The 72089-nt window shown below is 37.8% G+C and overlaps 2 protein-coding genes across 2 annotated transcripts; one reads left to right on the forward strand and one right to left on the reverse strand.

Moving 5' to 3' along the window:
- Positions 1–10015: 10015 nt before the first annotated feature.
- On the forward strand, positions 10016–17886 carry LOC126419151 (endoplasmic reticulum resident protein 29). Its single transcript, XM_050086261.1, has 2 exons — positions 10016–10178; positions 16667–17886. The coding sequence occupies exons 1-2, from the start codon at positions 10077–10079 to the stop codon at positions 17294–17296; spliced, it is 732 nt and encodes a 243-aa protein (XP_049942218.1). The 5' UTR covers positions 10016–10076; the 3' UTR covers positions 17297–17886.
- Positions 17887–22738: 4852 nt separating this feature from the next.
- On the reverse strand, positions 22739–59823 carry LOC126419184 (ran-specific GTPase-activating protein-like). The gene is made up of 6 exons (XM_050086316.1): positions 59693–59823; positions 59417–59556; positions 43975–44132; positions 43746–43874; positions 23492–23566; positions 22739–23326 (listed from the first exon to the last, which is right to left on the reverse strand). Exons 1-6 carry the CDS (start codon positions 59705–59707, stop codon positions 23130–23132), a joined length of 714 nt encoding a protein of 237 aa, XP_049942273.1. The 5' UTR covers positions 59708–59823; the 3' UTR covers positions 22739–23129.
- Positions 59824–72089: the final 12266 nt, after the last annotated feature.

The following is a 72089-nucleotide window of genomic DNA, read 5'->3' on the forward strand; positions in this document are numbered from 1 at the left end:
CTGGAAGAGTTCTTTAAAGCTGTTGTCAATAGCATTAATGGATTCTTCAGGATTTTTCTTATCGTGGTTCTCATTTACTGGTGTAGTGGTACCAGTACCCAGGAGCACTGACAACACTTTATTGCGGTCTAGAGGCACAATCCCACATTTCCTAAAACCTGCAATAACATTTTTTTCCTTCAAGGAGTCACACAACTTTTTCAATGGCAGAGGTAATTTATCCTTAGGAACTGTTGCCTCATTTCTTCCTAGGCCTTTCTTCCATTCTTCTAACATTTGGCGCCAAATAGTTTTAAGAGGCTGAAAAAATATCACATCCAGTAGTTGTGTCAGGAGTGTTGAATTTGGTGGTAGGAATATTAATCTTATGTCATTTTCCTGTAACAGCTTAACTGATTCTATGGACAGATGCGTAGATAAATTGTGAAATTACAATGAAATGAATACCCCTAGCTGCATACAGGCGTTGATATAAGTCAACGGGGACAGTAGAAAATGTGTACCCCGACTGGGACTCGAACCTGGGGTCTCCTGCTTACTTGGCAGATGCTTTATCCATCTGAGCCACCGAGGACACAGAGGATAGTGCGACTGCAGTACTTATCTCTGGCACGCCTCCTGTGAGTCTCACATTGCCAACTTATTGTCCTGCACTATATTCATAGTGCCCTTGCCCATTATACTCATTACTCGTGGCTTTTTTCTTTCTGATTCCCGTAAGAGTTTGGGCACAGTTTGTGCATCCGCACAGAAGAAGATGGTATCTGTTCCTTTGGACATGCCAAAAAAATAGATTGTCTGCCATGTAAGCAGGAGATCCCGGGTTCGAGTCCCAGTCGGGGCACACATTTTCAACTGTCCCCATTGACTTATATCAACGCCTGTATTCATTTCATTGTAATTTCATTCTAATGAGCTGCATGGTCACTGATGGTATCAGTTCTTTTGGACATGTCTTCATATATAAGATAAATTGTCTCCAATGAGAAATTTCTTACCTTCCATCTTTTCAGTTATGGGGCAGCAACTGTAAGGACCCAATCATCGAAGCAGAACGAATCAAACCAGCCAGATTTTGTCCGATTGCATCTTGCATATTTTGGCCCATCTTTGGTCCAGCTTCGATATAAATGCAAAGACTTATACACGACATAAGGGGGCAGTATAGTGCCATCTGCTGCTGCAAACATTACGGAGATTGATTCCTTTGAGGAGTTCATAACCCTTTCGGGGTATTTAGTTCCCCTCCATGTGACTACCTTTCGTTTTCCTGGATCATCTGTAAGGTTTCTCTCATCATAATTTATTATATTAGACGGCAGCACATTCTCCATTTCCTTTGACAGTTCATCGAAGTAACTGTTGACAGTTTCTGGTGTAATACCAGCTTTGGAGCGTTTATGTTTTGGCACATTTGCGCTACTAATTGATCTTTGTGTCGCCCCATAAATGATTCCACAAAATCACAACCATGGAGATTATTCGTAAACTTTCTCACTGCCTTCCCCCTTCTGTCCAAAGAATCCTTTAATAGAAGCCTTAAGGTTGTAAATTCGCTCGGATAGCCCCATTCGCTGCATATTTTCAATCTGTCTACAAACAACTTCTCTTCTTCAAAAGACAAGGCAGTTTGTTCACCCTGGGGTTTAATGTTGGCGCCTCTTTTTAGGTGCCAGTATAGTATGCTAAAATGAATCACATGTTTTTCAGCTGCTTTCTGCAGGCTAACCCCTGATTTTGTGTCAGAGAACACATTGTTTATACGATTAGGTCTGTGTTTTTTGTAACCATCTCCTATGATGGGTTTGTATTCCCGTGGCATATTTGAACAGCAGCTGTAAGACAAGGAAGATGTGTTAGTTGTGCATGTAACATAACTAGAGAATTATATAGCATTAATATGGCATACTAATAGATATTTTTAGATTTTTATATTGTGGGCTGAATAGAAACACCAAAATTCATATGTTTCTATACACCCCACAAAGTTTATAAACATAACCCAAAAAATTTGAAAATTCACAGACCTGATTTCATTGAAAGTGAAACAAAAACAGAGACCTTACTGTTTTATATAGATGTTATACCTAATACTTGCAATGCCATTTACTGTCATGTGTGGAATACATGTTTACTTACCAGAGACGTTCAAAGTAGGTAGGAAAACAACTTAAAAACTATCAACACAGACACAAGGATAAGCATCAACCTACAATGCTGCTTACCCAACAAAACATAATCTCCTTGCTCGTCTGAAGTGTTGCCAACCCAAAAGCAATAATAGTTAAAATCAATGTCCTGTACAACCTTATAGTATTCAAAGTAATTGTGTATGTGAAGTTTTGTTTCTGTTCATGCTGCTGTTTCTATTCACCCCGTTTTAAGGTACGCTCAAGAATTGTAAAGCAACTACAGACTATATGGCCACACAAATGAACAATATAAGATATTCCAGTTTAATTTCTGCCAGCTACAATATGAAATAAAGAATGCCACTGAAAGTAAATTGATATTCAAGGAAAGATAAAAACATAGCATTCCAGGCACTCCTTTCACCTGCTACAACTATGTAGATTCATTAATTAGATTAGGTATTACTTTATGATAAACATGGGTAGGCTTTGTGGATAATACTGATAATTTAGAAACACAATAGCTATGTTTGTAAGCATCACCTTTGTTAAAATGCTGGCTTTCCTGTTAATCTTACTGTGTTAAACTTAGCTTGAGAAAGCATAGATAGTTCACAGGTTTGAGTGGATAGTGATAGGTTCAAAAAATGGCTCTGAGCACTATGGGACTTAACAGCTGTGGTCATCAGTCCCCTAGAACTTAGAACTACTTAAACCTAACTAACCTAAGGACAACACACACATCCATGCCCGAGGCAGGATTCGAACCTGCGACCATAGCAATCGCGCAGTTCCGGACTGAGCGCCTAGAACTGCTAGACCACCGCAGCCGGCAGTGATAGGTGGGAGACAATGTTGTTGCTCTAATGTATTAATGGGCCTGTAATCCTAATATTTACACTTAAAAGCGAAAGTTGTTCTGACAGAGTTGTGATGTTTACAAAAAGGGTAATTTCTAATAGAAAACAGAGTGGAACAACATTTTCTGCTATTGAAGTAATGTGGCTGAATGAAACTAGAACACTGCAGCTTTATCAAAACGTTTTACTACATGAAAAATCAATCTTTTTGTCTAAAAGTGAAACAACTGTTAATAAAAATAGTACCCATAACTTGTGTGGTTCTTCGATTTGGTTCAATCTGTTAAGGCATTGCTAAATAAAACGAAACAGTCCTTTCCACTACTGCTGGAATTGTAACACATGCCAGATAAATAAGACTATTTTGGCATGAATCATCATTTTAATGTGCCTGATTTGCATAAATAACACGTCGGAATTCACGAAGTACTGAAATCAAAACATACTACTACAAATACACAATATTATTTTAGAAAACAGAGAAATAGTCGCACCTGTCCGTTATATGCTCCAGTTTCTCGCGTACAAGACTGAAAAGACGAAGTACGGCTTCCTTTGATAAGCGAAATCTAGACATAAATTGGGAATTGGTGTCGTCTCACTTTTTGCTCCTTCCTAATTCTCATGAATAATTTAAACAAAATCTTGTCATTGCTGTCTGCAACTGCATGTGTCACCATTCCTGCCACCTTTAAAACTTATTCCCCAGTTAAGCTCGCTAATCGGCAAAAAATAGCTGGTTACGTTATTTAAGTGATCCCGAATTATTCTCCATTAGGTGTTATTCTGGGTTCATACAACGCGTTTCTTGTGCTATTCCTGGAATAGAGATTAATTGGCTGCTAACTGGAGACTGTAAAACCGGTCCTAAACAAATTTCTGAAGTAATAACGTATTTTCATGTTCAGTGCTTATTTTTGGGACCAAAATATAAGTCTTTAATTCTTTGTGTACCTCACATATGACATATTTAAAGTCTAATTGATTATCGAAACTGTACGTGAATCCAGTATATCAGATCCTTTATCACCATTATTATTTAATGAGACTCTAACCTCAGCTTGCACAGAAGTGGCACTGACAATAATTGGGAAGGTAATAACAATAAATTATACAAGATGTGACCAAAAAACAAAGGTAATTTTTGTTTTTCTTAAAGAATCTGTATTTATTCATCAATATCAATATTGTCCCCTTCAAAGTAATCGCCCTCAGATATAACACAGTTATGTCAACACTTTTTCCAATATTGGAATCACTTCTAGAACTTACTTTTCGTTATGGTATTCAGTTCCTTCAGAGATTGTTTTTATCTCATCAGTGGTGGCAATACTACGCCCTTTCATGGTTCTTCTCAAACTCGGGAATAGAAAGAAGTCTCAGGAGGCCATGTTGGCGAATATGGTGCCTAAGCCAACACAACAGTTATGCCCTTTACCAAAAAATCACGAACAGGCTCTGAGGTGAGAGGTAGAGCATTATTGTGATGCAATTTCCACAAGTGCTTTTGCCACAATTCTGGTCGCCTTTTTCGCATTGCTTCACGCAAAACGGCACACGGAGGAAACAATGGGGAGGACCTTCACTTGTGATCGAACTTGTCGAATTCTTTTTCAGTCTCGGCTCTTCAGGCAATTTCCTTTGGGCTGATTGGAACTTGGTTTCGACGTATATCCTAATACCAATGTTTAATCACCTGCTACAGCTTTCCTTAGAAGTTGTGGATCATTGTCAACTTCACTAAGCAATTCCTGAGTGATGTCTACGCGATGTAGTTTTTGGTCGAAATTCAACCATTTCTGGACAAACTTTGTTGTTACACGTTTAATGCCCAAAACATCCGAAGAAATTGCTTGGTAGGAGTCAAAGTACATGCAGACATCATCAGCAGCCTCTCTGATAGTGATTCGGCGATTTTCCAGAACCATTTTCTTTACTCTTTCGTCAGTAATTCATGAGCTGGGCATCCATGGCAGTCGTCATCTTCAACGTCTTCCCAACCCTCTTTGTAACCTTTATAACAATCATAAACTCTTGTCTTATCCATAGTAGATTTGCAAAAAGCCTCAATATTTCGAATTCGATGCTGCACTTTATTTACTTTTTCAAGCAAAATTTAATGTGGATTCTTTCATCCATCTTTTGTGAAAGAAAGAACTCGGCAAGGACTCAAAAACACATATAACCCTTCGACTGTCAACAATAAACTACATATTCAAAACAGCTGAAAATGCAAACATAATCAGAAACATTAAATTAGATTTATAAAGTCTGCAAAATTAAACTCATGTTACTTTTTCATCACACTTTGTATATGTTTATTTTATGTAATTCACTCATAAATCAATGAAATGCACTGAACAAGTCCACTGTCTAAACTGAGATCTGACTAACTAGATCACTGTGTAACTTAACATTCACATAACCAAATCATTGCATAAATTGGAGCTAATAATTCACTGCACAATAAACAGCATCGTTGATGAAGCGATTCCTGATTAGAATTCATATAGACTGCTCGTCTGTAGAGTTAGATGACAGACACTTGTAGCACACCTACTACACTTGTTCTTCTCAGAAACGAGGTGGATGACAGTCACACAGACAGTGGATGCAGAACTTCTGTATGTAGCTCTGAGCTGATGATTCATCATGCAAGACCATTCAGAATTATATCCAATCCCCAGAAAATATTTGAATTTGATATTGGTTTCTACATACCCCAGAACTATATATATTACTGTTTGTTCTTTCTGTTCAATTTGTTGATAATCTTTCGATTACCACTGCTATGAAAAATTCACTCATATATTCCATGAATCAGACATTAATTATTGTAAAAATGTCTTAAGTTTAATTTATGAACCATCTGACAACATCTTGAAGCATTAATTTGATTTGTGATCAATGCTGATTCATCATCATTGCAAACGTTATATACGAGTATAACTCACAAGACACTTAAGCATATTACTTCAATATTATTTTTAAATGATATTTTAATTCACTTTAAAAGAAAACTTTTACTGCAGTTTTTATTCCAGGGTGCCCTGAAATAGAAGCCTTATATGATCTTTTTTTCTGTCTGCCTGTCTGTCCAACTGTTGAAAATCCTTTTTCTTAAGAACAGGTACACATATCAAACTGAAATTTATGTCACATACTAAAATATATGGTTCCTTTACGGGGCAAAAAATTGAAGCTTCTAAACCAACTCATTGTAAAGATATTGGCATTTATGTCACATATTTTGATACTGACAAGCTCACTCGTCAAAACCTATGTGTACTTACCATTGACCTAGAACCATGAAATATGACAAGAAGCAAGGATTCACAGCACAAATAAAAGAAAAAAATCCGAAAATTGCAAATCTGCTACTATATCACTGGAAAATATATTACTTTTTGTTATTCTCGAACGTCTTAGATTTCCCAGGACCGATATCTTGTCAGTGTCGCATCGAGAACAGGCAAAAATCGTTCAAACTGCCTACTCCCAGGATGATGCACTATCTATACATATGATTAAATTTATATGGAACCCTCTGTGCATGAGGCCTACTTGCATTTAACCGGATTTTAAAATAAATTCAAAATGCTCACAAAAGACTTCAGTTCTTTTAATATTCCCCAGTTTCTCAGCCTTCATCACTGTACAGTAGCACTTCCGCATGTATAAGAGCCGATCAAAAAGGCATTTATAAGGGCCAATCAAAAAGTTTCCGTTCAAAGGCCACACAATCCAGAACCTGTATGCCAATGAGGCAAAAGCGGATAAAACACCATGTCTAGCTGTGTGGAGGTCTGCAACTGCCTGCTGCAGTGCAAGAGGGATCGTTGACCCTTCATGGCCTTTTTTGAGGGACCAAAGGTGTGATAATCACATGGGGAGCGATCAGAACTTCAGGTTGGGTGTTCAAGTGCCTCCCACTTGAGTTAGTGTAGCTTCTGCATTGCAGCATTTGCTACAAGGGACATGCAATATCATGAAGCAGCAGCACCCTGTGTCACACCATTCCACAATGGTGATTTTCACAGACATTCTCCCCCATACACATTCTTCATTCTCTGATGGATGCCTACCAGTGTTTTTCTCTTGGCAGCCAAGAAAAGAACAACAATACGTTGGTCATGTTTGGACACATTTGGTAATAATATCGTCATAGTTCACATTCCCACATTTACCGCATGCACATCTCAAAGACACTAATGCCACACTAATTCCTGGCCTACATGTCAGTGCTTATGTACTCACATCAGAATCGCACTATGTAACATATATGCTGCAGCAATGCCCTTGAATGGAAACTTTATGATTGCCCCTTATACCAATGTAATCCAAATTTTTCAACATGCTGCAGATTTAATCTCCTTTCCTATGGCAGCCATATGAAAGAACAAGTCTGATAGGATCGCAATCATAATGAAAGTGATGAATGTTAGCTTTCAAAATATATCTCTTGTTCTTCCTCAAATTTTGAAAACCAACAACAACTATGTACAATGAGGTGGCAAAAGTCATGGGATATAGATATGCACTTATACAGATAGTGGTACTATCAGGTACACTAGACATAGATGGACAGTGCATTGGCAGAGCTGTCATTTGTACCCAGGTGATCCACGTGAAAACGTTTCCAACATCACTATGGTTGCATGACAGGAATTTCGGAAAAGTAGTTCGAGCTAGGTGCATGTGACAGTCTAATTCGGATTCACTCAACAACCAAAAATAGAGGCGTTTGCGTAGAGTTACCTGTGCAAACAGGCAAGCGACACTGTGTGAAATACCTGCAGAAATCAATGTGGGATGTACGACTAAAATATCTGATAGGACAGTGTGGCGAAACGTGACGTTAATGGGCTATGGCAGCAGACGACCAAATAGAGTGCCTTTGCTAACATCACAACATTGCCTGCAGTGCCTCTCCTGGGCTTGTGACCATATTGATTGGACCCTAGACATCTGGAAAATTGTGGCCTGGTCAGATGAATCCTGATTTCATTGGGTATGGCCGGTGGTAGGGTTCGAGTTTGCTGCAGACTCCATGAAGCCATGGACCCAAATTGTCAACAAGGCACTGTGCAAGCTGGTGGTGGCTCCATGATCATGTGGATTGTGTTTGCGTGGAATGGACCCAAGTTGTCAACAAGGCACCGTGCAAGTTGGTCGTGGTTCCATGATGGTGTGAGTTGTGTTTGCATGGAATGGACTGGGTCCTCTGCTCTAACTGAAGCGATCACTGGCAGGAAATGGTATGGTCAGCTACTTGGAGACGATTTGCAGCCACTCATGGACTTCATGTTTACGAACAACGATGGAATTTTTATGGATGAAAATGCGCCATTGTCCACAGGAAGTTTGAAGAACATTCGACGATTCGAGCGAATGATTTCATGAATCCTATCAAGCGTTCATGGTAAATAATCGAGAGATCAGTTCATGCACAAAATCCTGCACCAGAACCACCTTCCCTATTATGGATGGCTATAGAGACAGCACGGTTCAGTATTTCTGCAGGGGACTTGTAACAACTTGTTGAGTCCATGCAACATCGAGCAGCTGCAGTACACTGGGCAAAAGGCGGTCCAACAGTATATTAGGAGGTATTCCATGAGTTTTGTCTTCTCGATGTAATATTTATCTGATCCGGATTTCTTTTATTGTCTAGTTTCTCTGACTATGGCAGCTTAGTTTTTCAACATTTTTAATAATAAAAAACTCCGCTTTAAACTTAATGGTGTAGTTAACTTCTGTCATTCGCTGCAAATAATCTCCTATACACTCAAAGGTACCATATCATACAACATTTAATTACATGTAGCTTACTGTATAACATAAAGACAAGTGTAGTGAACAAAACAGATGGATTTTTAACAATCCTGACATTGCTTTTTCAGACTTGCCACTTCTGATGAAAAACCTGGGAAAGGGGGATACATTTTTGCATACTTGTATCTCAAATAATGCTTTGTGTACCAGCATTTGTTGCCATTCAGTGTCACAGAGACATGTTTTACAAATGTAACGATGTGTTTCTCCCAACAAGATGTAAAATACTGATATGGAGTTTTCATGGGTACATGTTCATGTTGACAGATACTGGACCTTATTAAAACCGCTGCAAAAGTTCATCACTTTCCTTCAGTACAGTAATGATATAAACTATCAAAGTATTCCTGGAGCACAAAATTTTTGTTACCATATGCACAAATAAAACAATTTTACGGATTGCGAATTCGTGACTTTTGTTCATGACGGAATTATTTTGAGTATGTGGACAGCTTGTAAGCATTGCAATATTGTTCTTATCTGACAGCTATCTGTTTCAGAACTGTTACAATAAATGACGTAAGGTTCATAACTGGAAATAACCCTTAGTCACATACAAGATGACAAATTTTTTGGCCAATTATAACATGGTATATGACACGAATCTGTGGGGCTGCAGTTGACCTCTGCTCAGATGCCTGAGTTCTATACCCAACTAGTATGGAAATCATGGAAATTATGACATTCGCCATCTGAACATCTTTGTTTCCTGCATTTTAGAGATTCCCACATTATATAATTTTATTTTATTGTTCGACCTCAAACAGCGCGGTATCAATCATAACAAAATGAAGAACAGTATACAAGATATTAATATTTACTGCTACAAGTACAGCGTGCGCTTTAGCAGTAAATGAAATACACATTTGTATGAAATACACCAACACATTCAGTTGTACTAAGAATTTGTAGGCGACTGACTTTGCCGCACTTACCTCGCTGTCTGCATTTTTTTAAACTTTTTTGTTTTGCGTTTTCTGGTGATTGTATATGTTAGCTGCGCCGAGTAACTAATGGGGACAGACGTAAAAACAACGAAATTGTCACTGACTCAATTTCAGTCATAGGCAATAAATCTGTTTCAGATTCTCTTCGTTATGAGCTTGAAAACTACGTGATTTCGAGACTTCTTATTATATTGTTGATTTATGTTGGCTACCCTGTTTGTTTCAACTGACGTGTCTGTACGCGAAAAGGTTTGATAAGGAGGCGGCGAAGTAGTTGTATTGTTGTTTAGACAGGAGGGAAGATGTTGGCGTTGGTTCTGGTGTTTCTTTTCTGCAATTCCTTGTCCGCCGAAGTTATAAACTGTAAAGGATGTGTGCCTTTAGACTCCTATTCATTTGACAAAGTAAGTACACTTAGTTATGTGGTATGATGTACGGTAATTTTATGTGGCACATGATCAATAACGAAAGTTACCGGTGTTAAATTCTTGAGGATTAAACTGTTAATTTCTTTACGAAACTATGCTTTTCAATTTGAAATTGAACTAACGTTATGTAGTACAGTTCGACAGTATACTATACAGAGATTACTATATCAACTTCTATGAAACTGTGTAACACACTGTTGTTCTGCGATGACGGAAACAAAATTCGTGGATACCCACCACTTTTATTACCCATGTATCCAACAAGTCTTAAGTATTTCTTTTGTGTTATTTCTGTGAAAGGCTAATGACCACACTAGAGCGGTGAATAAAAAAAAAAAAGCCATTGACAGCTAATGTTACAAAGAATAAGACGAAAGGAAGTTATAAAATTGCAGTTTCTTTAATGTGGTACAAAAGCTTTTGTATGTATTTGCTGACTTGCGGAATACTAGATGTTTCCGGAGGGCACAGAAGTACCTTCGGAAATACGGCTAGAAATTGCAAAAACGAAGTGCAACTTGTTAACCTTAGAGACTGTAACCTCACGATCTGTTGGAATATGAGCGCACGTTTCACTGGATAGAGTGGACGAAAAGTGAAAATTCGAAGATTATTGAGCTTTCATTAATGTATCAGGATATTTTCACATTTTAACGAACTTCACAATTCCATTCTTGCCCTCAACTGTGACACATTACAGAAGTTAGTCATTGAGATATTGCGCTCCAAAATGGAATCTACTTTGCAGCAAAACTGAAAACATTCAGGAAAAAAATTCGTGTAAGGAGACAGTGACAGGGGTCATTTCACGTCAAATCACGCAATAATTAAAGTATTTGTAACCCTCTATCTTCGATTTTCGTAAAACTTTGTGCATTTGCTTATACTTTTAACATAGTATCTTCTGCAAAATCATTTTAGTCCCAGACTACATCTTTATTTTGTGTCGAATTTTAAATGTAGTGATATTCTGGTTACTGGGCTCTCCAATAACGTCAATGCAAAATGGTACTTATCTACATAAATGCCCATAGCTCAGGTGTTGATTCTGGTTACTGGGCTCTCCAATAATGTCAATGTAAAATGGTACTTATCTACATAAATGCCCATAGCTCAGGTGTTGGCGATGCTTTTGATTTGGGATTTTTTTCAAAGTTATGTTAGGCATATAGTTAACAGATAGGCCAATAAATGCCATACGATCATTTCATTTTATTGATGCAGTAAAGTTACAAAGAACATTTTTAAGAAATGTTAATGTATGTCAGTTTTCGATTTCAGAAAAATTGCGAGGATGTGGAAAAATGCCTGTATCTCATTTCTTCAACCTACTGGGAACCTTATTTTGGTGTAAAATAATCCCATGGATTGTAAGCTTTCCAATAAAAAAATAAATAAAAAAAATTCGGGCCTTCTTCTACGTGATACACACATCTGAAATCAAAATACCTTTTGCTTTGATGGAAAAGTGTAATTTTAAGTAAGTTAACCCACTCACTGTTCCGTTACCTCAGATGCAATGGTACCAAATTAGCAAATTTAAGTATAACTCATTTTAGGCAGGAAGGTTAACTTTATGTGTGAAAATTTATTTCCTTTCATTTGACTTATTCAGTGACTGAAGACTATAATATATATAATTTATATCTTCAGCCAGTCACCTGCTCACAGTGGTAAAAAAGTGTTCTTAGACAGCAGTAGCTTCTTTGAAATCTTTATAGGCATGAAAACAATGCAACAATTGCTGAAATTCATTGTCGAAAATAAGTGGCATGCATCAATTAGTCTATTTGGCTTCAGTTGCTGTTTGTCTTTCTGTGAGACAGATCGTATCTGTTTGTGGTGCTGGCCATGTCATTCCACTTGTATTAAGTATGTTATAAGTGAATTAGTGCTCAGTTAATTGCAGTGGAAAATTTGAATTCATGTACTGTTGGAAAATTACTAAAAGCCACCATGTCATTTGACACCCTATACCTTAGTAAGTTTTCCACAAGATCAAGAAAGTGCTACTATATGTGGACATCACAGATAGTGATATCCGAAAGTTTTTTAAAGTCATCAAAGAACTTGTTGATTCTTCAAAATATGCAGACAAACAGTTACAAATCTTTGAGGTCAGTTTGTTTGTCTTTGTCTAAAACATTGTGCTAAAAGAATCTATGTAAAACTAGGCCAGTACATGTGCACATGTTATAAGTTTTGTGAACAGAAAACTGATGTCACTGGTAGAAATGAAAGTGGTGCAGAGACATTTCACAAATCAGTACAAAAAAAAGTCAAAGTATTGAGGGTGCAAATAGAACCTCACATGATTTGGTGGTGCTCTCCCTTTAAGCTTCACTCCATCCAATTCACAACAAGGCTACACATGGCATAAGAAGCTAGAAAAAGGAAGCATGTTTTGGAAAGAAAAGTGTATAGGGCATAAAATGGCAGTAGTGAAGATTCTGACTGTAGAGGAGAAAAATTTGATGATGAAATTGTTGAGAAAGCCAAACATTTTGATGCGATGATATTGTTAATGGAAGAAAAAGTGACTAGCATAAGAATACCTGAAAAAATTCAGATTTTAACTTTAGCTCCACCCTCTTGGTCAACAGAAAAAATAATGTCAGAATTCAATGTTGGTGAGCACGTGGTTTGACAAGTAAGGAAACTGTAAACAGAAATGGGTATTTTATCAATTCCTAAACCGAAAAGGGGGAAGTTATTGCTTATGAAATGGTGAAGATTGCCACTTATTTCTGCAAAAATGATGAATATACTATAATAACAAGCAGCAGCTCTACGAACCATCCTGCGTGTGGTAATGTGGTAAATGAAGAAAGTAAATAGGTAATTGTGAACCACTGCTTTATAAGTACTGATATGGAACATGATGTAGAATATGTAAATGCTGGCCAGAAAGAAACGGTCAAGTGGCTGGTGGAGCATTACTGACTAGTGAAGAAAGTGCATTACATCAGTGATGGATGTGCTGCTCGATATATGAATAGAAAAAGCTTTAAAAATATGTGTGAGCACAAAAATTGATGCTGAGCCTTCTTTTATTTGCCACTATCCACAGTAAATGTGTGTGTGTGATGGTTTAGGAGGAACTATAAAATGTATATGGAGAAGAGCTAGTCTTCAATTAGCAGACGATTCACAAATAACAACTGCATCTGGTTTCCACGATTTCTGCAAAGCTAATATTGACATATGTTGTTTTCACCACTTACAGAAAGTCGGTGTAGGATTTCCTATGCACAAACCTCAAGAAGAGATTTTCAACATGTGATCCTGTGGAGATTGGAAGAGTAACTTCTTGAGATTGGAAGAGTAACTTCTTCTGGAAAACCTTCCTTGATTTTTTTTCATTAATTGAAAATGCCCCACAATTGACATGCACTCGTCCTCAATTCTTTTGCATGAGCTGTACTTTGCCTTCGTCAGAAATGTCTGTGATGAAGGAGACGTCAAACTGTTTTCTCCGCCCACTTGGACCAGCAGTGTCCTTTTTTTATCCTGAGAAGGAAGACTTTGTTTTGTGCCTTTGGAAAACATTTGATGTACTATTGGTGCACCCATATCAACATCATTAGGAAGAATGTATTACTTTAATTAAGAAAATATTAGGTTAACACAACATAATTTGTCCTGGTGGATTAAAAACAGAGTTGTTCTTAAGAAGTTTCATAGATAGTTTCAGGGATCTTCACTGCTAAACGTGTACATTTTTAATTAACATTGTTGTGGCTAGAATAGTTGTTGTTAAAGATTTGACAACCTAAATAAAGTTAACCTGTGTAATGAAAATGTTTCAGTTAAATTTATAACTTTTGGTTCTGTACTTTCATGAGGCAGCCTTACTGAAAGTTTACGTAATCTGATTTCAGTGCTCTTCTGGACAGTGGTGTCATATATTAAACGGTTTCGATAAAAATAAATCTTGTATCAGCTGTCAGTGTTTTAGATATTTAATAATCATTGTTTGGACCACAACAGCTTAATTTGATTTTCTATATTACCATAAGTCAAGAACAGTTCAGTAAGAAGTGACTGGACATGGACTGCAAGGGGATGTCCTGTTCTGGGCCACTGGTGCGAGAGATGGATCGCCGTGTTAGGAAAAAGGAGATGGTAATTACGATGGTGAGGTGAACTATGAACGTGGGCAGTATAATTTGCAAGCAGTAGTTTCCACCGGAGCTGCAATGGGGGAATGTCAGCTTTCACGAGGAGGCTGTTCACTGGGCTCATTTGGAAAGCTCCCGTTGCAAGCTGAGCTCCACAATGGTTGATAGGGTCTAGCAGCTGCAGCACGGAAGGTGATGCTGAGCCATTCGAGTCTCTACAAGACTGTATGAGGGCTTTGTACAGCTGCAGCGGTGTATGGTGATCAGCATCCCAGTCAGTGTGGCTGAGGCATCGAATAATATTAAGATGCCACCAGCACTTTTCCTTAAGCAGGCTAAGATGGGGAACCCAAGTTAAGTGGGTGTCGATGATCAGTCCCAAAAAGCGGTAAGTCTCCAATACGTCAAGTAGTAGGTCATCGAGGTAAAGACCTGGATGGGGGTGGAAAATAATGACGACAAAAGTTCATGATGTAAATCTTGGCTGCAAAAAACTTAAAAGCCATGAGTGAGGGTCCTTGACTGCACCTTTCTTATGGCTTCCCTTTGCTGTTTGTATTGACGTTCTTGTTGTCTCTGTGTGTGTTAATCGTGACTTCTCTTTTAGGGTGGAGATTTTAGTGTGTTGCAGAGTGGCTGGTTAATTCTTTTTTGTTCTTGTAATCTGCCAGCCTTGGCCATCTGCTATATTATTTTACTACCTCCCGCTACTTTTAACTTTAGTGTATGTTTTCCCCATTTGGGTAGCTTGTTTAGTTTCCTCTCTCTGTGTGGTTTCCTGTTAGTTTTCTGCCCTTTTCCTTTCCTCTACTCCTTTTGGGAATTGTTTTAACTTGAGCCTCGTTTACATGAGAAAAAAGGGACTGATGACCCTATAGTTTGGTCCCTTTATACCCCAAACCAACCAGCTAATAGTTACTAATCTTTTTTCCAATAAAGATACATCCATTCTCTGATCTAGGAAAATATGAGTGTGATGTGTTGAAAATAAGATATTTATTGTTGTTGTTGTTATTATTTGTGTCTGGAGTAATGCAATCCAAATGACAAACTCAAGTTGCAGCATTTGCATTTGTAAAAAAATTTCCATTCCCCCCCCCCCCCCCCCCCCCCCCCCCCCCCTCAAACTACATGAAGTATGTGGAGAAATTTTGCATTCACTATTGCCATGCAAAAAGTAACAAGTTTTGTGAAAATATGAAGCAGTGGGCATCATGTATGGATGATCATACCTAGAACTAATTTTTTTTCCCATCACAATACAAAGTATTGATTTCAAATTTGTGTGTGTGTCCATTCGTAAAAACCCATTAATCATTTTTTTTATCACATTGTGTGCTCTCTTGGGAATTATTTAAGACCAATAATAAGTTCCCACCAGGTTCGAGAAATGTTGTACAGGTATTTTCAATGTGTGTGTTCTTTTCTGGAAGCTGGAAAGTAACACATTAATTTTTTTTTGTATTGTTCTTTGTAACTTTACTGCTTAAATAATTACATGTTTTAAATATATGCTTCTCTTAACTTATGAAAAAAATTCCAAAGTAAAAGCTTCGTAAAGACCTGAGTTATGGGCATTATATAGATAAGTAACATCTTGCATTGACATTCTTGCAGAGCCCAGTTATCAAAATATCACCACATTTAAAATTAGATGTAAAAAAGTTTGCCTTAGAGCAAAAGTATTTTGCCCAAGTTCTTGGAAGTATAAGAAAATGTACAAGGTTTCATGAAAATTTGAGATGATGGGTGATATAGCCTGCATGATTTGACATGGAATGACTCATAGACTTACTATAGTTTCTCATAATAAAAAGATTGTCAAAATTATAACCAGAAAAAGACATCCGAGTTAATCTGTATGTTGCTGTGATTTGAATACTTACTAGAAACTGCAGTGTGTTACCACATCTTTCTCTTCTTTGTCATAGGTACTCAGTTGTTGACACAAATGGCTAAGTAGTGTAAGTCTTGTACATCAATAACAGTGTCCATGTTAAAACATCAGAGTGTATTTATTATATTATTCAAAGAATTGATACTTTTTAAGAAATATTTCTAAATGATTCAGCTAGGTCATTAATGAAGTATGTTCAGGTGTTTAGAAGCTTAAAAATTTTTTGTCATGTGCATCCTTGAGGGCATATAATTTAGTATGTCTTAACGGGCACTATGTTCCTTCTCTCTTTTAGTTTCATATTGGCTAAAAGGTAAAAGCTCGTGTTATTTAGGACAGTTGCAAAATTTTGTTATCATAATTGTCAATGGCTCAATTTTGGCTATTTTGATATAATTTACCTGTAATTGTTTTATGTAACTGACAGATTTTCATTTTTTCTCCAGATTATTTCGAGGTTTAAAGCATCAGTGATAAAATTTGATGTTGCATACCCTTATGGTGAAAAGCATGAAGAATTTGCAAAAGTCTCCCATGCTACCCATGACATTCCTGACCTGCTTATTGGTGAAGTTGGCGTGAAGGACTATGGTGAAAAAGAAAACTCTGATCTTGCTGAACGTTTCAAAGTCACCAAAGATGATTTTCCAGTTGTGAAATTATTTCTGCAGGGGAAGGAAGAGCCAGTTACTTTTACAGACACAGATTTCACTGCAGACAATATAAAGAAATTCATCCGCAAATATTCAGGAATCCATATCGGATTACCTGGGTGTCTGGAAACTTTTGACAAACTAGCAGCAAAGTTTTCAGAAACAAATGATAAAGAAGCAAAGAAAACAATTTTGAGAGAAGCAGAAGATGAGTGGGATAAGACAAAAGGTAAGGTAGATCAACAAAAAGCAGAAACCTACGTCAAAATGATGCGAAAAGCCCTGGAGAAAGGGGACGAGTTCATTCCCAACGAAATGAAGCGAGTGCAAAATTTGGCAAAAGGCAAGCTGAGTAAAGAAAAGAAAGAGGAAATGCAACATCGACTTAATATCTTGCAGTCATTCACACACGATGAACTATAATATCCTATTTGTTCGGATATCAGCTATCAGCAGAAAGACTGAGATAAGGCAAACATTCCAGCACAACAAAACAAGAGTGTGAATAGTTTGGTTGAGTGACTTGTATGTATGACAGTAGTGATAAAATTTTGTGTAAACATGGTACCACTCTTCAGAAATGTTACTTGCTCAGTGGTGTAATTAAATTTTAAAAAGTTCTATAAAATTATCATACTTTTAAATCATTGCCTTTTATTGATACAAATTGTGTTCAGAAAATTATGTTGTATAAGCTACTCATAGCATAAACTAAAAGGTAAATACTAGTAGGTAATTTTGGTGCAATACAGAAGATGATGTCTCACCTTTTCATGTTTCTTTAAAGCCATAAAACACATTACACTTTTCCTTTTAATTATGGCCTGATTTGAATGTGTTTTTGCCTACTCTGTATCTTTCCATTACTGTTATGTGTAGCAGACTCCTACAAAGATGGAATGGTTGTGGTTTTGTTTTTAAGGACATGTGTATTTGCTGTCTAATACGTGCAAATTGGCCGTTTGTTGTTTTTGTTGCAGTTTGTGTTTTTTAAATACAATGGATTTAAAAGACGTGTTTGGTTTCCATTTTTCATAGAAGTAGAATGAACCCATTTGTAATTTTCATGTGTTCTCCTGTGTTGAATTCTGTGTGGTGAAGGTAGGGGGACTCTTACATGAAGTACGAGTCAGTCTGATGTTATAACTGAGTTGGCATAAGTTGATCCCTGACAGTTACGGTGGGCTGGGTACTGCAGCTCAGGGGGGCTACCTCAACGAGTCATGTAATGTGATTTTGTAAACATTTCTATGGAAACACTGCGGTGGTATTAAAACTCTGCAAACACCAACTGGTTTCACTTATAGCCATTAGCACTTGGCAACTAAAAGCCAGCGACACTGCTGCGAGCTGTCGGACATCAGCTTACGCTGTCTCAACTATGGTGAGCAACAGCCGACAGTCAACTCTAGGTAAAAAATGTAGTTAAAAAGTAACATCAATATAACTGGAGACAGATGTAAGTTAATAAGTAACTGTTCCATGGTTTTTATATACTTTCTTAAAGTGGTCTACATGCAAAAATGCGAATTTTTTGCTTAGAATTTACTGGCAGATGCAGTTGTAACCTGTATGTGGCTTAGTATTCCAAGTCTGATCCTCAGTTACTAGGATCTTCTTCCGGCACATAATCACCATACTTGACAATGTACTATGCACACAAAAATTCACTACTGTTTTGTTAACTCACTGAAAATTTGAAGATATTGGAACTTCCCCTCCCTGCATACTTTCTGAACATAATGCTATCGGTATAATAAATCTGCCGAATATACAAAGTGGACATTATGGAATCAATTAGGCCTGATGAAGCAGCCGTTTGTTGTGAAAGCTTGAATTTTGTGTGTCTATCGACCTGCCAGCTCTTTCGTTTGGTAAGTCACATCATCTTTGTTTTAGATATATTTTTCCCACGTGGAATGTTTCCCTCTATTATATAGAGGAAGTAATATGATACTTAAATAATTAACATTCCATATACATAAATTTTTTAAGGTAATCTGAGGCAAGAGCTTCCCCACAAGTAGCAGAACTTCCACAGAAACAAACATCTGCCTCTATAATGACTTCCCTACAGTATAATTAAAATTTACACTTTTTAGTCAACTATCATCTGCATTATAATAATGTGCTCTGCCTACATACAGTTTTTGGCTTACATGTCCATACATTTGACAGACTTTTAAATGAAATGGAGAATTTTAACAAACTTAATATACCCTTAACAAATTGCTTTTAGCACTCTCAGGAAGTATGAAAAATAATAATCCAGTATTACGATGCAATCAAAGTAAATACACTGACACTCAATAAAATTCTAGGTTAGTGCTTCATTTGTCCCTCAACAAATCTATAATTGAACTGAGCAATAATTCTTCAATAAGAAGTTGCTATTCAATTCATATAAGATATTACAAATCATAATCTCAACTTGATATCTGCACTGAAAATGGGCACTCTCAAGGTTAGAAACAATATCCTATTTCAGATTACAGTTTAACAGCTAACTCCAACAGTGGAGCCACAGCAACAAACTAAAATTAGTTTTATCATGGAGATCACCTCTTATTTGTGTCAAACTAATTTGTTATGGGCTAACTAATGAATTCCTCATAGATCATTAGATAGCACACTAAATAAAAATGAACACACAGAATTATAAGAAACAGGATGGCTACCCAGCACTTATCCTCAAGAGTGAAGTTTCAAGGCTACCAATCGACAAAAAAGTACACAAGTTTATCATTTTGGAACTTACCTTCATCCTTAGCAAGGTAAGACCTCTAGAGGACCTTCACTCCCGAGATGAGACAACAAAGTGAGAAGTATAATACTAAGAATTGGGAGGAAAGTGAGGATTCAGTTGGCCTTTTAGTGAAGCAGATACTCCAATTTGAGTCATGTGAAAGCATGTTCAACAACTTGATACTAGGTATCACCAAAGCAGATTCTTATTTGTGAAAGTTCATGTACTCTTCCATTTTAATGGTTGTGACTCCTATGCAAAAATGGAGTGAAAACATGCATAGTTTTACATGTTGCTCTGCTTTTGATGGGTTTATAACAGGTGGAGCTCACAAGTTATGTGGGTGCATACATGTGACTTAAAGCAGGAATAATCATAGGCTATGGATAATGGACTGGCAGTGTCCTGTTTTACAATGATGTTACAGATGTAAGAAGGGCAACAGAAGGTGAAGGGCATTGGGGAAAGGATCACATTTCAGAAAGTGATACCCTTAATAAAGTAATGTGTTGAAGTATTAAAAGGTCTACTAGGTATTTTGTAACAAGGCAGTGCTTTTTGGAATTACGAGTTGTATTTATTGTGTATGACAAAAGTGCAGTACCTGGTTGATTTGTTAATGGACAGGATCTGTGGCCTTGTGCACCCACAGCTTTCTACCTGAGATCTCTGTGTGGTAACGATAGATTCTGCAATGCTTTATTGCGACCAAATATTTAAATGCCGAGTTGCTTAATATGAGTGGGTACAAACTGCATTCTTGAGTATGTAATAAATATCTTCCCATTATGCTACGTCAGAATAGACATTGCTGAGTATAAATATACAAAAAAATTTAATTGGTCAGTGTGGGAGATTCCTATAGGTCAACCATAAGTGACTGACAGTTGAGCATAGAAGATTGCAATATTTCATCTTGGCCAAGTGCATACATTATGGCTGCAGCAGCAGATTCTAAATTTCCATTCTTGACATTTACATATCCTTAGTTTAGGTGTAGTATTGTTTGCTTAATAGGATGTAATAGATTTATCACTACTCTCTGCATTTTTTGCAACATGTAAAATAAACATGCCACATGAAAATGAATCATTTATGTTACCACCTGTCAGCATTGTCTGCAAGTGAAATTTGAGGGAGAGGAATCAGAACAGGGAACAGAACAGATGTGACCACACTCATTCTCTGACTGGCTGAAGCTATGGTAATGACATACACAAATGACTTGTGTATTTTATGTACCTGTGTGTACAGACTATTTGACATTGATTCTTATATCGGACTGCTAATAATCTGATGACAGTAGAAAGCCAAAACCAGTCATCGTGAATTATACACTTTCATTGAATTACAGTGGACGTTTATGAATAACATACTGAACACGATTGTGGACTAATTTACAGAAGTAATGACTGTCATTCACTTTGTTGTTCTGATCCTGGTATAAACTACCAAAGAGCAAAGTCTGTTAAACTTAGCTGTTTGCTGACCTAATTAATGTGTCATCCAGTTGGAAGTTTCATCAACATGAACAATTTAAAAATTGAAGCCCGTTACAGTAATATCTAAAACAGTGTTTAAAATAACGCACGTATCATGGCTTCAAAATGTTTTGGAGCCCACTTTTTTATTTATTTATTTATTTTTTTTCAAAGTTTTGCTTTTACTCACAAAGTAAGGTCCCAATTGAAGCAACACTGGCAGCATAACTACTATACTTTGCCTTCTGATTGTTAACAATACTTGGCACATTATTGGAGTAGCATTATTAGCCCAGTGATACTACCAGCATTGCTGGAGCTGTGTGTTTCTCTCTTCATTTGCAGAGCTACATTTTTCCTACCCACAGTGGTAATTTTTTCTAGATTTTCCATTTTACAGGAAAGTAAATTTTTAAATTTCTGAAATCAGGGATTCAGCCATTTTTAATGGTTTCATCAGCACTTAGTAATGCATAGTGGCAACATTTGACATGTTCATTAATTACAACTGAAATTTTGGCAAACTTATGAACAATGTGCAACTCTCAAAGAATTCTACAAACAGGAAACCTCTGTTGCTATTTCAACAGATTGCCTGTATTGGAAACTTAATTTGCTATCACCACATGGTCATTGTTGGTACTTACAGAATACAGTGTACTTTTAATCAGTCATATTAAATCAGCATTCAAAACCAACTTACAATGATGACATTACTTCACTCTGTAGCAGTTTCTTTTAACTACTGATCAATACTTTATACCCTTATTACCTAAGGTATTAAAGATCACTCACTACTAAGCAGAAGTGTTACATCAATAAGTATGCACACCCACAGTAAAAATTAAATAAATCGATAGCTCTCAGAGTAATCCTTCCACAAACAATAGTTTTATCAGTGCAATTAACAATTAGTTATCCAGTGGATGAATGGTCACTGACAAACTGGTGGCACAACATACTCAGTTTCAATTGCTGTTTCACAATGAGGGCTATACAGATACTTCCCTCCACCAACAGCATCCCTTAACTACATAGATAGGCATTATACTTGCAGCACATCCTTTGCTCCCATAATTGTCCTGCCCTCAATCTGCAGTAATCCACTCTCCCCACACCCTCCACCCAACAGTTTCTCCTTACTCTCTCTCCTGTCCCCCTCACATTTCACGTCACATTTAGCGTGTGCTACTCTGCACCAACTCCAACATCCATACATCCTTGCTCGTGTACCTGCCACTCCTCCCTCTAACATTTCTACCTGGCAAACTGCCACCCCCCCCCTCCCAATCCTCCTCCCCCCTGCCTTCCACCCCTCTCTTCCTCTATCCAACACACCTGCTCTTTGTATTTTATTCTATCTCAAAAAAGGATTACTCTGAAAGGTAGGAAGTTTCATTCCTTTTTGTGTATGCCTACCAATGACTCAATGAGTTAAACAGAAAGTGTTTACATACTACCAGAATCTTCCCATTTCACCTAAGACGTTTTCCAGTATGAATTCAACAGAATACAGGTTTCTGTGTAATGTCTGCTGGTGTTTGAGCAAATAATCTTGAGTCATGCACATGTCATTAGGGAGGTAAGGAGAGGGGGGGGGGGGGGGGGGGGAGAATCTTTAAATTTAAAGAAAAAAAGTTTTGTTCTACTGTCGTGTTACTGGGCCACAAAAGTTTTATTTTAGCATGCATACAAGACAATTAGGAATCAACAATGACGAGCAACATAACTCAATAGTATGTTTAATTATATATAATCTCAGCAAGCTATATAATAATATGAATAACATAGTCAATATACAGTCATCTCCACACATGGCAAAAAAATATGAAATCAGAATATCTGCAGTTGACAAGGAATAAAAATAATGAGAACATCAGGAATGTCAAGTTTATATTTTCCACATTACTCAACCAGTCACAGGAATCTGATTCCATATCACAATAAAAGCATAATTCTAAGTCCACATATCATACGTATAAAAATATCTTTCACGAAGACCCATAGAAAATCTATAGCTACAGTAACTTTACTTTGCAGTTTCACCCTCTGCCACTTCAGGCTTTTCTAACTTCGTATCTGCTGTTTTTTCATCAGCCACTTTTAACTGCTCCAGTTTCTCATTCAGATTTTCATCTTCTGCAACACAAATCTCTTGATTTTCATCACTTTCATTTTCATCACTTTGGTGATTTTCTGTATTTATTTGATCGTTGGATTCATTTCCTAAACAGAATTGTGAATATATTAAGGGGCAACATAAACGAAATAGAACATTACATTACAGACAAAACACTAGCTCTGAGATACTTAAATATCGGATGATGTTATATTCTGTAACAATGAGCAGGTTTTAAACCAAAAATTTAATTAGATTTGTTGGAAACTTACCACTAGAGCTTTTGTTTAGCTGAGTCTCCACAATCATTTTTGCTTCTTCAAACTTTTCCTTCCATTTCTTTGCATCTGTAACAGACAGTTGATAAAGAAAAACCAAACTTGTTTATGTAGATATACTGACAGTATCTACATATACTTCAGAAACTATAATCCTATGTCCTTCACTGACTATGACTGCAGTTAACAGTACTTCATTTTACTTTCTAATAATATCAGAGGGGGAGGGAGAGACTCCAGTAATATACAGTGTGGTGCAAAAGTCACTGGACAGTTTGTTAAATAAAAACAAAAGTAACATCAAGATATAGTACAGTAGAAGTTTTAAGCCATTAAGTTGTTATTACTAAAAGGTGATAATTACACCTTATCAAGCTGATATACAATGTAATGACAGAGAAACCAAACAATAATCGAAGTAATGAATTTTGAAAGGTTAATTTGTGAGAAGTGTTTACAGTGAGATGTGTTTACAGCTGGAGTTTTCTGAATTGTCCATGTCAACAGAAGGAGAAAGGATTTTCACATTAAAAACATCTTTTTTTTTATAAAAAGTGGTGCTACTGGAGTCATCAAGGACTCTGTTTATTCTCATAAGCCTGGTGCCACTGCTGAATTAAGAGATTACATACCCAACACATTTCATAATTTGGACAATGATAAGTACACTATGCCATAATGGAGTACATAAAAGTGTTTGAGACTCCAAAGATGTATTAATGAAAACAGTCTGAACATAAAAAATAATTGTAAGTATTGTTTGTATTTATAATGAAACATTTCCTATATTTCGTTTAAAACAATGCCCAGCATCCAGCAACTTTTGCACCACCCTGTAGAGTTGAAGGGCATGAATGGAAAGCAGTAGTGGAGAAGGAAATGATGCAGGATTGTAACCTGTCCTTGATGTCATTCAATCTGTACACTGAGCGAGCAGCCAAGGAAAAACTTGGAAGGGGAACCAAATTACAGGAGGAAGAAATACAAACTATTGAGGTTTGCCAATGAGGTTGTAATTCCATCAGATATGACAAAAGGACTTGAATGAGCAGTTGAATGGAATGGATAGCATCGGTAAAGATGAACATCGATAAAAATAAGAGTAATGGAATGTAGTTGAACTCAATCAATTATATTAGGAAATAAGACACTAAAATAGAGAAGGTTTGTTATTCAGGCAGCAAAATAACTGATGCCCAAAGTAAAGAGTATGCAAAATGTAGACTGGCAATAAATAGAAAAGTATTTCTGAGGAAGAGGGATCTGTTACCACTGAATATAAATTTAATGGTTAAGATGTCTTTTCTGAATGTATTATTCTGTAGTGTAGCTTTGTACAAGAGCTATATGTTGATAAACAGTTCAGACAAGAAACTTTTGAAACATGATGTTACAGAAGAATGCAGAACATTATATGGCTAAACTGAATAACTAATGAAGAGGTACTGAACCAAACAGGTGGAAAATGAAATTTACGGCATAACTTGATTAAAAGAAGCAATTGTTTGATAGGACGCATCCTGAAGTATCTAGGAAGAGGCAATGTGATAATGAAGCAAGGTGGGGGTTAAATTATAGGAGACCAAGGTTTGAATACAGTAAGCAGGTTCAAATGGGTGTAGGTCGCAGTACTACTGCCAAGATGAAGCACACCGGAATTACTAGCTGAAACGTTGCCTCAAACTAGTCATCAAATATCACATTTGACATTACTGCACACAAGCTCATCCTCAACAAGAAATAGTGTGCACACTCCATGTTGTAGTTACATATAATCAACTAACATTTAATCCAGTTTAAAATAAAAGTTAATTAGGTTTCATTAATTGATTCCAATCATTTTCTATAGTTCTATCAATAAGCGATTTTTTAAAGTCTCTTTCTGCCTTACACACGCAATGTGTTATCAATAGCATCACCCAATCACCTCTCACTGACTGCCTTAGATATACTTCCTCATAGGTTTCCCTTTCCTTTTGAACTTTGCAGAGTTTCTCCCAGTGGTACTGCATGACCCCTCCGAAAGATTGAATATACCAAATTGGGAGAAACTGGTGACAAGTTAGAGCTTCCATTAAGTCAGTGATATGTTCGGATGGTGCAGTTAGTAGTGTACAGCATATAATAGTAGTTCAAGTACACAGCCTGTGCAGTGTTTAAACTTGCCTAGTGATAATCAGAGTTTAGTTCTTTAACTTTTATTCCTATTCAGCCCCTGGGAGGAAATCCAGAAATTTTTCCAGTTGGGGTGTGCCACCTAAATAACAATTACTGCCTGTATGCTCATCGCCCATTGGTATAGCACTGACATTACAACAAACATATACTTATCTGTAACCGGATTACAGACTACATAGTAACATGTATTTCCTCCTCCCCACTTGAAGGTAGTGAGACATGCTACAGAATGGATTCCGCAAGACTGAAAACTGATTTGCTGTCCACAACTTCCAGAGATTGGCTGGAGCTAATTTCAAGACTCAGAGCCCCATGTTAGTGTGGAGAAATTTTTAAACCACTTTGAGAGAATCTGAGAGCAATGTGATGATGTGTCTTTCTGCCGAAAACTTACTGTAGAAAGAAAGAACACAAGGTTTCATTCCATACAAACTTCTTGCTTGCAAAAATATCTCAACAGTCCCTGTTGGCAAACACGATTTATTTCTGATATGGGGTGTGCCCACCCTTTGCTTTTAGAATGGCATGAACTCTGCTGGGGACGATTTCAAGGAGGTGTCTGAATGTTTGTGGAAGAACGGCAGCCCATTCTTCCCCAGGAGCTGCTGAAACCAGAAAAGGCAGTTATATTGGACGCAAATGTCTGGAGCAGAGTTGACATTCTATGAGAATCTTATCCAAAGTGTTTCACTGGTTTCAGCTTGGAACTCAGGGCACGCCAGTGCATTTCAGAAATGTTATTGCCCACAAACCTATGACAGGATGCATTTTCATGCTGACAGTATCATTGTCTCCAAACTGTTCCTCTACTGTATGCAGTACACAGTGCTGTAAAATGTGTTCATATCCTTCCACATTTAGCATTTTCTAAATGCAATAAGAGGATCACAGCCTAAAAACATCCCCATTCTGTATCACCATCTGCTCTGTACTTCACTGTTGGCTCTATAAATGATGGCAGGTAATGTTCCCCAGCCAAATCCATCAGTATTCTGATTATTCTGAGATCAACACCACTGACTTTCTGTCAATAGCTTTGGTTTTTCAAGGAATCATTCAATCCATGGCTTCAAATTCCTTTTGATTTGTGAGGTGGTCATATCTAACTTCAGGTGCAACAACTTGCCGAAATTCTTGGCACTGCCATCCACGATGAGTGAAAGAGCTCAATGAAGGCACTTTGATCATTTCTGAAGTCACAAAATAATCCAATCCATAGTGGCCTACAGATCTGTCCCAAACCATTCTTACTGTATTGTGTTGTTTTTAGAGTAGCAGTAACAGCAGAAATTATTTGTATCCAATCATTCACAGACTACTGGCATCACCCTTTATGCCATCTCTAGCATCACTTAGCACTAACTACAGGATGTTTAACTCATTATGCATATTCATTGTCCTAGCTGGACTGCTGGTAACACTTTAGAACTCCCAAGTGATTCATTTTGCAGATGTCATGTGATTATTTACAACTGCTCCCCCTGCAATGTTTGACTGTCCCTGACCATCAGTACATTAGGTCCGCCTGATATTGGTTTAAATATGGTTGTTCTTTCACATTTCCACCTCGTATTCACATCACCACCCATGCTTGGAGTTAATGAGCTCTCCTGACTGACATGTTCTGCTGTTACTGCTACTCTAAAAACAACACAATACTCCCCACCTCCTTTTATACTGGTGAGTCCACATCCTATGATGTCTAGCATTCAATTCTGGATAATATAGGGTGTCCACATACTTCTGATCAGATAGTATACCCATACATTGCCGCAGACATTTACAGTCTTGAAATGCAATTTGTCAGTCCAAATGACACTTTCTCATGCTTTGAGGGTCCAATACAATTGGCCTGTTAATTTCGGTGACCTAATGTGCAATGAGCAGAGGTTTACACATGGGATAGTACCTGCTGTGATCAATAGAAGATAGCTGTCAGCAAGTATAACTGTCCACCAGTTAAGTTGGGAAATTAAGCCCTAACATTCTGTCAACAATGAGATCACTGGAGACTGAGCCTAACAAACTTTCAAGATTGGCGAAGGCAAAATGGGCAAATCTTTTCAAGGAAATCATCTGGACATTTATATCAAGTAATTCAGGGAAAGCATATGGAACTCAAATTACTATAACCAGACGTGAATTTGAACCCCACTGACCCCAAATGTGGGGTGATGCAACAGTGAAAATACTACATTTGCTCTGTATTTTTTCACTGAGAAATGAAATGTTAAGCAAGTGGTTATATTATGGCCTGCCCAGCAATACGGAAAGGTAACTTACAACATCAGGTTTGATGACAATTCAGTGAAGTGACATACCAAATTCACAGACAGCTTTTCATTGCCAACACACACACACAGTATCCTAGCTCTGAGAATTATTAGTCACTTCAATGGCGAGAAGTGAGGGTAGGTTGAGGAAGATTAAAAAATACGGGGCAGATCCTGCATAAGAGGGGGCCATCTACTGTGAGTTCCTCACTGCATGTGGGTTCATTTCATCTGTTTTGAATTCGTCTCAGACAGAGAGCTGTTGGAACTGACAAATTACAAATCCAAAAGATGAAGTTTTTTGGAGGGGACAACAAGACAAGGTACATAATTTTTTTAAAGTATCTGTCGTTCCTTTGAAATTTTTCTAACCTCTAACTTGTTACTTATAACTACCTTCCCACTGGTTACACAAAATTTACATTTTGCCATCCTATGAACCACAGAGGAGAAGTTTCAGAGCTAGCACAAGGAATTACACCTTAAACTTCAAGCAAGCATCATGTGGTGTAGTGTAGCACAAAATTTTGCTGAATACACAGTGATTTCATTTTATACTTATGATTTCAGTGTAACAAGTGTTGTACCCCTTTTGGACAATGAACCCCGAAAAACTACTGGGAAGACTGAATAAATTATGCAGTAAGAAGAAGCACAGATGGTGTGAAATCTGATGATGAAACAGTGGTAGAATATCAACATGTCCCTGATTTAGAACTAGACTGTGCTCCCAACTAAAGTGATGTACAAGGAGATTAAATTATTAGTAAATGTAATGTACACTGAAGAGCCAAAGAAACTGATACACCTGCCCAAAATCATGTAGGACCCCCACAAGTATGCAGAAGTGCCACTACACGACATGGCATAGACTTGATTAATGTCAGAAGTAGTGCTGGAGGGAACTGATGCCATGAATCCTGCAGGGGTGTCCACAAATCCGTATGAGTATCCAGGAGTGGAGGTCTCTTCTGAACAGCATGATGCAAGGCATCCCAGATATAATCAATAATGTTCATGCCTTCGGAGTTTGGTGACCAGTGAAAGTGTTTACACTCAGAAGAGTGTTCCTGGAGCCACTCTATAGCAATTCAGGACGTGTGGGGTCTCACATTGTCCCACTGGAATTGCCCAAGTCTGTCGGAATTCTCCATGGGCATGAATGGACGCTCACATGTGTGTCACCTGTCAGTTGTATATAGACGTATCAGGGATCCCACATCACTCCAACTGCACCACACCATTACAGAGACTCCACCAGCTTGAACAGTCCCCTGCTGTCAAGCAGGGTACATGGACTCAAGAGGTGGTCTCCATACCTGTAAACATCCATCTGCATTCAATTTAAAATGAAACTCATACAATCAGGCAACATATTTCCAGTCATCAACAGTCCAATATCGGTGTTGACGGGCCAATGCAAGGCGTACAGCTTTGTGTCGTGCAGTCATCAAGGATACACGAGTGGGCCTTCAGCACCGAAAGCCCATATTGACGATGTTTCGTTGAATGGTTCACACGCTGACGCTTCTTAATTGCCCAGAATTGCAATCTGCAGTAAGGTTGCACTTCCGTCACATTGAACAATTCTCTTCAGTCGTCATCGGGCCCAGTCATGTAGGATCTTTTTCTGGCCGCAGCGATGTCAGAGATTTGATGTTTTACCAGATTCCTGATATTCACGGAACACTCATGAAATGGTCATACAGGAAAATCCCTACTTCATCGCTACCTCAGAGGTGCTGTGTCCCAACACTCACTCGCTTACAGACTATAACACCACACGTCCAAACTCACTTAAACCTTGATAACCTGCCATTGTAGCAGCAGTAACTGATCTGACAACTGTGCCAGACCTTTGTCTTATATACGTGTTGCCAACAGCAGCACTGTATTCTGCCTGTTTATTTGTTTCTGTATTTGAATATGCATGCCTATACCAGTTTCTTTGACGCTTTAATGTATGTCAGGAGCATTCTTTTCTTTTTTCAAAAAATAAATGTCACCAACAAAAGTACTGCGAAAGTAACACCTAGTCTGAAACATGTTGATAGGGACATTACTGTGTAGTCTATGCCTTTGTTATAAGTGTTCCCTGTTCTCTTTTCAAGTTCATGGTTTGAACAAGAAGAATCAAGAGCATAGAGAATAATAATTAACCAATTTGTTTACATGCATCCATTTTTTGATTGATTTATAATCAAGTGCAGGGATAAGTACAGTCTAGGAAATCTTTTAACAACTGATGGAAACTAAGAACTAGACAGTGAAGATGCAGGTTCATACAGCAATATCCAACATGCCTCTTGGATTTGGGATAAATGTTTTTGCACTGTATGATGCCCATAATACAAGCAATATTTAAATCCAGAGGACAGACTTAACTGGTACCTAACAAATCATAAGATAACATGATAGAAGAAGAAATAGATGTCAATTTGTAGGACAAAGGAGATCCTGCATTAAAGTTGAAGTTTGACAGAGCTTTGAAAGACTTATGATAAAATGAGGCTTAAGGGACACATAACATTTCTTTGGAATATCTAAAATCATTAGGAGAAGGAACAGCCAAGCACCTTTGCAAAATAATATGAAGAATCGGCAAGATTGGAAATTTAATGTCATACTTTTGGAAGAATATCATCCATGCAATTCTGGAGATAGCAAGAGGTAATAATTGTAGAGGCTATTTCATTACCAGCTTTAAAGTTCATGATTCCAAGTTGCTGACCAGAATTAAATACAGAAGAATGAAAAAGAGAATTACTTTCACTTTAGAAAAGGTTACAGCACCAATGAGGCAGTCCAGACGATACATTTGACGATAGCTGGCTGCTTGACCAGAATGCCTAGTGTGTAGAGATGTGTTACTGAAAAATTTGGCACTATGGTGAGGCCCTTCCCTTTCTGAGAAACAAAAAGTCACTCCTATGTGATACAGGCTTTTTCTTTCCAAGCACCACTTACCCTTCCAAACAGCAAATCTTCAAATAAATCAAACAGCAGGAAATAGATGTGTTTTGCATGGTTATACTAAAAATATCCCCACCTCTAATTTTCTCTTCCTGCACCAAGTTTGCTTAGTAATGACATGCCCACATTAGCTGCACATGTTACATTATATGGTAATATGGTAATAATAGTGAAACTTAAGAGGTAGGAGTGTATGAGATCAAACATGTCAGAGTTTTGAACATGAACTTAATGTGTGCAATAAAATACAGTAAAAGCCTAATACACTGCAATCTGATATAGCACATATTTTGATGTAATGCAGAATGAAAATCTTATTACAGTCTGCATGTGTCATTTCTGTAATATTTATCCCTTGCAACCTTCAAGCCCTGAGAAGAAAGAGGTGTACAGATAACCGAAGCAGAGTATTAACAATCCCAACCCTGGGTTTCTCTTACTATCATTATATCAGGGCTGTCGGGAAGAAATCAATGCACTTCTCTCAGATAACACCGGACACAGTGGCATGTTATGTCACTTCTCACCAATTATTAAGGCCCAAACTGAAAAAGTTAAAAAAAATGGCTCTGAGCACAACGGGACTTAACATCTGAGGTCATCAGCCCCCTAGACTTAGAACTACTTAAACCTAACTAACCTAAGGACATCACACATATCCATGCTCGAGGCAGGATTCGAACCTGCGACCATAGCAGCAGCGTGGTTCCGGACTGAAACGCCTCGAACCGCTCTGCCACAGCGGCTGGCTGCAAAAGTTCACTTCAAGTTACATTGCAACACACACTTTATTGTTATGAACAGATGGATTTCAAGCTGGGAATGTCACTGAATTAGTCAAATGACTTCTGAAAGAGAAGGAAGGTCTTCCAATGGTGAATTTGCTTCACAATTTCCTGAAATTTTACATATTCCACCCCAAACCATCAGTGTAAAAAATTCAGAAAATATGGTGGTTTCAAAATGAAGACAGAATTCCTCTCCTCCTCGAAAAAAATAAATCAGTTAGCCGTAAGCCGAAGTCTCTATGTTCAGGTTAAAGTAAAGGCCCTAGACGCATCAAGAATGTAACCATATCATTAGAGTTCACGTACAAGCATTCAAGAATGCTTACAGTTCGGTTCCTGAGTGAGAAAGCACCTGTGATCAGTTAGCTGAGAAGAAGCTCTACAAATACAATATCACTGTCAGGCTTATCCAGCTGCTGATGTAGTCAGAAGATGAATTTTTGCCTCAAAACACAACAGCATTAATTCAGCCTCTGTATAAGGGTATCATCCAAGTATTTGAAGCTCATTATCACCATAAGGTAAATTCAGGTGGAGAAAATGTTCTTGGAATTTATAAGACCTCAGAATCTAGTGTATTCATTATGCTTGACATAAATCTGGCCACTGACAAGAACATCTCGAACAAGTGTTCCATTGAAGAGAATGCAACAGCTGAAGAAGGTAGTTCCCAGCTTCCAACAGCAGTAACATCCCATCTCCACATGGTATTCTGCAGTGCAATAGTGATTTTAAAGACTCTGAAGGCAGGGCAATTACTAATCATGAGGAACCATGACGACAACAGTATTGATACTGTTCAAAATGAAAGAGGTAAAGTGGTCAAAGATAAGGATGAAGTAGTGATTATATGGATGGAAAGAAAGTGAACCAAACAATATTTATTTGTTACAGATGATGTACATAAAACAACATGCACAGGAGAAAATAGATGAAATGGCCTGTCAATTGAAGATGGCTGCTTCATAGCAGCAGAAAAATGATCCTTCAGTAGGTTGCAGATAGTGTTTGAAGTATGTGTGTATTTTATACAATGCTGTGCAGTACAGTATTTGATTTGGAACTACTGTGGTGTTGCTGTTTGATCATCATTTCAACTTTGCCCAATTGCTGTACACGAAAGATCTTTAAATGGTATACTTCTAATGTTCTTTAAATTTAAATACTGTACAATGGATGGAACAGTAGAACATTGCGTTATGTGCTCTTCCAAACTTCTCATGTATAGTTTTATCATTTCACAGATTACTCTCACATACCAGAGTTACGCTATAATGCAGAGGTAAAATATTCAACAAGAGGGTTACGCATTGCTAGTCATGGCCATGACCTTTATGTGATTTTCAAGGCAATTTGGAGATTAAAGGGATTTTTTTTTTGTTTTTTTAATATTTGATTCAGGATTTGGAAAGAGTGACAAATTTTACTTAGAAAATGATACATTGTTCAAGGTCATAGCAAGATTCAATGAAGTCAAATAAGCAATTATGTTTTTAATTCTAGTAGCGATTAACTCTTAAATAGGGGAGGGATACAGCAAAATACAGTGTTAGATACAATTTGGAAAGGGCATAAGGGGTGATGTATCATTACCACCAACCATGATTTTAAAGGTAATTATAGAAGATCATTCGAAAGTTTACTTTTATTCCATGGAAACCCCTTTTTATGAAATTGTATTTGGAAAGAGGGAAGAGAGATTTGAGCTTTAAGTTTTAATTAATGTGTTTATTGTCAAAAATAAGCACATCACAATTAGAACTAAAAATATATTTGCTTATTTGACCTTCACTGAACCATGCTACTACCTTGAATAATTTATCATTAAATTTGCTGCTCTTATCAAATCTTAAATCAAATACTGGCAATACATTCAAAATGCCTAATTTCTAGAGCACACAGAGATTCCTTATAATAGCACAGCCAGTCAAAGATTTTTCTTCTTTTTCAGTAATCCAAATCTAAATATAAGGACAATGTGTGTGACTAGTAATCAAAACATCCTAGGTCCCAGATTTGAACCTACCCATTTCTTCAATTTTTAATTAATTAAAAAAAATCAGCAGCAATGCCAGCCGGAAACTTCCGGTACAATCTGCCAACAGCCTTGTCAAAGAGGGAGGAGGAGTGGACAGAGTTTCAGGGCGCTCTGCTGCCCTTGGGGTGGCATCTGAAAGGGTATATCACAATTTAAATGAAGAATTAAAGGCGAAAAAATTATCTGCAAGATGGGTGCCGCGACACTTGACACACGTGCCGTCGCCATGGCAAAATTTCATGAACTAAGGTACGAATTGTTGGCACACCCATCATATTCACCTGATATGGCTCCGTCAGACTTCCATCTCTTACCAAAACTGAAAATTTTTCTTGGTGGATGAAGATTCACTTCAAACCAAGAATTGATAGAAGGAGTTAACAACTATTTTGCAGGCCTGGAGAAAACTCATTTTCGAGATGGGATCAAGGCACTGGAACATTGTTGGATCAAGTGCTTTAATCTACAAGGAGACTCCAACGAAAAATAAAAAAAAAATGTTTCAGCAATGTAAGTACTTTTTTTCTATTCAGCTCCAAGAACTTTTCAAACCACCCACACACATCCATGGTAGAGGCAGGCACAAATTTCAAATATTGAAAGGCCTTGATCACACAATTCTTTATTAAGCATTATGTGTTTCAAAATTTCATCAGAGTGAAGCTGTGGAATGAAAAGGACAAGAAAAATTAATTATAGCAAATATGTACATAATGATATAAGTATGCATCTAAGTATTCCAACAAACAGAAATTTCAATTAGTATTCTACTTACATTAAAATCAAACTTTAATACAAAGCTCATGAAAGAGGTCACAGAGACTAAATGTAACACAGATTTCATCTCATCTAAGCATACTTGACAATTCTGAGGTCTATTCGAATAGAACCAGTGCCAAACTGAGTGTAGCATTTAAGCTGTCTAAGAAGTGAACAAAGGCCAGTAGATGGTGCTAGCATTAACCATAGAAAGGAAATCAAAGAGTAATTTTACAGACTTCTATGCTTTCTGTTTAAGTACATGTCAGAATCTCGTGAACAACTTCACAAAATTACATTTGTGCTACTTTTATGGAAGAGAAACTCATACAGTAAAAGCATGAAGTGTGCGTCATTAAGTAAAACCGTGAATAACATTACAGAGAGTGTCTTTAACCAAAGATCACAACAGAAGACATTTGCAACCAGTAACTGTTGTGTTACAGTATAGTATAAAACCAATATAGATAATAATGAAAATATAAGTTGTGAAGGACTAAGTTTACAATCATCACTAAATAAAATGTTACAAATGAAGTTATACTACAATAGACAAACATGTAATAAATGCTATATCAATCAGTGAGACAAGCCCAGATTAGTGGCAACAACTTGAAATAAAAAAGTAACTATTATACAATAAAAGGAATTTTTCTAATTTTTTAATTTAGTGTTAGGTTGTCTAACTATTCAGCTGTTATCGGTTTACAGTAATCACAAGAAGAAATGTTACGTGAGCACAACCAACTGTAATCATTACACTAGTCGAATAGACAGTGGATGATGTAATATAACCATTTAGGGAAGCCTAGATAAATGGCAGCAATTTGAAATAAAATATTACAATTCTTTTCCTTATTTTATATTAAAAAAAACTTAAAGGTATAATATCAGATATACATAATAGATCAGCTAGTATATGCACGAGGACATACAAAAGAAACCTATTAGCATATTGTGGTTGGGATGTAAAGTCAGTATCATTGGTTGACAAAAGACTGATGCCTAGGCAATCTTAATGCTGAAATAGTGGTCATACTATTTAAAAATTAATGGATTACATTTGGATTTATACGGAATGCAATGCGAACATGTACAACAGTAGGAAATTTTAGGGCCATATATGTGAAAATAATCTAATTGAATTGCTAGCAAAACCCTAACGTTCAACATTCGTAAGGTTAACCACAACGTAATATACATGTAATGTAATTATACTTGATATGAGAAGTTAAAATTACTGTGCCCATAATGAGGAACACATGCGAGGAAGCATGCAAGTGTTGTGATAAAACTGTAGTCAAATGAATAGCATGAAGTACTAATATTGGTGAAATGCAAAGTACCGATGCACTACACACTGCCTGTAACTAAACGAGCCACACTGCATACCAGATACATCGTGCTGGCAGCTTCCGAGAACAGGTCTTCATCTCTTGGTGTCCAGTGAATCTATAGATAAAGCCTGGCAAGACAGCCTCATACACTGGTCACGAAAATTTTGGCACCACGTAACAGAGCAGAAGATACTAACATATCTGCAGCTATAATGGTTGCATCATATATAGCTCACAAATTCTAGATGATTATGGCTAATCTAAGCAATCTTAGCGCAATTGGGTCAAATCAGAGATACATTTCATATGATGTCTTCAATTCAATCTAAGAACCAGTTCTCACTGAAAAACTGCTCATTAAGCAACCAATGCATCTGGCAGATACATTGTGTATATATTTCAAATTCTTCCAAAATATCTAACAGGCGACAATGAGAGGTGACATGCAACCTCGAGTCCTTTTGCTATTGGCAACAAGCCATGCTGCTTTGTTTTCAAATGCTGTCCCAGAAAACTGGCATTACTAGGATACGAGTGCTCTCTGTATTCAGTACTGAAATCTCTTCCCATCTTATCGATACAGAAGTTATCAAGTCTCCACATTGTATCTTATGTACATCTGGTTTACTAAAAATACTCCTTGGTCCCCGGCCTACATCATGACATAATCACATCTGTAAATTACCCCTCATTTTAAGTAAAATATTGATAGCCTTTTGGAAACTTGTGCAATTTTGTCACAGTGGGGACCACTGTATGCTCGACTAATAAAACAACCTTTTTATCCCCTTTTTTGACTACCTTGGGTTTCTTCTTCTGTATAGAATAAAACAATTTACGACTATTTTTAGCTTTATACTCATTTGCTATAGCCACTTCAACAATTGTCTGCAACTCCTTACATCTTGCCTCCTGATTTTATATACCAGCTGATCAAAAAGTCAGCATAAATTTGAAAACTGAATACATCACGGAATAATGTAGATGGACAGGTACAAATTGACACATACGCTTAGAATGAAATGGGGTTTTATTAGAACCAAAAAAATACAAAAGTTCAAAAAATGTCCGACGGATGGTGCTTCATCTGATCAGAATAGCAATAATTAGCATAACAAAGTAAGACAAAGCAAAGATGATGTTCTGTACAGGAAATGCTCAATATGTCCACCATCATTCCTCAACAATAGCTGTAGTCGAGGAATAATGTTGTGAACAGCACTGTAAAGCATGTCCGGAGTTATGGTGAGGCATTGGCGTCGGATGTTGTCTTTCAGCATCCCTAGAGATGTCGGTCGATCACGATACACTTGCGACTTCAGGTAACCCCAAAGCCAATAATCGCACGGACTGAGGTCTGGGGACCTGGGAGGCCAAGCATGACGAAAGTGGCGGCTGAGCACACTATCATCACCAAACAACGTGCGCAAGAGATCTTTCACGCGTCTAGCAATATGGGGTGCAGCACCATCCAGCATAAACATCGTACGTTCCAACAGGTGTTTATCAGCCAGGATGGGGATGATGTGATTCTATAACATATCGGCGTACCTCTCACCTGTCACGGCAGCAGTTACAAAACCAGAATCATGCATTTCCTCGAAGAAAAAAGGCCCGATAACGGTAGATGTGGTAAATCCAACCCATACCGTGACTTTCTTGTTGTGCAATGGAGTTTCCACGACAATTCTAGGATTTTCGGTAGCCCAAATTCTGCAGTTGTGGGCGTTGACAGACCCCCTGAGCGTGAAACGAGCTTCGTCGGTCCATAACACGTTACTCAACCAATCATCATCATCTGCCATCTTTTGAAACACCCTCACCGCATATGCCCTCCACTTCACTAAATCGCCAGGTAACAGTTCATGATGCCAATGGATTTTGTACAGATAGCATCGGAGGGTATGCCTCGGTGCCAACCAAACAGTAGTGTATGGAATGCCGGTGCAACGTGCGACCGCACGATCGCTGACTTCCCCGTGCATAGACGAACCCGCTACAGTCTCCATTTCTTCCTGAACTGTCTCAGCAGCATTACGCCTTGTGCTCGGTCGGCCACTACAGGGTCTATCATCTAAACAACCCGTGGCTTTGAACTTTGATATCATTCCCACCACAGCTGCATTTGTCAACGGACCTTTACCCATTCGAATCCCATTCCTATGGCGATAGGATCATAGTGCTGAACTAGCACATTCCCCATTCTGATAATACAGCTTCACTAAAAGCACCTTTTCAGGTAACGTCAACATGCTGCGACAGCTGGCACATCTGGTTCTCTCTCTCATTACAGCTCCTTTTATACACAACTGTCATGCGCAGTCACTGACATTTTGCTGTCCAGCGCCATCTGTCGGACATTTTGTGAACTTTGTTTTTCTTTTTTATCCTAATAAAACCCCATGTCATTCCAAGCATGGGTGTCAATTTTTACCTCTCTATCTACATTATTCTGTGGTTTATTAAGTTTTCAAATTTATTCTGACTTTTTGATCACCCGGTATAACTACATGTCAGAACCTTGTGAACAACTTTACAAAATTACATTTGTGCTACCTTCATGGAAAAGAAGCTCATATACCAAAAGCATGAAATGTGTGTCATTAGGTAACACCGTGAACAATGTTAGTGGGAGTTTTTACTCAATAATCAGAATAGAAGACATTTGCAACCAATAACTGGTGTTGTACAATATAAATATAAAACTGATATAGATAATATCGGTTGAAATGGGTGCAGTAAGTGGGTATAAAGCTGGAAGCATTTGCAAATGGTTTTACTCTACACAGGTAGCCAAAAAAGGTCGTTTTGTTAGAGTAATCTACAATGGCCCCTCCGTGACAAAATTGTGCAAGTTCTGAAAAAGGCTAATATCAATGTTTCATTTAAAATTAGAGGCAATTGGCACATGCGATTATGGTACGACGCAGGACGGAAACCAATGAGTTAGCCAGGTATATAAGCGATACAATGTGGAGATAGCAGTAATTTATATATTGATAGAATGGGGGAGATATTTCGGTCCAGATGGAGAAAGTATTCATATCCTAGCAATGCCAGTGCTCTGGGATAGCATTTAAAAACAAAGAAGCATGGCTTGTTGCCGATTGCCAAAGGACTTGAGGTTTCACATGCTGCTTCTCATAGCTGTCTGTTAAGACTGTTTGGAAGAATTTGAAATCTACACACATCACATCTGTCAGTCGCGTTGGTCACTTAATGACCAGAAATTTCTCAGAATTCATGAGCTATATAAGATGCAACCATTATAGCACTATATACGTTAGTATGTTCTGCCCTGTTAGATGGTGCCACCATTTTCATAGCCAGTCTATGGTGGCTGTATTGCCAGGCTTTCTCTACACATTCACTGGACGCCAAGAGATGGAACCACTGATCTTGCAAGCCGCCACCGCGGTGTAACTACCTCGCAGTGTAGCTCCTTTAATTATAGACTATGTGTAGTGCATCGGTACTTTTCATTTCACCAATATTAGTACTTCATTCTATTCATTTGATTTACTTTCTAATTTTATCACAACACACACATGCTTACTCACTATGTGTTCCTCCATTATGGCCACAGTAATTTTAACTTCTCATATCAAATAGAATTACATTACATGTGTATTACATTGTAGTTAACCTTACGAAAGTTGAATGTTTGAGTTTTTATAGCAATTCAATGAGTTTATTTTCTTATATATAGCTCTACAATTTTGTACTGTTGTACATGTTCGCATTGCTTTGCATATAAATCCACACGAAATCAGTTTATTTCTGAATAGTATGACCATTATGCTTTACTAGAAGAAGGGATTGGGATTGGTTGGTAGGGCATATTCTGAGGCATCAAGGGATCACCAATTTAGTATTGGAGGGCAGCGTGGAGGGTAAAAATCGTAGAGGGAGACCAAGAGATGAATACACTAAACATATTCAGAAGGATGTAGGTTGCAGTAGGTAGTGGGAAATGATGAAGCTTGCACAGGATAGAGTAGCATGGAGAGCTGCATCAAACCAGTCTCTGGACTGAGGACCACAACAACAACAACAACAACATCTTTAAGTTTCTTAATATAAAATAAAGAATTGTAATATTTTATTTCAAACTGTTGCCATTCATCTAGGCTTACCTAAATGATTATATTGATCATCATCCACTGTTTGTTCGACAAGTGTAATGATTACAGTTGGTCGTACCCATGTAACATTTCTTTTTGTGATGTGGTGAACTGGTATCAGCTGTATAGTTATACAACCTAACACTAAACTAAAATGTTAGAAAAATCCCTTTTATTGTATAATAGTTACTTTTTTATTTAGAGTTGTTCCCACTAATCTGGGCTCTCCTAAATAATTGTTATATCATTTATTACAGGTTCATCTATTGTAGTATGACTACATTTGGTGATACTTACGTAACATTTTATTTAGTGATGGTCCTAAACTTAGTCCTTCACATTTTAATGCCATTCGTATAAGAGTTTTTCTTCCATAAAGTAGCACAAATGTAATTTTGTCAAGCTGTTCATGAAGTTCTGACATGTACCTAACAGCAATGCATAGAAGTTTGTAAAATTACTCTTTGACTTGCTTTCCACAGTTAATGCTAGCGCCACCTACTGACCTTTGTTTACTTCTTTGATAGCTTAGTTGCCACATTCAGTTTGGCAATCCTACTGTCCGAATATATAATGAGATTGTCAAAAATGCCTAGATGAGATGAGGTCTGTATTGTAGTCAATGTGCTCATTTTCGTGAGCTTTGTACTAAAGTATGATTTTTATGTAAGTACAATACAAACTGAAATTTCTGTATATAGGAATATTTAGATGTATCTAAAAACAAAGATGGTGAGACTTACCAAACAAAAGTGCTGGCAGGTCGATAGACACACAAACAAACACAAACAAACATACACATAAAATTCAAGCTTTCGCAACAAACGGTTGCTTCATCAGGAAAGAGGAAAGGAGAGGGAAAGACTAAAGGATGTGGGTTTTAAGGGAGAGGGTAAGGAGTCATTCCAATCCCGGGAGCGGAAAGACTTACCTTAGGGGGAAAAAAGGACAGGTATACACTCGCACGCACGCACGCACGCACGCACGCACGCACGCACGCACGCACGCACAGACACAGACACACAGACACAGACACACACACAGACACACACACAGACACACACACAGACACACACACATCCATCCGCACATACACAGACACCAATATTTAGATGAATACTTATGTTATTACGTACATATTTGCTATCATTAATTTTCTTGTACACTTCAATCCACAGCTTCAGTCTGATAACGAAATTCTGAAATGCATAATGCTTAATAGAATTGTGAGATCAAGGACTTTCTATATTTCATAGTTGGTACAAGGAACAAAACTGTGATGAAACCACAGAATTTTTGATGGAAATTCAGGAATACAGACATACAAGTCACTTAGAAATGAAATAAATAGTAAGTGCATGGAAGCTAAGGTGAAATGGCTGCATGAAAAAGGTGACAAAATTGAAAGTTAACATAACCTTCAGTGAAATAAAAATTAAAGTGCAATAAAATTAAGTGTGCAATGGAATTCCACTGTTAAATGTAGGGAGAAGAGAGAACAGTACACTGGAGGTCGCTATGAAGGAAGTGGGGTGGAGGGGGGGGTCGTGATGCGATAGAAGACTAAACAGGAGTTTATCAATGATCCAATATTGAAATTTAAAAGAGCTCTGGATGACTTAACATCAAATAAGGCAGAAGAGATTGACAACATTCCATCAGATTTTCTACAGCAATTTGGGAAAGTGGCAACAATCAGGAAAAAACATCATTCACACAATTCCAAAGACAGCAAGCGGGAGAAATATTGCACACTCAGCTTACCAGCTCATGCATGCTCACAAGAATAGTATACATAAAAATGGGAAAGAAAATTGAGGATTTTTTAAATGACAATCAGTTTTGCTTTAGGAAAGTTAAAGGCATCCTGACATTGCAGCCCATAATAATAAGTCAAGAGTTGCTCATAAAATTTGTGGTCCTGGAAAAAGCATTCAACCATGTAAAATGGTTCAAGATGTTCGAAATTCTAAGGGAAACACAGGTAAGCTATAGGGAATGGAGGGTAGTACACAGTACATACAAGAACCAAAACAAAACAATAAGACATAAAACGAAGAACAAAGTCTCTGGTTGACGGGTGTATGACAGGGATGTAGTATTTCACCCCAACTTTTTGATCTGTATTCTGAAGAAGCAATTATGGAAATAAAAGGTTAAAGAGTGGGATTAAAATTCAGGGTGAAAATATCAATGATAGGAACTGCTGATGACACTGCTTTCCTCAGGGAAAGTAAGGAAAAATTACAAGGTACGTTGAATAGATTGAATAATAATGAAAACAGAACATGGAACTGAGACTAAATTGAAAAGTCTACAGCAGTGAGAAGTAGCAGAAATGACAACAGTGAGAAACTTACCAGAACTGGGTATCACAAAGTACACAAAGTTAAAGAATTCTGCTGCCTGGACAGCAAAAAAAAAAAAAAAAAACCCATGATGGATGGGGCAAGGAGGACATAAAAAGCAAACTAGCACTGGCAGAACAAGAGAAGTTCAGCAGTATCAAATATGGACCTAACCACACACACAGGAAATGGGACAATTTTAGTCAAGCACTGCTTGTTCAAACAGTGTTTCTGTTAGAGTATTTGTACCGAGAATTTGAGGCAGGTTTGCTAGGATCCTTCTACAGATTTTTTGAGTCAAAGTACTTTCACATGCCACTGTAATGCCACAAACACTCCAAAACATCTTCACTAGCAGTATGTTTTAACCATGTGACATTAGGAAGTTCTCTGGTTACTAGCATCCAAAATACTACTACACTGGAGAAGCCCACTGAATTTAAGGTGTACCAAGGAACGTCCATTAGCCATACACTGCAATCTCTGAAGTATCTTTTTTCCATAGAGCTAATGCACCAATTGACACAAACACACCAATATCATCTGTCTTTTCTGCTGGCCTGTAACTTTTTGTGGCACATAAGCAAATCCACTTTATTACAAGAGGAAGAGGCTGTACATGAGCACAGAGGAAAAGGATGCAGAATGAAATCAGCTATGTTCTTTTGTAAAGCAATAGTCCCAGCATCTGACTCTTACATGATTTCAGAAAACCAAAGTCAAGATGGGAGAATGGGCATTTGAACACCACTCATCAAGAATATAAGTTCTTAGTTTTACTTACTGAGCAACTTCACTGTTAATAAGCCCAGCCTGTTGTATGCAACTACATACTGCAGCTTATAACATTCTGAATGGCTTTAAAAGATTTTTGATTCATCTATTGATAATCCAATATGGCTTATCAGTGCTTTTCATTTTGTGGTAGTATGGATGTTGAAGTCTCCCTGAACATGGTGTATTAGTATGAATGAGATGTCTTTCAAGGTATTTTTATCACATCAATGCTACCATGGTATCTAGTTACACATCCACTGACAACTGCTCATTTATGAACACTGTCCCACAGTATATCACCTATGACACTGCTGCTTTTATTGGTGAGACTGCATCTTTTCACATTGCATTACCCACGGAAGGAGGCAGGTGACAACAATTCTTGTTAAATGACAATATATCTGCCTAGAAAATTCTGAAGTAGTTGCCACAATAATTCCAGACCTAGAAACTATTGTTCCTTACTTCAACAATATTTTCTGTATGAAGTGTTACATTACATTCAATTCCAGTGCTATTAAGCACAAATGACAGAAAAAATATGTGTGAAAAACTGATGGAAAAAACACTTCTTGCATATTCTGCTCGCTACACCTGAAGAGAGAAATTTGACATGTGGAGCCTCATCCCTTACAAGCTGCAACAGAACTTACTTTCGGGATTTGCAAACATCATTGCCAGCAGTTCTTTCTTCACTTCACCGTCTGCAAATTCAGCATCTACACTGTAAACCCACGATCTGTTACTGCCACAGTTTGGTTTCAAGTCCATCCATGGTGTCACTGCAGACAAACACACTACTTTAACAATACCATTCAATATTGAAAATGATTAAAGACGGAGGTATCACAAAAGATGGTATATCAGTATCAGGTAACTTACCAAAGTGATTTGCACATAATTTCAATGTTTTGTCCCTTCGCATAACAACTCTGACAGTATTTTTCGTAATATGCCTTAGTAGCTTTACTTCTCCTGTACCTCTCTCTTTCCATTCAGGTGGAGATTCTGATTTGTCATAGCGAAACAATTTTGCCCGCCTGTAACAAATTATACCAACATCATGAATTTGAAATGTTTTTTCAGTGGACTACTTTCGGTAGTCAGCTTAAAAATTACACAAATTTACTGACAATATAAGGAAAAGATAGACTGCTACTCACAGCAATTATGACAGAGTTGCGGGCAGGCACAATGAAAAGACTGTCTTTTCCCTGTACCTGTTTGCAATTCATGCCATGTTTACACTGAGTAGCAATCTATCCTTTTCCTTATATTGTTGATATTCCAACCTGGAGTTTCCATTGTTCAGCACTTAAGTATTGCGATTATTTGGAATAATAACAATAAAATTTAATACCGACACACTACTGGCAAGAAATATCCAAAGCAATTAATAATGGGGCAATAGCAAATAAAAGGAACATATGATGGAATGAAATATATGAAGCAGCCACAGCAGAGAGGAGAGAGGTCAAAAAATGAAAAAGGAAATGCTCATAGAAAATTTAAGATAATGATCAGTTTAAACAATAAAGCAATTGAACAGCCAGTTAATCACAAATACCAAAAGAGACTTTGGAAAGGAGAAACTTTTGGAAATAAACAAAAAAAATCTGTAAAAAATAATACCCATGACTTATCAAACTTTAACAACAAATTAAAGGGGTATGAAACTCCAAATCTCTGTTTCAAAAATGAAAATGGCAACATTAAGTTAAGCAATACTGAAAATCATGCAATCCTATCAAGATATTTTCATCAGCTTCTGAACTGACCTGAACATACCAAATTAGAATTCTCAGATATTAATGAAAATCTGGAAGAAGATTTACCACCAAATATGCAAGAAATTGAAATAATTAAAACCCTAAAAAACTACAATGCTAGTGGAGAATATTCTATTATGGAAGAACTTTTTGATGTTATTCTAATCAAATACAGCAAATAAGCTAAATTTACTCTTTGAAGATATCTGGAAAACAGTAAAGATCCCAGAGGAACGGAAAGTTGTCTTGATACATCCAGTCCACAAAAATGGTAAGAAACAGGATGTAAAAACAAGTGCAGACAACCTTTTTTAGCAGAGTCATTTAGGCAAATATCAAGGTAGTTTTAGGAAGGGAAGGTCATGTTCAGAATTAACATTTAACCTCAAGTCATTAATTCATGACAGGTTACTTAATTCAAAGGACATTGTAATTATGTTTGTGGATTTCAAAAAGGCTTTTCATTCTATTGACGAAGAAATTATGGTTATAATTCGAGAATTTTGTGTAAAGTCTAAACTGGCAAACCTAATCTGTGAAACACTTACAGATACAGTCTGTAAAGTTAAGAGAAATTTCACAGCCTTTCAAAACAAAAACAGGTGTATGACAAGGTGATGGCCTATCTCCAATTCTTTTTAATAGTGTGTTAGAGAGAATAGGGAGAATTTGGAATGAAAACTTATTGAACTCAATATCTTGCCTATAAGGTTAGGAAGCAAGAAGATTGAAATCAACTGTCTTGCAGTTGCACATGATTCTGCTATACTTTTTGAAAATGTGGCATCTGCTACAGCACAAATCTCCTGGAAAAAATTGCCACCAGAACTGGCTTAAGAATATCTGCAGGAAAAAAAATGTAACAAACGTTGAGGATGTTCCAAAACTCCTGGAAACAGATATTGTCCAAATGAAGAGGGTAAAAAAATTCAAGTATCTAGGGGAGATAATCCAGGAAAACACTTTGGAACAATCTGCAAAAGAGGGAAGGTTGCTTGAAATGGGGAGGGGATATGGGCTCACCAAAGACCTCTAGAATAAAAAGTGCATATCCAAAAATGCAAAAATAAGACATTACAACTCAAAAGTGAACAAGAATGCCTACATGCAAGTGAATGCCTGGCATTAAACTATACTGGGAAGTACCAGAAAGGTGAATTCCAAGGAAAATATTAGAACCACAAAGCACTGCAGAAGGCTGGAAATCACAACATAATTCTGAAATATACCAAAATATAGAAAATATTTCAAACCTAATGAGAAAAAGAAGACATGTTTCTGGACATTTATTTCAAATGCAAGACAGTAGATTAACTAATAATATTTAAAAATAATTGTGGGGACAGAAGTCACCAACAAGCTGGGTCAACGAAGTAAAAAAAGGATTCAGAAAGAAAGAATAAAAAAGTAGATATAAGCAATAGAGAAGCCATTTGAGAAAAAATTCCAAGAACGGGTAGGTAAAAAGATTGGTTGAAAATGGTCTGAAGACAGAAAGAAGAAATACGGTGTATAGATGAAAGCATACTAGAAGAAAAGAAACGAACAAATAATTGGAATTGAAACATGGTCCTCGGATGGCCTATACACAGTAAAAAAAATCAACAATAACAACATATTATCAGGAGATGGTGTTCCACAGCTCTTACATATTTGAAAAATGTTTTATTACTGCCTTGAGCTACTGGTAAAATATTTTATTTATAAAAATAGTTTCAGTCGTCTGACCATCATCATGATGTTCATGAAAGTATTCACAGCATCACATTGGTGAAATATAAAATCATTATTGTCAGCTGATAAAAATGTGGAACAACACACTGTAATCGTATTATAATATTAATTACATCTTCAATATATACAATCTGTGCTAGTAGAGCATTCATTCATGTTAAAACTGTAAACTGTGATTACAGTTTTAACATTAACTATTTTATTGCCATAGAAACTAAGGTGTTTCCATGTTAACTGACCATCTTACTTGAGAATTGCTACTATCCCAGGAATTATTTTAAGAGGTCCAAAGATAATGCACGGAACTAGTTGCGAAGTTAAATGGAGACTTACGGGTGTACAATTTTGATTTAGTGTTTGGATCAGGAGTCAACTAAATCCAACAGCAACAGAGCTGAAACCACGGGCATGAGAGTTGTGATCGATTAACCTAGTCTTGTGGATAAAAATGAAACTGGCAAAGATTATTTAAAACCAAGAGTACAGGAACTGATTATGGTTCACCAGTACAAGGGCCATTCAAATGAAACCCGGTCACTAATGTAAAGTAACTGTAACGATTTTACTAACTCAAAAATGTAGTTATACACAGTACACACACTCAAAAATAGTCACCAAAACTGCCATTTGAGTATTGCACATTTCGACGGTCAGTTGATGGGAAACCCACTGTGCGCAGAATTTTCGAAAATTCACATGTTGATGCATTATGGCGTAGGTGGTTCCCATGCTAATACCTGGTAAACGATGTATCTCGTCCATCGTGATTCTGCAGTTGTCCACGACTAAAACATTCACCTCTGCAACCATTTCCAGAGTGATGATGAGCCTGTCCAGGACAAGATTTGTCTTCCAGTGACTTGTGCCCCTCAAGGAATCATCTGTGCCATTCCACAACACTTGAACAACTAAGATTGTACTCACCATAAACTTCCTTCATCCGTCAATACATTTCATGGTCTCTAACTCCCTCCACCGCCAAAAATCAAATCACTCCTCATTCTCCCTGCTTACTTGCCTGCCTGTTTGATAGTGGACGATAACTTGTGTGACCACCTTCTCTTCAGTGTGAAACCACACTGGTGCTAAGCAACATCAAACAGTGCGCACGCGTCAGTCTCTCTACCAATAGATGGCGCCACCTTATGTGTAAGGGAAAGGTAGATGCACTGACCAGGTTTCATTTGAATGAACCTCACACATAGAGGAACATTAAAGAAGTAATGTTGCATTCAGCATTTGAGCACTGACATCTTTCAGGGTCCAAAAAATTTAGAAATGAAAATATTCCCTTTTAAGTCAACAACAGTCTTAGCATGCAGAGGTACACAGCCATGCATAGAAAAGGTACTCCTTTATAGGTTAATATTTGACAAGCTTTCCCAATGCACTTATCAGCTCATTTATTGTGTTCTTGACAAAGGTTGAACAGCCACCTCTACGATTTTGTATGTAAGTCTTTACGACATAAATGTTTGCTGTCAGTATGTGCAGCACCATCTAGTCCAGAAAAAGAACACACTGTCCTCGGATATCTGGTACCAAATGCATCTTGGAACTCTTTTCAGTAGGCCCCTATTCAAACCTGACATTTAAAGCTAAATGGGGACATATCAATTTTACACAACACTGTCACAAATCTTAAATTTAATCTGAACACATGTATTTCCAATATTTTGCTTGCAATGTGTGGCTGTTAACCAAGTTAAGCTGTGTCTGCATTTATTTATAACAAAACAAAAATTCACTTGAGAAATCTTCAAAATCACAAAGAGGTAGAATTGCTGGTCGGTACCCACCTGCAGAGGGCGAAATTAAATTTCAAAACTATCAATACACATATTTAAAAACTAAAAACTATTCCAGCTTTTAAAACTATTAATTCTTTCCTCGCAGAGGAAAGAGAAATAGACTGGCAAAAGTTAAAAACTTTCAAGCCTTATAATTTCAAAATCTGGGATCCTTTACAACTTTTAAAAGTATCATGAGTAATGAAATTACACCTGCTGACAGTGACCAACTGTATCTGTTTCACCATTTCTCAAAGACACTTTTGTAACAGCCTAAATAATGACATCACACTATCACATTCATTATAATCCACAAATCATACTGAAATAAGATTTGTTTAAGAATGTTTCAATTTTTATCACACTATTCCTCTATATTAAATAAAGCATCTTCTTCCAGAAACAAGATATTTTGACAATAAGTATTGGACACAGTTTCTTCCTGCTTCTATTAAATTTTGTTATGACCTGTCTTACCAGAAAATAGGAGTCAAACTGCAACAGCAATGCACTCAGGAGATGAATTTCTTATATAAACGGTTTGCTCCATATACAGTATATTCTTCCACGAACACACTACTTCAGTGGTGCAAACTTTTCTGTTTGTCTTAACATATTTATCATGTCATAACTAAAGAATACAGAATCCAAATACATCTAAGAACAAAAAGATGAGGACAGACAACTGCAGAACAGAATCTGCAACTTCAAAAACAGTGATACTCACTTTGGTTGTCTTCTGTGGCACCCAACACTAGAAAAAAGAGGCCAATCGTTCCATTCCATAAGCATCAACAGAAGAAAATTTGTCGAACGGTGTCAGTGGCCCATGCATTGCATGCTGATGTTGGCAATTCATTGCTATCAGTCACAGCCACTCAGTTGACTATATACGGTAACCAAAAGGTAACACTGAATCTATTTTTTTCAGTGAACATTTGACTTGATTAAATTTATTTTCAATACAAAAAGTGCCAGAATAACTTTCACTGATCTGACTATCACAAATTTTAAGGACAGTTACCAATTTTCATATTTCTTTGCTTGGAGAGGAAAAAGACTGACTGACCTATGAAGGCCAATGTTAAGTTGAAATGTGATTATTCACTTGTCAGTTGGTAAAGCCAATGAATTGACACAAAAATAGAATTGCCATAACAGATTGATGTGTAGCAAAGCCTGGGGTATACATTATTCATCACTGCAATAATATACTTTTATGTCTTATTTCCCATTTTGCCAAAAATTCTGGTGTTACAGTCTAACCTAACAGAACAAAATACCAACTTTATTTACAAACCATAGAAAATTATGAATAGGAACTATGGCTACCAACAACTGATTCCTAATTCATAATATACAGTTCCATCAACCAACATGCAAGATGTTACAAATAACGGCATGCACTGCAACAGCAGTGTACACTGGAAATGCACTTTAACTGAAGAATTCAAATTGTTGTTTCAGCACCTACTATGTATATCATACCCAAAAGTCTCCACTAACACTGTGCATATTGTAAATACGTAAGGTATGTCAACAGCCAGACTAATTTTTGCACAATTTGTTCTAAGGCAATGATGCAATATCTTAAGCATTCAAACAACATACGAAGTTCATATTTTTTGAGTGGTTCAACCCTAATGAGGTCATATACATAACAGTTTTTATAAATAAAATGATGGTTGGATCTAGACTGTCTGGTTACATTAAGTTCTACAAGGTAATGACCGAGATGAGGAGCCATGCCAACTCCTGGGTTGTGGCCAGCTGCTGTAGGTTTCTTTGATAAGAGTGCAGTGCCCAAACAGCCTGATGGAATCAAGTTAAAATCTGGGGAGTTTAGAGGGCAGGGGAGACACTGTAAACTCATCCTGGTGTGCTCTAAAACACGCACGTACACTGCGAGTTGTGCAACAAACACAGTAACATTTCCAACAATAATATGACATAATGAAAGCGCATTTGATAAAACATCTGCAAATCAAGCTCTTTCCAAAAATAGATGTGAGCCCCATAATAAATGGTTTATCTGATTGTGGAAGTGAAACGGCAGGAATAAAGCATTCACATCAATCAAGTTTCGCTAAGAGTCAAAATTACAGTTTCAAGGAATCATACATGTTGAGTCAGTCACATTATTCAGAGAAATTACAAGCTAAACAATGAGAAGTAGAGTACCATGAACACACAGTAGAGTAGAAATCTTATCCTTTCCTCAAAAACATCTTATTACAATGTCAATACAGTCTTTTGCTTTACAAACCAACTTGAAAAGTTAGTGGGAGTTAAGGGAAAATATGCCTACCAACTCAGCTCAAAAGTATCTTGTGCCCACGAAAGAGACCTTTACACAGGCAGCATTGCAAAATTCTTTGCCATATCATCAAAAATGGAAAAGCTCAACGCACAAGAAATTCGAAATTACAAACAGGCAACAGCAATTTGGAGCATTATTAGTCATGAGTGAATAAACCCAATAAGGGAAATCACACTCAAATCCTTGATGACAGTGAGTGATGATATGAAATTCAAATAATTGGTTATTAAATCCAAAAAATTCTTTCTAACAGTGCCAGGAAACACAAAGGAGGCAAGAGGACCATCAAAGGCACATCCATTAGCTTACACATTGTATACTCCACTACCAATCATTGGTTTTAGCCGAACCATCTGTTAGTGATCTCACAATCGTCATGTCATTGGAATGAAGTAACTCTTCTGGTTATGTTCTTATGTTATCCAAAGAACCAAAATCTTGTGCTGATGTGGTATTCACTCCCTTGAATTAACTTAACAAAGGGGGAAAGAAAACATGTGAGAGGATGAAGTACCAGTATGTTGTAGTAAAATCCATTTCTAATAGTGGAGATAAGTAATTACAAACACATCTCCCTCCTTCCAGTGTTCTCAAAATACCTGAGAAGATAACTCACACCAGAATATTGAACCATCTCTCTGGAAACATTTTAACACCTGCTCAGTTTGGCTTCCATTGCACCATTTACATTGAGAAAGCAATATATAATCTCTCATACTCAGTTTCGGAAGAAGTAAACAGAAAAATTACTCTGCTGGCATTTTGTGTAAACATTCACACATGTTCCCAATAAACACTGATAAAGTTTCATTTCAACAATTTAATACTCTTACTGATACAGAAATTTGTTTGACTACATAGTGCAGCTTTCGACAGTGCACAATAGTTCTGAGCACCCTTGAGAGTAAATATCTCTGGCAATATTTTCTTGAAAGAAAAAAACTATACCACATTGGACACTATTTCATACTCTCATCAGTGAAATAATATAACAAGATTTTGTGAGCTATTTTCATATATAGATAATTGATGCAAATTCAGTCAAAAATACAGTCACCTGGAGGGGGGGGGGGGGGGGGGGGGGGGAAATCAAGTTACGCTTTTTATATCTCTGCAAGTAATTGCATGTAATAGCATACCAAATCAAGTTCTCAGAATATGAAATTTCTGTTCTCCTATTGCTTTCCAATAATTTAAAAATTGAGGGCAAAGTTGACATTTCTTCTAAAAATGCCAAAAACAGCTATTTTTAGCCCACTTTTACATGAAAGTATTTGCTGCAAAACTTTAACCATTTTAATTAGAAAGGCCATGTTCTATACCACCTAATAAAATTTGTTTGGTTTTGCAACGCGAGCTTATAAAGTCCTAAAAAGCTATGACAAGGTCAAGGTGCAGGAAAAATATGCCCATATTCTGATGGTACTCAAGTTAAATCTGACAGTTTGTACAGGGTGTTTATAAATGAATATCGGGGTTTTAACACTTTATAATATTTATTACTTTATACTTACAGCTATAAATGATATGTCAAATGAAAGAGCAATCAAACAGTTTTACCAAGAACCTTATAAATGTTCAATGTGAGCACCATTTGTCACACCACACACATCAATGCTATAGCCAAGTGCTGGATAGGCTGCAAGGGGCCCAATGACAGGGCTTGCTCTGCATGGCCTCCACATTCATCCGACCTAATGCCATGTGATTTTTTCCTTTGGGGCTTCATCTAGGATTGTGTGGACATGCCTCTGCTACCAGCAGCAGACTTGCCTGAATTAAGAAACCAGATTGAAGTAGCTGTTGCTACAATCACTGAAGACACACTTATCAACATTTGGGAAGAAGTCAGCTATAGACTTGACATGTGCCGTGTGACAAATGGTGCTCACATTGAACATTTATAAGGTTCTTGATAAAACTGAATTGCTCTTTCATCTGACATATCATTTATAACTGTAAGTTTAATATAATAAAGATTATCAAGTGTTAAAACCCCAATATTCATTTATAAATACCCTGTATTATGTCTCTCAACTGTTCAGAAGTTTATTGGGAAAGTAAACGAGTCCTAATGAACAGGAACTGAGCTCATACCAGAAAAACACAGAAACAAACAGCAAAACATCGTCTTTTTTAAAAATTACATCTCGAAAACATTCAGCTGTTTAGAACACTTCTTATAAAAAATGAAAGGGTATAAAGAACCCAATAATAAGGATGGTGTTCTCTTTTTTGTATCTCCAATAATTTGAAGTAATCACTTGAGCTTCTCTGCACACCAATATGCAGTCTGGAATTTAAAAAATGCATGCAACATGCTGTGAAAAATGTCCTGGATCATAAGCTGTAGCATCTGTAGTTGCCAGCTATTTCATATCTCATGATCCACGAGTAATTATTGTGTAAGATCAATGGATCCATACCAAATGGGACACTCTGGACACTAATAAGATGACAGTGGATGAATTTATTGAGAAAATGGGAATAAAAATTTGGAATCTGTCATACCAACAATACATTGCCAAACTTGAAAGCTTGCATCTTAAAGCCCTTAAATGTGATCTAGAGAGAGACAAGCATATTATTCTAATAGAATTTGCCAAAAATTATTCATTCAGGATGCAGTGCAAAGCTTCCACTGGGAAAATAAAGCAACAATTGTCCATTTTGCCAATATTAGAAGATCGAAGCTATGAGTTTTTGCATTGTCGAAGATTGTCCTGAGAAGACACGAGTACTGTTAATGTTTTTATCAAAGGTATATATGTAAATACACAGTTTACTAATATTTCTCACATCCTCTATTTCAGTAATGGCTCCAGTGCCCAATACAGAATTTTTAAACATTTTCTCAAATTGTGCCAGCAAGTCTTGAAAAGGCACCTTGTGATGGGACTGAAGGTACAATCAACTGATTAACAGCAAGAGCAAGCTTGCAATGGTCAGTTAATAAGGCAGATTCTTGTGCTATACATCTGCTTTGCTTCTGCACTGAGAGCATTAATGTCATTACTTTTCCTCTCATCGGTAAAGAAAAAAACTGAACAAAATAATGGATCCAAACTGGTGCCAGAGACAGGGATTCATCTGACATTATTCTGAATGTCTTGTCTAGAAATTATTACAAGCATATGGAGAACCACATAGTAAAGGTAACATCTTAGACCATCTAGCAACACACCCACCATGGTTTAACAGCCATGTTAGAATACTGCTCCATAAACAAAGAACTTCATCTCAGATTCAATGTAAGTCAAAACCTAGTCGCTAAACAAAAACTGAACAAAATGAAAATGAGTAAGGAGAGCAGTTAGAGAAGTATTTAATTGCTGAAAGTCAAATTTTGTCAACTGATCTGAGTAAAAACCCTAAGAGGTTTTGGTCTTACATAAAATGAGTAAGCAGTTTGAAATCATTTATTCAATCACTCAGACTATGCTAGCACCAAAATAGACGATAACAGACAGAAGGCGAAAATATTGAATTCGATCTACCAAAATCTTTCCACAGCAGTCGATCATATCATCGTTGTATGAATGTCAGAGTGTCAGATATAGAGATAAGTCTGTTATTAGGTTATCTGTCTTGAGCTGACTGCAATGTAATTAAAAACAATTACACCAGACACGTTTCACTTATTTACAAAGCATCTTCTGTGGTATTCTGTAAATTGGATACACATGTTTGTACATTTATTTATTTTTGATTCTTTTAGGTTAAAAACAGCATTTTCTTTATAAAGTTGGTCTGCAAGATACTTAAGGTGTGTCTTTACATAATCTGCTTCTTCCCCTCTTGCTAGCAGTGGTTGGTGTCGACAGGCTTCATTTCACATCTGCACTTGGCAGTTTTGGCATTTTGCATAATTTCCTGCACTGCACTATTTACAGTTGACTTTCTTAACTGTTTTTCATTCATCACTGCCAATTCATCACTGCCACAGTGCTTATGCTTACAGGTCTCCTTTATGGGAGAAAGACTTTTTCTAAAAAATTATCCTAATAAACCTAAGTCTATGATTCACCTTCCCTATTACAATCCTTACATGCTCTTTCTATTTCATATTGCTTAGCAATACTATGCCTTGATACTCATTTTGTGTGTGTGTGTGTAAAAGGAAGAGGGCGGGGGGTACACATTACCAATGCCGTATTCAAACATTGTGGGCTTATTTCTCAGACTCATCTGCATTACCTTTTTCTTTATCTAGAGAGTAATTTCGTCCAAGTCATTTAGTTCCCTCCTACAATCACTCAACAATGACACCTTCCTGTACACCACAATGTCATTAGTAAACAGCCACAGATTGCTACCAGATTGTTTACATATAAAGAAAATAACAGTGGTCATATCACACATCTCTGTGGCACTCCTCATGATACCCTTGTCTCAGATGAACACCTTCCATGGAGGACAACACAGTGGGTTCTGCCACTTGAGAAGGCTTCAAACCACTCACATATGTGTGATCCCATTCCGTATGCTCATATCATCATTAACAGTCTCCAGTGTGGCACCAAGTCAAATACTTTTTGGATATCTAGGAATACGGAATCCACTCTCTTGCCCTTCATCTGTAGTTCACACAATATAATGTGATAAAAGGGGCAAGTTAAGTTTCACGCCAGCAACACTTTCTAAAACCATGCTGATTTGTGGACAGAAGCTTTTCTGTCTCCAGGAATCTTACGATATTCAAACTGAGAATATATTCAGGAATTCTGCAGCAAACCAATGTTAAGGGTCTTTGTCTGATTGTGCGGGTCTTTTACCCTTCTTATATACAGGAGTCACTCTCGCTTTTTTCCAGTTTCTTGGGACTTTACGCTGATAGAGAGATTTGTGATAAGTGTTATACTACATGATGATAAAGTAGGAACCTTTAGACCACTTCATATGGGATGACCGTAGTGTACATCATAAAATTGTGATAGAAACTTAACTGGTATGGTGTTACAGACATTCCTCTTGCACGGAGTCTTCTATTGATAGAAAATAGACAACAACATTATTAATTAATATAATAGAAATAAACAATTTGGAGTGAAACAACAAAAAAATTAAACAAAATATGTTCGGTGAGGTGATGTGCTTGTACCTCTCCAGTTCTTGGTGTACATACATGATATATCTGGGACACTTGAGAGCTCTTACAAACTGTGAAACCTGGTGATGACCTAAGCAACCAGATGGATAATAAAATTAGGTGTCTGAAGCACATGGATAAGTTAATCAAAAAGCTCTCTTCTGCCTGCTTTGCACTTAGCAATCTAATAATGTTGACCTGCAGACAGGATTGCCAACATAGAGTTCTTCATATTCTTTATTAATCATTTGACATAAGTAGGCCTGTAAGCTACAGACTTTGTCAGTAAGTTAGGTATACTGTATTTCTTAGTATTAAATATGCAGAAATACATTACTGCAACCTTAAACTTATACTGGGCATATGAAGGGGTTCTTCTAATGAGTGAAATGGATTTGCTAATAAACTATCGAGCTGTTCCATAAACAATTAACAATTTGCCTCTCATACTTTGTGTTTAGAAAACTTTTGTAAGCCACCACACTCTGAATGCAATACAAACCTCACTAGTGTTAGTTTTTTGTTGCTCTAAACATATCAAAAAAAGTTCTGCATCACCTGGGTTCCCAGAACTCCTGGCGATAGACGTTGACTGTGGATGTTGTATCACAGACACAGTCCCTTCGACTGTTCAGAGACGTCACTAAACCCGCTCAAAGATGGAAACAACCACGCATTAGCGGAGGGGGTCCGACAGCCGATCAGTTCCAGTCATTCCACCAGGAATAGGTACATGGCTCGCATTGTCTGTAGTTCAGTCATTCCTAGACTGTCAATACCACAGTTCGATCACATCCACATTGTTACTTTGTGCCAGGAAGGGATCTCAACAAGGGAAGTGTCCAGGAATCTCTGAGTGAACCAAAGCAATGTTCTTTGTACATGGAGGAGATACAGAGAAAAGGTTCAAATGGCTCTGAGCACTTTGGGACCTCAGAAGTTGAGGTCATCAGTCCCCTAGAACTCTGAACTACTTAAACCTAACTAACCAAAGGACATCCATGCCCGAGGCAGGATTCGAACCTGCGACCGTAGTAGATACAGAGAGACTGGAACTGTCAATGACATGCCTCGCCCAGGCTGCCAAAGGGCTACTACTGCAGTGGATGACCACTACCTACCATGACACATGCAGCGCGGTACAGATGGGTCCAACAACATGCCGAATGGACCGCTCAGGATTGGCATCATGTTCTCTTCACTGATGAGTGTTGCATACGTCTTCAACCAGACAATCATTGGAGACATGTTTGGAAGCAACCTGGTCAGGCTGAATGCCTTAGACACACTATCCAGTACATGCAGCAAGGTGGAGGTTCCCTGCTGTTTTGGGGTGGCATTATGTGGGGTCAATGTATGCCACTGGTGGTCATGGAAGGTGTTGCCACGGCTGTACAATACATGATGTCATCCTCTGATCGATAGTGCAACCATATCGGTGAGGCATGAATCTTCATGGATGACAATTCGTGACCTCATCATGCACATCTTGTGATTGACTTCCTTTAGGATAACAACATCGCTCGACAAGAGTGGCATGTTCTCCAGACACGAACCCTATCAAACATGCCTGGGATAGATTGAAAATGGCTGTTAATGGACGAGGTGATCCACCAAACAAACTATGGGATCTACGCCGAATCGTCGTTGAGGAGTGGGACAATCTGGACCAACAGTGCCTTATGAACTTGTGGATAGTACGCCATGACAAAGACAGGCATGTATCAATGCAAGAGGATGTGCTACTGGGTATTAGAGGTACTAGTGTGTACAGCCATCTGGACCACCACCTCTGAAGGTGTCACTACATGGTGGTACAACATGCAATATGTAGTTTTCATGAGCAACAATAAGGGTGGAAATTATGTTTATGTTGATCTCTACTCCAATTTTCTGTATAAGTTCCGGAACTCTCAGAACCGAGGTGATGCAAAACTTCTTTTATAGTCCACAGGTGTCATGGTGTCTTTGGTTACAACTACAGGTCAGGTGAAAGCCCATACGAATTCCCACATAGCATACTATTAACCCCATCCGTCTGCATCTGCACTGTGATGAACTTTTCGAGCAGACAATCACCTGAATGACTGTGTGCACCTTGGCTGACTTTTGAGCCAGTGTAGATAGGCAACATGATTACCAGACCCGGCAATATGTTTACATTGATCCATGGTCCTATCTGCATGATTCTGTGCCCACTGCAATAGTAACAGTAATTGACAATGTGTCGGGTTCTTTGGCCGATTTCTGATGATTTGCCAGCAGAAGTGGATGGCATTGTCAAAGCTTCACCCTCCATTGCTAGTGGTTTGACAATGCCAGCTACTTGTGATGGTGAAAAATCAGAAAAACCATCAGACAAACATCAGCCAAAGAACCCGAGACACAATCCAACAGGCAGTTTGTAAACAAGTGGCCACAAAAAATTTAATTTTGAATGGACAATAATATTGGGTCAATATGGAAACATATAACCTGACTCTTTCCACATCGACAATTATTTTCACTTTATGATGGTGTTTCCAGAACACTATATGAATGAACTAACATGACTTCAGTTTGTCACCAGCAATAAGTATCACAGATGACTAGAGATGCAGTTTGGAGTAACTTTATCCCTGTGACATTATATGCTTCAATAACTCAAAATATCCTCCCTTATGTTGGAAACACAATTGAATGAACAGACAAATGATGCTAACAGCTTATCTCGCCATAAGTCTAAGCTCAATTATCTTAATCCAGTAAATATCGACAAGCATTGGATACTTCTAGATATGCAGTTGACTGGATATGTAAAGTAGTACGTTCTTCACAGCATTAACCAAGATGTCTGTCATATTTGTCACTTACAAATGCTGATATATCATGCTTCAAATAAAATGACTGTCAAATAGTGTGCAATTAACAACGCTATCTTCAATTTTAGTGTGCTACATGTCCCATCCACAGTCCATTTATGTGTAAAAGGGCGAAATTTAGAGTTGAGATAGTTGTATTATTGGTCCAGGACACGTGTGTGACTATATTTAGCAGCCAGAAAATTTCTAGAGTATCTATTTCACAAATATAATATTGCTTCACAAATTTTCATTTATTAATATTGGGACATATTTCAGCATAATCTCATAACACGCAAACATATCATAAAATGAAAACTAGTAGATCAAGAATATGTCAGTGGGACTGTATGATGACTGTCATTCAAATCGACTTTCATTGCTCACTTTCAGCTTTTACACCACGCACTTCTCTTATCTTGCCTTCAACTGTTCACCTTGGACAACAATACTGGCGTATCTGTCAAAAAAACACCTCCTGTACACTTTTCCTTCAGTTCTGTTAACCGTTACCAGTATCGGAATAGAAAGTATGTTACGTGTGCCAGACGAGAAATACACAAGGAAAAGTTTTATCATGCCTTGGCGAAAGGTAACTCAGCAATCAGGATGCTGGAAGCTTTAAGTTTAAATGGTGCTACGTACATATATATGATGCACCCCAAGCGCTTCATCAACAGAGTACTGGAAAAACACCCCGAGTACGTTGTACGGAAGGACCCCACTGATAACGGACTACTCTGATTCAAGATCTCAAAATTTCTTAAAACAAATGTGCTCACATTTTTATCATTTCAACTTCGTCTTCTTCCATAGTTCTTATTTTCACCTCTGGCAATGTCACGATGGGATCAAAATGTGGATCATGTTCCTGCACTGCCTCATCGGGTGCTGTCTCCTCGGTTGTTTCCTTGTGGTCTCCCTGGGGACAAGACGCCGAAACACGAAAATTCAGTGTACGGTTTTTTTTTTTTTTGTGATACATACATTGGACAGTAAACGATCAGTTTATTCCATCAGCTCAAAGCTAATACTCTACAGTGTGGCATTATACATACGTGGTCCTCAGACATACTAAATGTTTTGAATCGTGCCCACACACAACTTCTCAAACACACAGTTGCCGCCAGCACACACAAAACTCACTCAAACGATGCCAAAGAATGTCTGCTAAGACCAGAGATATTTTCGTCTCCGATCTACTAACCAAAGAAAAATAATCTCCCTCTGATATTAAACCAAGCTGTGTATAGCATTTTCGGCGGAAACTGATGACAAAGTATTCAATATGACAGTTTCTTGTGTATGTCTAATGTCATGCACACAAAGAGAGGTATGAGGTAATAAAACTAAAAACAAAGGCAATGTCTCCAGGGTTCATCGTATTAAGTCAAGACGCTTTTGGATGCTACATTGGGTTTTATTAAAGCGTAACTTACGAACTTGCAGAAACTAACAAACGACAAAAATGCAAAGCATCATCTCCAAACCCAAAGAGAAAACGTAATGTAAAACTGAGTCTCTTCCAAACCTCACAAAAATACATTGTGCGGTTTATTCAGCCAGCGGCGATTCACACACAGTCTCTCTGCGGAAGAGCGGAGCTCCAGGAACGTTTGGGTATGTGTACAGAACACGTCGACCAGCTCTTGTGCAAAATATCGGCGTCCCCTCTGGGTTTGCTTATCGTGTTTAGGTTTGCGTTTACTGTTCTTGATCTGTTCCTTTTTTCCGTTCCGCCGCTGTGGACATGGTTTCCCCCTTCTTTTCCTGAATCATTTTGTAGCCCAACGGTAATAAATATGCGGGCTTTACTAGTCCTAGGGAACTTTTCTGCCGTTGCACTATATTTGGATCGTATGTTCATCACGTTTTAGGACTGTATTGTCTGGCATACAGTGATTATAGAGGGGGACATGCCGTGCCTGTTCTTAACATTACACGCGAGCATGTACTTAGATCTTCGTGCACAAAAACTTATATTCCCCAAGCTGTGACGCTGGTGATGGATGCTGCTTGGATATTTGGTTTTGCACTTCTTCTAACAAGTATGGAAAATTGATCACTTTCAGTTCTGACTGTGTCGAAAAAATTCTGATGGTAGGCGTAAGGTCTCCCTGTATACCACTTCTGCTGTGAAGCTTCTGTATCTTGCTTATATCTAATGTAGAGGCCTTGCAATACCACGATAAGTGCAGAGGTCCAGGTATCTTCGTGACACATGATCGCAGCTTTCAATGTTCTGTGCCAGTGTTTCACTATTTCATTACTTGCCAGGTAGTATATAGTTGTATGATGATGTCAGAACCCACACAGATTAGTCAGTTTTAGGAATAGTGTCAACCCTGGACTGTGGTGACATGCAACAGACAGCTAAATCGTGCTACCCACGTTGCTAAAAAAAATTTTTGCCACCGTCTCTGCCATGAGACCTTTGATTGGGACTACCTTCACCGATCGAGTATATTGGTTGTGTAACATCCACGAGATAAATTTTAGCTACAGTGCGATGAGAGGAAATTATGCCTCTAACAGTTATAAGCATTGTCTAACCGACATATGAAAAAATAGTGAAAACGATGATAAATATTAATTATTTATATAATATTTTATGATGTAATTGGACATATCGATATGTATCATAAAAAGACAATGATAATTGTAAATTCCTTTTATGATCCTCATTTGTCTTCTTTTGTTTTTATCTTTTGTTGGATGGCTTTTGTAGGTTGCGGACGAATATAAAACTGGGGTCTGTTAAGAAATTGTAATTATTTGTTAATTATTACTTGAGAATAGAGTTCATTATTATTATAAATATGAGTGAATAATTATTTGTAACTTTAATTCCTCACTCAATAAGCATTATCTGTGTTAATTATTTCTTTCCGCTGCAAGGAGCCCAGCCATTGATGATAGCGATTTGTATCGCGTTTTTTTGTCTGTGTTTTCCTTAGAAAAGAATCAAATGTTTGCTTGATGAAGTCTAAATAGTGCACAATACACAAGTAAAGTTTAATAAGCATTTCAAATACTTATATTATTCGCTCTAACAATAGAAAGTCTCTATTAATTGTCTGCCGCCATCTTAACAATTATCTCAGCAGCACATTCAAATTACGCAACTCTGCAGACATAAATGCCGAAGGTAATACAAATGTGTAAAAAGAAATGTGCACCGGTGATCCCGAACTCATTTTAATGAAAATAATTCGAATCAGATTGGTTCTTTAAAAACAGTGCTCATAGCAACATCGTTATAACAAACTTTTCTAGCTGATGTATAGAGCCGAAGCTTATTACGCACGAGTTGCGAAGAATATTGTTTCAGGTAACATACGTCAGTGTTCTGCGAGGCTGATATTCAGTGGTTTTACTGATCATTTTGCTGAAGATAACTGTTTCTATCATAATAAATAGTTGTATAGAATCTGTTGTATGAACTGTGATTTAGTGACAAATACACAACTTACAGACAACACTTTAACACAACTTTAACTTGGTTTTCTTTAGCAACTTGACCAAATCTTTAGCCAGGAGAAAAATTATTTAGTAATTACTCAATGTAATAAAATAAGATTATCATTTTCATTTACAAATTAATAAAATACCAAACCACCGAATAACACAGCGAACGCCACACTGGCGCCCAATGTGGGGCCACCAATGCACATTTATTCATTGTAATAATTGAAATTGTGATGTGTTACAGGTACGGGGTACCAAAACAAACTATTAATCATTGTATATTTACTTGTTTCATGAGCATTGACATCTTCCTACCAAAGTGCTGTACGAATCTGTATCTGCACTGATGTGAGACACAGGAGTAACTTGATATAAGCAGTGCAGCCCACAACTCTCAATCAACACAGGTAGTAAAGCTGTGAGGACGCGCTGTAAATTGTGCTCGGGTAGCTCAGTTGGTAGAGCACTTGGCCACGAAAGGCAAAGGTCCTGAGTTCGAGTCTCGATCCGGCACACAGTTTTAATCTGCCAGGAAGTTTCATATCAGTGCACACTCCACTGCAGAGTGAAAATATCATTCTGGCATACATCCAGTAGTTTTCATTTGAAACTTCAAAAGTGTTCTTCCAAAATCATGGTCGGAAGAACAGAAAATACAGTTTGTGGTTCACATATTTCTGGTGATGCGTCGCTCTGGGCATTAAATGCGGCAGAAACTTGCAAGACTTTCCTCGACTTTGAGAAGGCGTTCCTTGATCAATTCTGGTCAGCGTCTGCTCAAGAGGGACTCCGTAAAGTTGTTTACAATGCAGAAATGTACAATCCGAAAAAAATGGTTCAAATGGCTCTGAGCACTATGGGACTTAACATCTATGGTCATCGGTCCCCTAGAACTTAGAACTACTTAAACCTAACTAACCTAAGGACAGCACACAACACCCAGCCATCACAAGGCAGAGAAAATCCCTGACCCCACTGGGAATCGAACCCGGGAACCCGGGCGTGGGAAGCGAGAACGCTACCGCACGACCACGAGATGCGGGCTGTACAATCCAAAGTCAGGTTCCTTAAGGCAGTCCTTTGAAAAATATATTAACATGACCCGGTACTGGGATGAGCCAGTAACCACCAGAGACTTATTGCGAGTGTTAAAAGCTAGATTACCCATACATATTAGAGAAAAATTATTTAATGTTACAGACACTGATCTGAAAGAATTTCTGTCTGTAATTGGTTCTCTGGATCTAGTGCAAGAAGATGCCAGAAAAAATTATGACGTGATCAGCAATAATAATAGTCCTAATAGAAAAAATTCATGGAATGGAAATAATGGAAATAGGGGCGAAGGTAGTCCAAAGAAAAATACACTCCTGGAAATGGAAAAAAGAACACATTGACACCGGTGTGTCAGACCCACCATACTTGCTCCGGACACTGCGAGAGGGCTGTACAAGCAATGATCACACGCACGGCACAGCGGACACACCAGGAACCGCGGTGTTGGCCATCGAATGGCGCTAGCTGCGCAGCATTTGTGCACCGCCGCCGTCAGTGTCAGCCAGTTTGCCGTGGCATACGGAGCTCCATCGCAGTCTTTAACACTGGTAGCATGCCGCGACAGCGTGGACGTGAACCGTATGTGCAGTTGACGGACTTTGAGCGAGGGCGTATAGTGGGCATGCGGGAGGCCGGGTGGACGTACCGCCGAATTGCTCAACACGTGGGGCGTGAGGTCTTCACAGTACATCGATGTTGTCGCCAGTGGTCGGCGGAAGGTGCACGTGCCCGTCGACCTGGGACCGGACCGCAGCGATGCACGGATGCACGCCAAGACCGTAGGATCCTACGCAGTGCCGTAGGAGACCGCACCGCCACTTCCCAGCAAATTAGGGACACTGTTGCTCCTGGGGTATCGGCGAGGACCATTCGCAACCGTCTCCATGAAGCTGGGCTACGGTCCCGCACACCGTTAGGCCGCCTTCCGCTCACGCCCCAACATCGTGCAGCCCGCCTCCAGTGGTGTCAACGACAGGCATGAATGGAGGGACGAATGGAGACGTGTCGTCTTCAGCGATGAGAGTCGCTTCTGCCTTGGTGCCAATGATGGTCGTATGCGTGTTTGGCGCCGTGCAGGTGAGCGCCACAATCAGGACTGCATACGACTGAGGCACACAGGGCCAACACCCGGCATCATGGTGTGGGGAGCGATCTCCTACACTGGCCGTACACCACTGGTGATCGTCGAGGGGACACTGAATAGTGCACGGTACATCCAAACCGTCATCGAACCCATCGTTCTACCATTCCTAGACCGGCAAGGTAACTTGCTGTTCCAACAGGACAATGCACGTCCACATGTATCCCGTGCCACCCAACGTGCTGTAGAAGGTGTAAGTCAACTACCCTGGCCAGCAAGATCTCCGGATCTGTCCCCCATTGAGCATGTTTGGGACTGGATGAAGCGTCGTCTCACGCGATCTGCACGTCCAGCACGAACGCTGGCCCAACTGAGGCGCCAGGTGGAAATGGCATGGCAAGCCGTTCCACAGGACTACATCCAGCATCTCTACGATCGTCTCCATGGGAGAATAGCAGCCTGCATTGCTGCGAAAGGTGGATATACACTGTACTAGTGCCGACATTGTGCATGCTCTGTTGCCTGTGTCTATGTGCCTGTGGTTCTGTCAGTGTGATCATGTGATGTATCTGACCCCAGGAATGTATCAATAAAGTTTCCCCTTCCTGGGACAATGAATTCACGGTGTTCTTATTTCAATTTCCAGGAGTGTAAAAGTAAAGCATATAGTAACGGAAAATACAATAATAATAATAGTAGTAGGAATCCATACAACCAAAATTTTCGTTATCCTAATAATAATAACAGTAATTATCAAAAGGCTGAAGAACACCAACAACCGAATGGTAATCAGAGGCAGTACCACAATGAAAACCCAAACAATAATAATAGCAACCGAAAGAGATGAAATGACAACAGGTCAGACAGTCCATATAAAGACAAGCCCAAAAATATGCGGGGTGACAGTGAATATTGGCAACAGCAAGGGCCAAGTCATTGGCAGCCACAGCATAATTCTATCAATTCAGGACAGCCAATAAATTATGTACAGGCTATACCTATACCAAGCAATCAATATCCACCATGGTGGGATCCAAGCAGGCCTCCTCCGACTGAAAACTCATAAAGTGTTAGAACAGTGGAGGTACCTTCGAAAGCAAAACAAAGCACTCAGAAGCCAACAAACTAATTTCGGTCCCTGTAGGCCCTCGCCAGGTGACAGAGGCCAACAATGAAGGCAATAGGTCGATGGAACAAAAAATAAACATGATACGGTATCAGGACGGCAACAGGATCGAAGATGAGCTATATCAGGAACCTGCTGTCTCTGATAAGCCACAAAGGGAAAATATCCAAGCAAGTGTCACAGGAGCTGTAAATGGTGTAACAACTACTATTCTGCTTGACACAGGTGCGAATGTATCAGTTATGAACACGCAGTTTTTCAAGAAGATGTCGGAGAGAAGAAGATTGGCGATTTTGCCGGTTGCAGATTTTAAGGTTATAGGGGCATTGGTAAAAAAGGCACAGAGTATAAAATACCAGACACAGGTGGAAGTTTCCTTAGGAAATGATCACTTATTATGCACATTCCTACTAAGGGATGACTTGTCAGTACTGGTGCTTCTGGGTCTTGAGTTCCTTCGGGAAAGGGAAGCTGTAACTGATCTCGCCCGTGGGACATGTGCACTTAAGTACCAACAGCGACCCATAACATTAATGCTGAATCGGGAGTTCGGTGCGAACCTTCCACTGATGAGAAAAATGAATCTTTCTGTCAGCAAACAGAAGTTGCTAGTGTTGGATCATAAGCACCCACAGATGTGTCACAAAACTCGAAATAACGGTGCACCCAGCAACGTGAGTGATATCGTCACAACAATAGAAGAGAAAGTACAGGAGGCAACTTGCATTAATGCTCCAGAGGCTAGACAATTAACAGAATTATTATCTGGATACCTCGAAGTATTCACTGAACGCCCTGGAATCATAAAAGATTACCAGTATTATATGAAAGTATATCCGCACAAGACCTGTTGCAGAGCATCTCACTCGGTCGCCTGGACTAAGAAAAACGAAGTGATGAAAGAAATCCGAAAAATGGTCGATTGGGACATTATTGAAACATCTAATTCGCCATATAGCAGTCCCCTATTAGCACTAACCAAAGCAGATAAAAGTATATGCTTAGTTCTCGACGCACGAGACATCAATAAGATTATAATGCCAGTGCAAACGAGACCTGAAAATTTAGACGAACAAATCCAGAAGTTTTTTGGCAAGAAATATCTAACCTCGCTCGATTTACGTTCTTCATTTTGGCAAATCCTCTTATCAGAAGAACCCAGAAAATATACTGCCTTTGTGTTTGGAGGCCGAAGCTATCAGTTTCGTGTTCTTCCCTTTGGATTAAATATTAGTGCCGGTGTGTTCATAGCAGCGTTGGATCACTTACTAGGGCCCCAGTTATTAGATCGAGTCACAGCATATGTTGATCACCTATTGCTAGCAACAGATACCAGGGAAGAACACCTGGATTTAATACAAAATGTGATAGACAGGTTTCTAGCAAGAGGAGTCACAGTAAATTTGAAAAAAAATCCAAGTTTGCTAGGGAGGAAATAAAATTCCTTGGTCATGTAATATCGCCACAAGGTATAAAACCAGACCCTAGCAAAATGGAGGCAATTGCAAATTTTCCGTACCCACGCACGAAGAAACAACTCAAAAGTTTAATTGGCTTAGCATCTTTCTTCAGAAGATTTTTAACAGCTCAACAGCTTAACAGTGAAACGTTATTGAGTTTGCTAAAGAAAAACGCACAGTGGTTCTGGACATCTAAATGCAAAGAAGATTTTGACAGTATCAAAGAGGCACTTATCAATGCACCAATTTTACATCAGCCGGATATGTCAAAGGATTTCTTTATTGCAACAGATGCATCGAATTATGAGATCGGAGCATGCCTGTTTCAAAAAGAAAACATCAACAACAAGCTAGAAGTCAAGATGATTGGATTTGCAAGTAGGATCGTAACCAAATGTGAACGATCCTACACCATGACCGAACTTGAGGCACTTCCTGTAGTATTTGCCTTTAAAAAATTTAGAAACTATGTTTACGGGAAATATGTCAATGTTTTATGTGAGCACAAAGCTCTGAGTTTCATGTTAACATGCAAATTACTGCACGGGTGGTTAGCTTGATGGACTATTGCCTTGCAAGAGTATGACTTCGAAATTAGACATGTCCATGGACCAGATAATGTAACTGCCAACGCATTATCTAGGCTACCACGAGCATTACCAGTGTTTGCAGCTCTAGGAGAAAGATCTACAGAATATAAAATTCTTCTTATAAAGGACAAAGCCAATAGACAAAAAAATTTAGCATTGTGGAAAAGGGTGAAACAATGTCAAGAAAAGGATCTGATATGGAAGAACATCAGGGACGCATTGTGTCAGCAAGATAATAGTGCTTTGCACCAATATTACCAGTTGAACAATGACATTTTATTTTACAAATCTGACAATCTTAATAGTACATGGAGAGTGTGGATTCCATCAGACCTGCTTGATGATTTAATTTGGTTAATGCATCAGGCATGGGGGCACTTCGGCATTATTAAGTGTACTATGAAGATAAGTCAGTATTGTTATTATCCAAATTTAAAAAGAAGAGTTCAAGAACTTATCAGAACCTGTAAAATATGCCAAAAGGTCAAACCGAGCAATATATGCAGAGATATTGAACTACACCCTATTACTGCAAAAGTCCGAGGCAGATTGCAGCCATCGACATTGCAGGACCCCTGCCAACTGTCAGAGGAGGAGTGAAATACGTGCTTGCAGTGTGTGATTTACTTTCAAAATACGTGAAAATGTACCCACTTAGGGCATCGACTTCCAGTAGTACTGCAAAAATATTGACAAACGATTACCTCAAATCTGTTGGGTGCCCATCGATTGTCATAACAGATAATGCCACTTATTTTATTGGAGGGGGGTGGAAGAACCTTATGGATGAATATAACATCAAACATGTTCTAATTTCAAGGTTTTCACCGAGCAGTAACCCGGTTGAAAGAACTTCCAGGGAACTCAACCAGTTCATCCGAACGTACGCCCACAATAGGCACCCTAAGTGGGTGGAATACCTAAATAGTTTCATGGAAACGTATAATAATTTACCACATATGACAACTGGATCCACGCCCAGTGAACTAATGAATGAACAGAAGAATGAAGTGGACGAATGGGTTAATCCAATACCGTAGATCGAAGAGGAACAATTAACTTATCAGAAGAAACTAGATACAGCTCTACAGAATATAAATAGCCAAGCAGAGTTCCGCAAGGCGAAGTTTGACAAAAAACTTACTAAGAGACACAACAATATTGTATTGACGAGATAGTATTGTTGAGGACACATCCCAAGTCATCGATAGTCAAGAAAAAAAATAAAAAATGGCAATTACTGTATGAAGGCCCATATAAAATAGCTAATATCCCACATGAGGGGTGCTATATACTACAGCATGTCAATACAGGAAAGAGGAAAGGACCAATCAGAAGTGCAAGTGCACTATCCTATAACTGTAATTATAATTTTTATGGTAAAATAATTAGCAGTAATAATGTGATAATATTATGTATGTATTAGTTTATAAGCTTTCATGTCAAGTATTACATTGTAATGTTCTTGAATTATTTGAACAAGGAGTAGAGAATCTCCATAATAAATGTATTTTTACTCTAAAAGGGATCAATAACTTGATAAACACTTGAGTGTTATTGCATTAAATGTGAGGAATTTTACCTTTCTATAAGTAGTATAGAAATGATTAAAATGCTTAAATAATATATTTCTTCATGTGTAAGAATGGATATAACAAAAATATTTTCGTAAGATTGAGTCATGTATTCCCACACACATAGCGAGTGTTGGTGGTATGTTTGCCGTGTGACTGCGAAAAAAAAATAAAAAATAAAATAAACTGATTTTACCACTAGTGAAGCGAAATCTGAATGTGTACTGATTTACATACACGGTTTCATTATGAAGTCATTTAAAATGCTCTTATGAGCAACATTCCGGTTATATAAACCGAACATGGACATCTGTCCCAAAAACATGGTAAATAACAATCTCAATAAAAAAATAAAAATTACAAATATGTCCCAAAAACACAGTAAATAACAATCCCAATAAAAAATAGAAATATATAAATATATGTACCTGTAATAAAAATGGAAATGTACTGTTATCTGGACAGTTCAGTAATGATCTCATGGTCAAGATAATGTAGCAGATTCTGAAAGTTTTATGTTGTCTCATGTTTATGTGACAGCATAAAATTTTAAATTTTGTTATTCAGTCATGGTAATATGAACTTATGTGCAAGTGTACCATACCTCATTACTTGAAAAGTGTCATTTGCATATAGATTGTCTGTTAAGTACTGTGGAAAACTACTGACAGCAATCAGAACAGTGAAACGTGTTTTGCAGGAACTAGTGGACGCGTGAAGAGCTGTGATTTATATTGTGAATAATGATGAACAGTGATAAAAACTGTGATACCGTAACTTTATGAACGCTCTTGGAGTGTCAAAGTTAGCAGCAACGCTATGAACGTTGAGTACTGTTGACTGTATTTATAACTGATGACCTTTAGTAGTTTGATACGAAGCGTCTTCGCGTGATAAATTTAATGTGACAGACTGTACAGCCAGCCCAGCGGCAAAACAATAATGCAACGTTGGCGACGCTTAAGTAAACGAAGCACACTATGGACATTTGTATGATTAATGGTGCAGTGTTCAAAATGTACATATTGTTATAAAGTTACATGTGAATCACTACATTGTGTTGAACAGTGTCAAAATACAGAACGTACTCCAAAAACAGGCTAATTCCATCCATGTGAATGCGAGTGAAATGGACACTAATAAACTTTTCCACAGGATGAGTAATTATCTTGTCACTGATGCTTATATTTCGACATTTCATGTTCCTGTCTTAAACTGAGGGATGTGGGAAAGGAGAAACAAGACCTGCTGCAGCGCGACTTCTAGCCAGCAGCAGGTGGTCCAGCAGCAGCCACTACCTGTCTGTGTTCCAACCGTTCGACACGGGGGCGGTCTTACGACGTAAGCGGCAAATTCTTGTGACATTCGATAAATGAGTGACTTTGGAAATTGTTATGATATACCACCATGAAAAAATATTCATTATCTCAGATGCTTAGAACAAAGTCATAAATCTGCATTTTCTAGCTTATTTTATTACATTCCTGTCGAGCCTGACTGTTAAAAGCAGATGTCTGTATTTTCTTGAAGCCCCTTGGACGGTTTTATTCCCGGTTTTCCGAGTCCAGTGAACCCAAATGGGGGGAGGGGGGGGGGATAAGTTAATCTGGGAAGAATCCGCAGCAATTTCCGAGATAATACAGTCACTGAAGTCATCTAAAGTACTCAATTCAACTATATTTTTATCATGTCTAAAACAACACTGAAACTAAACATTTGCATCTTGAGAGTAGCAAATCTACATGGATTACGTGGACTGATAAAAAAAAATACAATAAATAAACAAATTTTTTTTCTCAGCCCAAGGGGCATTGTAACATCCCCGAGATAAATTTTAGCTACAGTGCGACGAGAGGAAATTATGCCTCTAACAGTTATAAACATTATCTATCCGACATATGAAAAAACAGTGAAAACGATGATAAATATTAATTATTTATATAATATTTTATGATGTAATTGGACATATCGATATGTATCATAAAAAGACAATGATAATTGTAAATTCCTTTTATGATCCTCATTTGTCTTCTTTTGTTTTTATCTTTTGTTGGATGGCTTTTGTAGGTTGCGGACGCATATAAAACTGGGATCTGTTAAGAAATTGTAATTATTTGTTAATTATTACTTCAGAATAGAGTTCATTATTATTATAAATATGAGTGGATAATTATTTGTGACTTTAATTCCTCACTCAATAAGCATTATCTGTGTTAATTATTTCTTTCCGCTACAAGGAGCCCAGCCATTGATGATAGCGATTTGTATTGCATTTTTTTGTCTGTGTTTTCCTTAAAAAAGAATCAAATGTTTGCTTGATGAAGTCTAAATAGTGGACAACACGAAAGTAAAGTTTAATAAGCATTTCAAATACTTATATTATTTGCTCTAACAATAGAAAGTCTCTATCAATTGTCTGCCGCCATCTTAACAATTATCTCAGTGGCAAATTCAAATTACGCAACTCTGCAGACATAAATGCCGTAGGTAATACAAATGTGTAAAAAGAAATGTGCACTGGTGGTCCCAAACTCATTTTAATGAAAATAATTCGAACCAGATTGGTTCTTTAAAAACAGTGCTCATAGCATGATCGTTATAACAAACTTTTCTAGCTGATGTATGGAGCCGAAATTAATTACGTCCGAGTTGCGAAGAATATTGTTTCAGGTAACATATGTCAGTGTTGTGCGTGGCTGATATTCGGTGGTTTTAATGATCGTTTTGTTGAAGATAACTGTTTTCATTATAATAAATAGTTGTATAGAATCTGTGTATGAACTGTGATTCAGTGACACTTACACAACTTACAGACAACACTTGAACACAACGTTAACTTGGATTTCTTTAGCAACTTGTCAGTTGTCTTGTGGTACATATATATTATGAACGGTACAGCCTCCATGTTCAGACGAAAGTGCCCCACTGCTTCATACACATCTACTAGCTCACGATCAAATGCTCTCCATTCGACCTTCAATGCTGTGAGCTCGCAATAAGAAAACTTAAGGAGTGCAAACAACCTTCCACATACTGATAGAATGCAGCTTCAATCGCCTATTGGTTGGCATCTACGACTAGTGCACTACTGTATCATGCA

This window comes from Schistocerca serialis, chromosome 9, assembly GCF_023864345.2.
Source record: "Schistocerca serialis cubense isolate TAMUIC-IGC-003099 chromosome 9, iqSchSeri2.2, whole genome shotgun sequence".
Taxonomy (NCBI): Eukaryota; Metazoa; Arthropoda; class Insecta; order Orthoptera; family Acrididae; genus Schistocerca; species Schistocerca serialis.

Excerpts from the sequence above, each read along its gene's own strand:
- LOC126419151 (XM_050086261.1), top strand. The coding sequence starts at position 10,077 with ATGTTGGCGTTGGTTCTGGTGTTTCTTTTCTGCAATTCCTTGTCCGCC. Across the intron at positions 10,179-16,666 it reads ACTCCTATTCATTTGACAAA|ATTATTTCGAGGTTTAAAGC; the intron begins GTAAGTACACTT and ends TTTTTTCTCCAG.
- LOC126419184 (XM_050086316.1), bottom strand. Across the intron at positions 23,567-43,745 it reads GATGTTTGCAAATCCCGAAA|ATGCAAAGAAATGGAAGGAA; the intron begins GTAAGTTCTGTT and ends TGTCTGTTACAG. Across the intron at positions 23,327-23,491 it reads GCTAAACAAAAGCTCTAGTG|GAAATGAATCCAACGATCAA; the intron begins GTAAGTTTCCAA and ends AATTCTGTTTAG.